Source organism: Spinacia oleracea, chromosome 5 (genome assembly GCF_020520425.1).
Source record: "Spinacia oleracea cultivar Varoflay chromosome 5, BTI_SOV_V1, whole genome shotgun sequence".
In the NCBI taxonomy this organism is placed as follows: domain Eukaryota; kingdom Viridiplantae; phylum Streptophyta; class Magnoliopsida; order Caryophyllales; family Amaranthaceae; genus Spinacia; species Spinacia oleracea.
In genome coordinates, this window is record NC_079491.1 from 118,068,989 (window position 1) to 118,141,077 (window position 72,089).

Consider the following 72,089-nt stretch of genomic DNA (forward strand, 5'->3'; position numbering starts at 1 on the left):
ATCTTTGAAAATTGTATTTTGTATTTTGAAAAAGTTTGTATTTTTGGAAAACATGTGTGATTGTTGCAAGTGGTGTTTTTTTATTGATTTAAAAAACACCAACTTGCTAATCATTTGGAAATCAAAGCAACATAGTAGATTAGAATGGGATTCGGATTTACCTAGTTAGATTTAGGCAAGGGCTCCCAATTGCTTTTGATTTTTGGAAATTTGTATGTGTTTTTGAGGAGTTTTGTGTTGTATTTTGAGACGTAATGTCGAAATTACGACGTTGTATTGTTGTGCTCCCCTTTTTTCGATGGAAATGAGGGGTATGTATAGGAGGGAATGGTGCAAAACGCCAGCACACGCTAGCGACGGGCGCCAGGCCAGCGTTGTGCGCTGCTGACGTGGCTTGAATGCCGCCAAAGCAAGGACGGGGAATCGTCCGTGTTTCATCTTGTAGCGTTGTACCTGTTATACGAATAGTACTAGGTTTGGCGTTTTCTATTTGCTTGGAGGTTAAGGCATTGTTTAGCGTATAAAAACAAGCCTTTCTCGGGTTTTTGAATTCTTGTTTTACAGGACGGGGCCCTGCATGCTCGGTTTTGTGGGTCGGCGCCCGAATTTGACTTGCCTTGTATGATTATGAGTGGAAAAGGCCTAGTAAAACCAATGGGATGGTCTACTAGTTGATATTGTACTTGGATTTTGAAATTGGATTTAAAAGTTGTATTTTGTACCGAGTTCCGTGAGGGGAACCGTCTCGGGGGTTGGATTTTGGATCTTGAATTTGGAAATGTTCTTAGCAATTGGGATTTCCGCCTAGAGTTACTCCAATCACCTAACAAGGATAATGGTATCGTCATCATCCCAAAGGGGAGACACGAATTAGGTGTCTAGAGATCCTATGAAAATTGACAAAACTGCCGAAAATCCTGCGAACATATAATTAAATAATCGCATGAATTTGCAATTAATTACTCCAAATTTATTCACCCCTTTAATTCTTTGCAAATTTATAAAATTTAATCCATGTTAACCAAAATTGATTATGCAATTAATTAGAGGCTATGAATATTTTAATTTTTGCGAAAAACCATAAAGCCAGAATCAAAATTAATTGTCACGTAATCAATTAGCACAATTAGTATACATACTATGTGATGTGTGCCTTCCCTAGCTGCTCCTGAACCGAACAAGAACAACGAAAAAGCTCCAAATTTTTCCCTTCCGTAGATAGTCCACAACACGTTCGGATCCGCCTTACTTTCAACTAACTAGGATATAATCTAAGTTAGGAACTCACTACAAGTGATAGGCACGAATATTTAATTTGATTGAATTCAAGTTGTGATGTGTATTTAAATTTATGATCATGGATGACATATTTATAAGGGAATAGAGTAGTCATATCCTACTAGAATTAGATTTACTAAAACCCTTCGAATTAGGATTTAAGTTAATCTTAAATACTTAGTCTTTCAGAAACATCCAAATACTTAGGTATTAGGATTATCATAAAGTTCTAAATCAAGTAGGATAAGGAAAACGGATAGCTTGTAGACCAAGCTACTTGTCGCGCAATTATCCTTGGCGCCCAAGGCCATTGCATTGCCCATATGCCACGCGGGTGGCTAACTTGGCGCAAAAGGCTTGCCTTCCTGCCTTGTTGCTTTGGTGCCTTGCTTCCCACGCTGCCCATGCCAAGCCTGGCAGGCCTCGCAGGGCGTTGGGTCTAACGCTGGTGGTGACCTTCATGCTCAATGCTGGCACTGGGCCTTGTGCCTTGTAGGCTTGCTCGTCGAGCGATGGGATGGATCGCTTGTCGGCTTGTCGCTCGTCGTGCTTCCGATTTTTTTTTCGGTTCCGGAATTTATTTCTGATTCGAACAATATTTATGCTTCCGATAATATCTCCGATTTCGGTAATATTTCCGATTCTGATAATATTTTTATTTCCAGCAATGTTTCTAGCTTTTTCCGTTAATATTTTCCGAAACGAGTTATATTTCTGTTTCCGGTAATATCTTCGACTTAGATAATATTTATATTTTCTTCATGAACCATATTTCCGTTTTCGGCAATATTTTCATTCCCGGCAATATTTTTTCTTTGCCTTTTGATTATTTTAGCACCCACTAGAACCACATTCATCATTTCCGAATGTCCATAATTAGAGTATTTACTGAATATTATATTCACCTAAATACTTGATCCATTCACGTGCTATTTGTGTGACCCTATGGGTTCAGTCAAGAGTAAGCTGTGGCATTAATATTATTAATTCCACTTGAACTAAAGCGACCTCTAGCTAGGAATTCAGATCACTTGGTCTCACTGAATAATTAAGTGGTTTAATTAATTTTGAACCGCATTTATTAGACTTAGCATTAATATATTAAATACAAACTTGGACCAAGGGCATTATTTCCTTCACTACCCCCTCGCCACACTCCTCCTTAGACAACCATAGTGCTTCGAATCTAAACTAGCGGTCCTCTCGTCTCTTATAGTCAGTGTTTAGCAGCAACGGCATGTGATCAGACTGGTATCGTGCAAGATGTACCACCTTCAAGCTAGGAAACAGACTGTACCATCCTGCATTGGCTAAAAAATGGTCGAATCTTTCTCGGACAACTGACGACGGAGACGTATCCCTTTGCCACGTAAAAACACTTCCTCTAAATCCCATGTCACGCATATTACAAGAGTACGTCTATGGCCTCTAGAAAAGCATCCATCTGTCTCTCCCCCTGAACATTCCCCCGTCGTATTACTAAAAACATCATTTCTGTTTCTTGCTTAGATGCTAAGGGATTTAGCAGATCAATAAAACAAGAAACATAAATGATGTTTTTAGTTATTCGATCCCTAGTAGGATTACAATTCCTCACTTCCACCCTATAAATTTGTGGTTCATCATCACAATTTATAACATACATACAACATTAAATTAAGCACATAATTCATAATCTTTGCCTATCACATTTGTGAGTTTTCTGAGTGCACAAAACTTTAGAGAATATTCTAGTTGTTTGAATCTAAAGCGGATCTGGACGTACTGTGGACTTTCTACGGAGGGGCGACACTTGGAGTCATTTACTTGTTCTTGTTCTGTTCGGGAGCAACTAGGGAAGGCAGACATCACATAATATGTATACTAAATTATGCTAATTGACTATGCGTTATGGTTTTTCCACATGAATATATTTTTCATAACCTTACATTCCCAACATCACAAGCTGTTGCAAACAACCTGCTTCCCCCGCCTCCATGTTATTCGTTTCTATAGAGGTGCTTTGAGACTTTGGAGTGTTTCTCAAAAAGAAAGAAAAGGAGACTTCCTCCAACTGTTTGCCATCTCCTCTACTCATTCTTTTACTACACTCTTCGTCACTACCTCCTTTAGCGTTACAAACAGTTTCTTTGCACAACCAGCATCACCCTTCAACTCATTCTTACCGTCTCTCCCTCTCCATGGTTAGCCTTCCACGGCGATGAAGGAAATAATACCCTTGGTCCAAGTATGCATTTAATGTTAAGTCTAATAAATGCGGTTCAGTATTACTTAACAAGTTGATAATTCAGTGAGATCAAGTGAACTGTATGCCTAGCTAGAGGCCGCTTCAGTTCAAGTGGAATTAATGATATTAATCCACAGCTTACTCTTGACTGAACCCGTAGGGTCACACAAATAGTACGTAAACGGATCAAGTATTTAATGACATTAAATACTCCATCTATGGATATTCGGAATCGACGGATCTTGGTTTCAGTGGGAGCTGAGATCGTCATAAGCAAGAAATGAATACTCCAGAAACGATGATATTGCCGGAAACGGAAATATGGATCGTATCGGAAATATAAATATTATCCAAGTCGTAGATGTTGCCGGAAACGGAAACATGGTACGTATTGGAAAGTATTATCGGAAATGGAAATATTGCCGGAAACGGAAATATTGTCGGAATCGGAAATATTATTGGAATCGGTAAATAAATTCCGGTAACGGAAATATTAAATATTTGTTCGAAACGGAAATCAATTCCGGAATCAGAAATGTTAAATATTGTTCGTATCGGAAATGAATTCCGGAATCGGGAAATTAATCGGAAGTGCGTCGTACGAATTAGCATCGGACGACACTTGCTAGACGAAGGCCCAGCACGAAGCCAGGCCCGCGTCCAGCAATCCAGGGCGCCACACAAGACAACCAAGGCCACGTTAGGCCCAGCGCAAGGTCAGGCCCAGCAGGCCAAGGCTGGCAGCATAGCTGCGCGTGCAATGGGCTGTGAGCATGGCTGCTCGCGTGGGCCGCAAGGCTTGTGTGGGCTGAGCGCCTGCAAGGGCTGTGCGCGGGCATGGCCTGCGCGCATGCGGGCCATGCTCGTGTGTGTATTTGTGTCCGATACAAATCCTAAATCTAATGGGATTCGTTTAAAGATTAAATTCCTAATCCTAATGGATAAATTAGTTAATAAGAGTTTAAATAGAATTCTAATTAAGCTAATTAGTTTCCTGGTAGGATTCCGATTTCCTTTCCATACTCCTATAAATATGTGGCCCTGGTTCACAATTTATATACAACATTCAAGTATTCAAAGTGACTTTTTGAGAGCAAAAATTCAGTCAAATAATTGCCCCATAATAGCCGAAAATTCTAGTACCTTGAGGGAGATTCTAGTTAGTCAATCTTAAGGTGGATCCGGACGTGTTGTGGACTATCTACGGAGGGACGACACTTGGAGTCCTAAAGACTTGTTCTTGTTCTGTTCGGGCGCAGCTAGGGATGGCACGCTACAAAGAGTATGCATTCTAAACTATATTAATTGGTTATGTGCAATTAATTTGAATCCTGACATATAGTTTTTTCCGCATGATTTATGTTGTTCATATGTATCATAACCTAACAGTGGTATCACGAGCGTCTAATTAATTGCATAATCAATTATAGTTAACATGGTTAAATTCTATAAATTTGCAAGGAATTAAAAGGGGTGATTAATTTTCGTAATTGTTAATTAATTGCAAATTGCGTTTATTTAATTATATGTACGCAGTTTTTCGGCAGTTTCTTCGTTACTCAACGAAATCAAGTGTTTTTTGTGTCAAATCCGCATGTAAAAGGCATTCTAAAATTTTGACAAAAGTACTGTTCTTCGGCCGTACCCATAATTCCCAAATTCGAAGCCTAACTATGACTTTTCGGAGGTTTTAGTTTTTCGAATGCAAAAGTTTATAATTTTAAGATGTTAAATTAAATATTTGCGATTCTTGTTGTTAAATCTTGAATCTTTGATTGACCTACTGTATATGTTTAACAATTGAATGCCTAAGCTTGTTAATTATACAACCTAATTTGTAATTGTAATTAATTTGTTGAAATTCGAATAATTTAGAATTTGATTTGATTTTCATAATTAATTAATAATTTAATTAGGTATCCATGATTAAAAACCAGCATAAAAATTGTTAATTTATGATAAATTTTTAAATTTTTATGACCTAGATTTTAATCCATGATAATCGAAAATTAATTGATTATAAATTTTCGATTTTTCGCCCTAAAATTATGAAATTAATATGATTTATTAATTTGTCATTAATTTTGAATTAAAAATTTTAAATTTTTATGAAAAACGCTCATAAATGTTGCACGCACAAAGCAATGGACGCTACGTGTTACCCTTAAGGGGTGTTGTATAGTGCGGGCACGCGACGACGAGCAAAGGAGCTCGTCGCCCGTGCGGTACGAATGCAGAGAGCAACAAGCAAGGCGCGCGCGCAAGGCCCAGCGCCTGGGCGTGTGTGTTGTGCGATGGGCGAGGGAAATAGGGCAAGGCACAAGCGAGCAAGCGAGACGCGTGTGGGCAGCGATAGGGCTGCGCCACAGCGCGCGCTGGCTCGCCCATCAAGCAAGACAGAACGCGCAAGTAGGGAGCGATCCCTCGCCCAGCGCGCGCTGCCTTGCGCAACAAGCAGACGCGGCGAGCAATGGGGCTGCGCGCAGCGTGGCCTGCGATGGCTGCGTGTGCGTGTGGCGCTGCTGCTCGTGCCTTGTGCAGCGATCAGTCGTGCGGGGCAAGGTAGCCTCGTGGCTCGATGGGGCTTGGGCGCAAGCCCAAGTGCCTCGTCTTGTTGCGATTGACGCGTTTTAATTTTAATTTTGAATTTTCAGTTCGGAAACGATTTAAATTAATTTTAAAATTCGTAATTTAAATTGTTTTCTCGGATTTTAATTTTGAATAATCTAATTATTATAAATTTTAATTTATATTAATTTTTTTACTAAAATTAAAACCTTGAATTAATTTAAATTCATTTTAATTCAACTGAAATGAAATTAAAAAGGGGATTCAATTACAATTTTATATGAGCTTTAAATTTTAATTAAACTTGTATGTTTCGGGTTAGCCTAGAAATACATTTTTATGTTTAAAATTAGTAAAGCATATAAATTTATTGGTTTAAGTGGGAGCCTTTAGTCATAAACTCTTGATTAGGTCTACAATCCTTTAAGGTTAAAACAACTTGATTAAAATTAATAAGGACCGAATAATTGGTAGATTATTGGTGCCCTTGATTAATTGCTGCAAATATTTATGTGATGCATAACATGTGTTTTACTAACCAGCTATGTGGGCCATTCATGATAATGAATGGGTGAATGGTATATATTGTATATGTACTGTTTTGCAGGTTAATGAAAGTGACTAGTATGGCCCAAATAGGATAGAAAATATGGTCTGCGTACCATTAATTTGAATGTAATATTGGTCTAATGCACCAAAGTTTTTCAATTTATATATGGTCTGCGTACCATCAAATAGTTGTAATTAGTTTAAATTATAGCTTATCCTATTTGAAGAAGATGGCGCCTCCCATGGTGAAATTCAAGACGGAGTTTCCAATCCATTTTCAAGACGGACTTTGAAGTTGCAGCTTCAAGATGAAGTCGGGCCATACTAGATCACATTTAAATCTTATGCATGTTTTAAGTTATTTATTTCTTTAAATATGTCTTAATTATGCATGAGATTATGGCTTGATTATGTTGCATGATTAAGGATAACATAGTAAGAGTCTTGAGTTCTAAACTTTAAAATTGAGTTATAAGGTTCCATGCCAAAATAACACTTACTTGGATAACCTTTACATCAATCTTAGTAATAGTTTTCCGCCATAGCGAGGTGTTACTTATTGATTCTAAAGGGGTAAGGTACACAAATAATTGCGAGTACATGTTAGTTTTGGTGAAACTCAACGATATAAGTAAGGAGTCATTTTATGTCGTGGCAAAATTGATAGGTTTACCTAATAAGTTCTTAGACGTACCTATTAACCAAGAGTAGTTTCTAGACTATTAGCAAAAGGCTTTTGCTTACCTAAAATATTTTAGAATTGAGTAAAAATACATAATGTGCTTAATTCTTCAATGATTTAAGGGTCTTGGAATCATTTTATTCACACCTGCCGGAACACATAACTTAAAAAAATGCTTAATAAACATTAAATTATGCATGCATGCTAGAATTTGAGTTTATTAAGAGAAACTGTGAATGGTTATTTACTTGTTTATTTTTTCAATTGTAGTTTTAACTATGGCAAACAACAATCAAAACATCATCATAGGTTCTGAGCTTATGGTAAAGCTGAACCTAACAAATTTTCTTGAATGGGAAGCTAAGCTAGTTGAAGTAGTCAGACTCAATGGACTGGAGTATGCACTGCTCCATCCCATGCCAAGCTACTATGCCAGAGACATGACCCCTGAAAGATTTTCCGCTTGGGATTCGGATCTTAAAAAGGTTATGAGTCTCATGCTGAACAATATCCCTGATGAATGGGCTAGAAGGTTTGTAGCTTACGAATCTTTTATGCTCATCAAGAATCTGAGGGATATCTGTCGTGGAAGCACGGAGGACAGGGACCTAAACGTCCATGAGTTGATTGAATCAATGTTTGGTCTAAAGGTTAGTTCTCCTAACAGGTGTTTTAGGATGGAGGTCCAAGAAACACATGTTCAGCTCCTTCGCACTAAACAAAGGGTAGGCATCCCATTAAGGTTCCATGTATACCATATGCTTTCATTTTTTGATCGCCTAAGTCTGCTAGGAACATCAATAAGCGAAAGGATGGCAGTCTCTATCTTGCTCAAGCAACTATACCTAGTGAACCAAGAGAAGAAACAGTTGCAGTGGGTTTGGTCACTACACAGTGGGTTTGGTCGCTTCAAGCAACTATACCTAGTGAACCAAGAGAAGAAACAGTTGCAGAGTTTGTTCACCTTGTCAGAAAGGCTGAGATAATACTCGACTGTGAAGCCAAAGATTTATTCAAGGCTAGAGGGAGACCCTTCAAGAAAGGTAGAAAGTCAAAAGGCAATGCTAAGTCAAGAAAGAAGACAAAGCTGGACAAGTCCACATTAAGCTGTCTTTATTGTGATGGAATTGGCCATTACAAGAGAGAATGTCCAAAACTAAAGGAAGATCAAAAGAACGGAACAGTCGTTCCATCTTCAGGTATTTTCGTTATAGACTGTATACTTGCTAATTCAACTTCTTGGGTATTAGATACAGGTTGTGGCTCACACTTATGTTCTAATTCACAGGGACTAAGAAGAAGTAGAAGGTTAAGCAAGGGTGAAGTCGACCTACAAGTGGGAAATGGAGCACGGATTGCTGCATTAGCTATAGGAACTTATTATTTGTCGTTGCCCTCTTGGCTAGTTTTGGAACTGGAAGACTGTTTCCATGTTCCAAGTCTTACTAAAAACATCATTTCTGTTTCTTGCTTAGATGCTAAGGGATTTTCCTTTTTAATAAAAGACAATAGTTGTTCGTTTTATTTTAAAGAGATGTTTTATGGATCTGCTAGATTAGTCAATGGACTTTATTTATTAGATCACGACAAACAAGTTTATAACATAAATACCAAAAAGGCCAAAAAGGATGATTCAGATCTCACCTATCTGTGGCATTGTCGATTAGGCCATATTAACTTGAAACGCATAGAAAGACTTCAAAAGGAAGGAATTCTAGAACCATTTGACTTAGAGGATTATGGTAAGTGCGAATCATGTTTACTTGGTAAAATTAGAAAGCAACCTTTCTCTAAAGTTGGATAAAGAGCAATTGAACTATTGGGTTTAATTCATGCAGATGTGTGTGGACCAATGAGTACAAATTCTAGAGGAGGTTTCAGCTACTTTATCACTTTCACTGATGACTTCAGTAGATATGGTTATGTCTACCTAATGAAGCATAAGTCTGAATCCTTTGAAAAATTCAAGGAATTTCAGAGTGAAGTAGAGAATCAATTAGGCAAGAAGATTAAGGCACTGCGGTCTGACAGAGGCGGTGAATATCTGAGCTATGAATTTGATGACCATCTGAAAGAATGTGGAATTCTATCAGAATTAACTCCTCCTGTAACACCACAATGGAACGGTGTGTCGGAACAGAGAAACAGAACCTTGCTAGACATGGTTAGATCAATGATGGGTCAGGCCGAACTTCCAATAGAATTTTGGGGACATGCACTAAATACAGTTGCACTCACTACAAATAGAGCTCCGTCTAAAGCTGTTGAAAAGACTCCATATGAGTTATGAAGGAAATATGTCCTTCACCCAAGGTGCATTAAGTCTAATACCAAGGTTCAGATTAATCGCGAACAATTAATTCAGCGAGATCAAGTGATCGGAACAGCTAGCTGGAGCAATGCTTCCGATCAGTAAGTTCTAATGGATATTGAACACACAACTTACTCTTGACTGAACCTACAAGGTCACACCAATGACACGTAACAGATCACCGGATTAAATGAATCGGAAATTCATTTAATAGCTTTTCTGGAATTAGTTGGAAACGTATTATACGATACGACCTTTGTCGGAATCGTATATCGTATCGCGAATATTCGTAAGCTGGGCGACACGAATAAATCGTATCGTACGACGGTGATTCGTCGTATACGAAACGATAAATAATATATCGGAAATATATTAAATCGTGAATACAAAGGGCATCGGAGTTGCTGGCCCGTCGAGCCAAGCACGTAAGCGTGCAAGGCCCAACGAGCCAGCAAGCTCGCGAGCAAAGGCGAGCAAGACCAGCCCATTGGGCGCGAGAACGCAACAGCAAGCAAGAGTGCACAGCAGCGACGAGCGAGCAAGGCCCACGGCCCAGCTGCTCGGCGCACGCGCTGTGGGCTTCGGCCTGCAGTGTGTCGCTGGGCGCGGGCGTGTGTCCGTTGCTTGGCTGGCACGGCTTGCTAGCTGGCCTTGCTTCTTGCATGGTCGGTTAGTAAGGTTAATGATATAACCTTACAACCTAGTTTCCAACACACACGCAATTCATTACTCAAACCTTAGAGACATAGAGAACCCTAATTGTCTCTGTGCCTCCAAAGTGAGTTCTTCCCAAAAGCAAAGTATCTTGATCAATTGTCTAAGCTACGATTATCAAGACGGATCTGATCGTGTCGGTGAACCAAGTAGAGGAACGACAAGTGGAGTTCTTTGTTCGTGTTCGTTGACAGATTATTGTGGAAAACACGCTTCGAATGTAAGTTTGCTTAATCTGTGCTTTATACATGTTTCCTTGCTTTGGGGATTGTTCCGCACATGTTATTATGTTTAACTGTATTCCCCTACAGTGGTATCAGAGCCTTATGTATTCAAAGCATGAATTAGCATGATTATTATTGTATTTGCATCTGTCGAAATTTTGGATTTTTTGTTGATTTTTCGGAATTTTTTACGAATTATTGGCTGAATTGCGTATAATCAGGTCCGAAATCAAAAATCATCGCTTTTTCAATTTTTAAAACCCTAATCTGATGGAAAACGATTTTCTAAGATCAACTCATGTGAATAGAATTGCGAAAACAGGCCTCGAAGTATCGTTTTTTGGGCGTTTTTGTTAATTTTTCATTAAAAATTAAAAGTGTCGGACAGTAATTCAATTAAAAGGTCAATCTAAACTACTCGGAATTGCTTAAAATTTTGACAAAACGTTTCTGGGTACTTGCTTGATCTGTGGCAAAAATTTCAGATTTTTCCGATAAGTATAAACCCTAATTTTGCCTTTCCCCAATTCGTGAAATTTGCAACCCTAATTGAATTTTAATTAATTTTGGTTTAATAATTCGGTTAATTGGGGAAGGGGGTATAATTTCATGGGTCAGTGGATAATTTTAAAAATTATTGGATTAAAATTTTGATTGGTTTCGTTAATTTTAATCGCACTTAAACCAAATTATTAATAATCTGAAATTTAATTGTTAATGGACGATATAAAGTTTCGGATTTTATTAATTAAAAGTTCAAACTTTAAAGTTGATTCGATCGTTCTTGAAAGTTTGAATATTGTTAGCCCTTGATTCATTAATTTTACGAAATTGGATTGTCGTTAAAGTTTATTAAATCGTTAAAAATCGTTGTTTTTCGAAAATTAAATCGTAACATTTTTTGAAAAATAAAATTAATGCAAGTTCGTGAATTAAATTTAATTTTAATTAATTTGGTCCGTTTTACGAACCAAAAACACGAACATGAGCATGGTGGAAGTATGGCTCGTCGAGCCATACGAGGCCATTGTGCTCGACCGAGCCATGCGACACGGGCAGCAGCACCGATGCTGGGTACCTCGTGCGCGCTGGGCGAGGAAGGGCAGGCGAGGTAGCTTGCGGGGCTGCGACGAAGCGAGGCGCAAGACTTGCGATGTCGAGCACTCACGATGCACAACACGCAGCACAGGGCAGCATCGCTGCTGGGACGCGCGCGCGCGAGCGATGGGGCGGGGTGCGCGAGCTCTTGCTCGTGTGCTCTTGGGCCTCACGCGAGGCGGGGCTGGGCGCAAGCCTAGCCCAATCAAGCAATTGGACTTTTTTTTAAAATCGTTTAATTCGTTGGGCTTCGTATATTTGCATTAATTTGGGCTAACGGGATATTTAATTTAATATTTTATTTGCTTGGCCCGGGCCGCGAGTTTTAATTTAATATTTCATAATTAATTATCCAGAATAATTATTGGTTTGAGTGGGAGCCACTAAATGAAATTAAAATGAAATAATTATTTTAATTATTTTGAAGGTCGCATTATTTTAATTAAATTCAATTTTAATTAGAATAAAGTCTAAGGATTAATAATTTGAAATTGATTAATCTTTTAGGACGCGTTTATGTGAACGTGAATTTTAATTAATTCACGTAATACTTGCATATTAACATGGGCCATTCGTTTTAGCATACGAATGGGTGAATGCATAGAATATATATATTTTATGCAATGCAGGTACTCCAAGTGACTAGTATGGCCAATTTAGGATAGTTAAATACGGTCTGCGTACCGTTCTATCTTTGAATGTAAAGTTTTAAATATGGTCTGCGTACCATGGAAATTTTGATGTAATTTTATTATTTTCAAGTATTTCTAAGTTTAGAACTTTAAGTTAGCATTTGAACGAAGATTCAAGACGATGCCAAGCTAACAAGGAGGTGATGAAGATTGGATGCTTCAAGACAAGAAGTTTTGGGACATACTAGATCACCAATTATTTATGCAATTTAATATATATATATATTATGCGTGAATGTATGAATGTATGTATGCTTTGCATGAACAGGTTGTTTCCTATGAATCGATTAGTTTTAAGTTCACTAAATATTCGAACCAACATAGAAACAACTAGGTCCAAGTAATATTGAGTTTTAAAAATTGCCTTCCAAATCAACACTTACAAAAATCTAGGGATCTAAGATAGTAGGTTTACGCTAAAGCGAGGTGCTATTTTAGTTGACTTAGGTGGTAAGGCGTCCTAAAGGAGCATGTTGATTGTGGTTGCAACTCAAACAATAATGGCATTAAGTTGTGGCAATGGGATAAATTATGGCATTAATTTATTAACCAAGAGTAATTTGGAGATTAATAGCAATAGGTTTTGCTTACCTAAAATCTTAAACTACTTAAGACATGCTAAAGCTGCTTAAGGATTTAGGACTTTTGGGGTCTTGGAATCGTTTCATTCATTTTGGACCATGTTTTTACTTTTTGCATGATTGAAATGTTTTAATAGCTTTAATGATTGCATGTTTTTGCTTTTATTTCAAAGTTATTGAATTGTATGAATGGTTATTTATTGCAAATTCTTTTCGATTGTAGTAATCAAAATGGTCGCAAACATAACGACAATCGTATCATCTGAAATTATGGATGTCGAGTTAGACTTGACTAATTTTCTTGAATGGAAAGAGAAACTTATCGAAGTTTTGAAAGTTAACGGCATACACTATGTCATTGAACAACCTTTCCCTAGCTATGATGCGCGAGGCATGACTCCTGAAAGGTACAGAAGTTGGGCACTTCACAAGTACCTTGTCACGGAGTTCATCCTTAAGTCTATCCCTGAGAGTTAGAGAGGGAGGTTCATTACTTTTGAACCTCAAGCTCTCCTAAGTAGCCTCGAGGATAAGTGTGCGGGTTTTCGACCCTTGTGCCAAACTGGTGGCAATGCGGTCGACGAATTAGCTAATTCGATGGGCGATCTCAAGCTCGTAACCCCACGCAAGTCGTGCCTAGAAATCGAACTTCTAGAGGCACAAAGGCGTATTTACTCTGTCAAGATGGACAAGAACACACCAATTCGGTCTCATGTGGATATGATGTCTGGATTATTCTTCACAATTGAGAGACTTGGTGGTTCCATCAAAGAGTCAGTAGCTATTGCACTAGTGCTGAATTCTCTTCATAAGAATTATGAAGGTTTTAATATGCACTATCTCTTTCATCAGAAAGAGAGCACATTCTGTGAACTTGTGGAATTGCTCGTGAAATTCGAGAGAATCCTTAAGCTTAATCAAGACCCTTTGAATGTGAGGTGCACAAAATTCAAGAAAGTAGGCAAGGGGAAGAAAAGCAAGGCTGCATCTTCGTCCACTCCCGGAGGGCATCTGGCGCCTCCCAAGAGCAAGATGAAGAGGAATGCTTCTCCTTCCACATCTCATTGCTTTAATTGTAATGAAATTGGTCATTACAAGCGAGATTGCCCCAAACTAAAGGAAGAGAAGAAGGATGGAAACGTTGCTTCTCCTTCAGGTATGTATGTTATACATTGTAATCTTGCTAATTCTACTTCTTGGGTATTAGATACTGGTTGTGGCTCACACTTATGTTCCAATTCACAGGGACTAAGGAGAAGTAGAATGCTTGATAAAGGCGAGATGGATCTACGCGTGGGAAATGGAGCACGGATTGCTGCATTTGCCGTAGGATCTTATTTTATTTCTTTGCCAAGTGGTTTTCTTTTGGAACTAGAAAACTGTTACTATGTTCCTAGTGTCACCAGAAACATCATTTCCGTTTCAAGTTTGGATTCTAAAGGTTTTAGTTTTCAATTTAAAGACAATAGTTGTTCTTTTTCTTTGAATGGAATGTTTTATGGTTCAGCACAACAAGAAAACGGTCTTTATGTGCTAGATACGAGCAAACACATTTATAACATAAATACCAAAAAGGCTAAAACTGGTGATTCGGATCTCACATTTCTGTGGCATTGTCGATTAGGTCATATAAACATAAAGCGCATGGAATTACTTCAACGGAAAGGAATTCTAGAATCATTCGACTTAGAGAAGATTGATCAATGCGAATCTTGTTTATTTGGCAAAATGACAAAGCAATCTTTCTAAAAAGTGGGAGAAAGATCAAGCGAACTACTAGGGCTAATACATACGGACGTATGTGGGCCTATGAGTACGAAAGCTAGAGGTGAGTTCAGCTATTTCATACCGTTTACGGACGACTTCAGTAAATATGGCTATATTTACTTAATGAAGCACAAGTCTGAATCGTTTGAGAAATTCCGAGAATTTCAAAATGAAGTAGAGAATCAACATGGCAAGAAAATCAAAGCTCTAAGATCAGATCGAGGAGGTGAATATCTTAGCCACGAGTTTGATGACCATCTAAAAGAATGCGGTATTCTTTCTGAATTGACTGCTCCGGGGACACCTCAATGGAATGGAGTGTCGGAACGGAGAAATAGGACCTTACTCGATATGGCCAAGTCAATGATGGGTCAGGCCGAACTTCCTTTACAGTTCTGGGGACATGCGTTGCAAACTGCAGCACTCACACTGAATCGTGCTCCGTCAAAAGCTGTTGGAAAGACTCCATACGAATTATGGACTGGGAAACTTCCAAAGTTGTCTTTTCTGAAGATTTGGGGTTGCGAAGCATATGTCAAGCGATTAATTTCGGACAAGCTACAACCTAAATCTGACAAATGTTTCTTCGTTGGGTATCCAAAAGAAACTATGGGGTATTATTTCTACAACAAGTCAGACAACAAGGTATTCGTTGCTCGTGACGGTGTCTTTTTGGAAAGAAATCATATTTCCAAATGGAAAACTTGACATAAATAATCCCATCTTTCACTCATCTTCTCAAAATAATCCCAACTTTGGATTATTTTGTAATAATCCCAACTTTCGGATATATCTTCTTAAAATAATCTAAACTATCCATTTGCCTATGTACAATAGACCCAAAATGGTTTAGTAATGACAAGAAAAAAAGACTTCGGATTATTTTGAGATGGTAACCCCTAAAGTTTGGATTATTCTAAAATAATCCAAAATTGGGATTATTTTCAGAAGATGAGTGAAAGGTGGGATTATTAATGTCAAATTTTCCTTTCCAAATTGACAAGTGGGAGAATAATAGACATCGAATAGATTCGAGACGAACAACGAACTCATAACTCTTTAGAAGCAGTTCAAGTTGATGAACCTCCAAAGTCTTTAGAAGAGCCAATGGGAGTAGTTCCTCAAAACGTTGTTGCCCCTCGTAGGTCAAATAGAACTATTTTTCAGCCGGACAGATGGACTGGCGTCCTCTTGACTGAAAACTTAGACGTTCTCATATTGGATAGTGATGAAACTTTGACTTACAAGCATGCTATGACGAGCCCAAGCTCCATTAAATTGTTAGAGGCCATGCAATCTAAAATAGACTCCATGTCTGAAAATCAAGTCTGGGATTTGGTTGATTTGCCGGATGGGTTCACACCTATCGGATGCAAATGGGTCTTCAAGTTGAAGAAAGACAAAGATGGAATTGTATACATATACAAGGCTAGATTGGTAGCAAAAGGTTACAGGCAAGTTCACGGCGTTGACTACGATGAAACCTTTTCTCCAGTCGCGATGCTTAAGTCTATTCGGATAATCCTTGCGATTGCCGCTTTTCATGACTATGAAATATGGCAAATGGATGTCAAAACTGCCTTCTTGAACGGTGTTCTTGAAGAGAATGTGTTCATGACACAGCCGGAGGGTTTTGTCGATCATAAGAACCAAGGAAAGGTATGCAAGCTTAAGAAGTCCATCTACGGACTAAAGCAGGCATCAAGGAGTTGGAATAAATGATTTGATGAAGCAGTCAGAAATTTTGGCTTCATCAAGAATCAGGACGAATCTTGTGTATAAAAGAAGGTCAGTGGGAGTAAAATTGCATTCCTAGTCTTGTATGTTGACGACATACTGCTTATTGGAAACGACATTCCTATGTTGGAGTCTGTAAAGACTTGGCTCGGGAAGTGTTTCTCAATGAAGGACTTAGGAGAGGCACAGTACATATTGGGCATCAAGATCTATAGGATAGATCTAAGAGGATTATTGGACTAAGCCAAAGCACTTACATTAACAAATTGCTAGCTAGGTTCAATATGATGGAAGCCAAGAGAGGCCATCTACCCATGTCACATGGCGTATATCTAAGCAAGAATCAGTGTCCCAAAACATCTGATGAGCGTAGAAAGATGAGTGGAATTCCATACGCTTCGGCTATTGGATCCATCATGTATGCTATGATTTGTACAAGGCCGGATGTTTCGTTCGCACTCAGTGCAACGAGCAGGTACCAGTCAGAACCAGGTGAGGCGCATTGGACTGCTGCCAAGAACATCCTAAAGTACCTGAAAAGGACTAAGGATCAGTTTCTGGTTTATGGTGGTACAGATGAGTTGATTGTTAAGGGCTATACGGTTGCAAGCTTTCAAACCGACAGAGATGATTTCAGATCACATTCTGGGTTTGTGTTCTGCCTCAACGGTGGAGCAGTAAGCTACAAAAGTGCTAAGCAAAGCACTATTGCGGATTCTACAACTGAAGCCGAGTACATTGCTGCCTCAGAAGAAGCAAAGGAAGCTGTTTGGATTCGGAAGTTCATCGAAGAACTTGGTGTTGTCCTCTCCATTAAAGGACCAGTGGCTTTGTATTGCGATAATAGCGGAGCCATTGCCCAGGCAAAGGAGCCTAGGAGCCACCAGAAGTCCAAACACGTACTGCGGCGATTTCACATACTTCGAGAGATCGTTGAAAGAAAGGAAATCGAGATTTGCAAGTTTGGAACTGACGACAACGTCGCGGATCCATTGACTAAACCGTTGCCACAAGTGAAACACAACGCACGTGTAGCAACCATGGGAATCAAGCATGTTGGAGAATGGCTTTGATTTTCTAAGTATTGTTTTAGAACATCTGTTAGATCTATGTTTAAAACAATTGGTTTAACCATTTCATATTTATGAAATTTATTTATTTCATATTCATTTAATTGTGGTTTAAAATTAAATGATAAGTCAATGTGATTCAAATCATTCAAATGGGATGTCAAGATGGATTCTTTGACAAAGAAACACCCATAAGTGAACTTGAATATTGAAGTCACAAAGGATCCCTAATCCAGGTCATTGAAAGGTGGATGACCAATGACTAATGAAGATTAGATTGCAAGTAGATTACTTAGTTCTGTTTCTTGAACTAGAGTGACTGGATGTCAGAATCTTTTGCATAGATACTTATTGGATCTTGTATCGGATTGACCATGAGAACGCTTTAAGAGATTAAATTCATGTCATAGGTAGTTCTCATTAATGGTGATTAGAAACCGTTCCTCAGAACATGAGCGATTATGTCTGCTCGTTTGAGAATTAGTTCTCTTTGGTACTAGCTAAACGTCGCACCGTAAAAGGAGGCTATAAAAGCAGTTTTTGGGCGTACTATGAATCAAAGTGAGTGTTCATAGATTGCAAGAATGGATTGTCCTCCTATCTTTGATAGGATATGGTGTTGTTGTGTAACAAGGCCTCTCGGAGAGTTAGATACTGTAAAATGCATGGCCGTGCTCAGAATGGTTAGGCTTAACCTTCTGCAAAAGTTTGACAGTTGAACTCTGTAATCCGAGAAACACTTCTGGACCTAATAAGGATGGCTTGGATCTTACCTTATGTTCAGTAAGTAACACTAAGTGACAACGGAATGTGGATGCACACTTGTCTGAATGACAATTGGGAGATTGAAGGAAATATGTCCTTCACCCAAGGTGCATTAAGACTAATTCCAAGGTTCAGATTAATTGCGAACAATTAATTCAGTGAGATCAAGTGATCGGAACAGCTAGCTGGAGCAATGCTTCCGATCAGTGAGTTCTAATGGATATTGAACTCACAACTTACTCTTGACTGAACCTACAAGGTCACACCAATGACACGTAACAGATCACCGGATTAAATGAATCGGAAATTCATAGAATAGCTTTTCGGGAATTAGTTGGAAACGTATTATACGATACGACCTTTGTCGGAATCGTATATCGTATCGCGAATATTCGTAAGCTGGGCGACACGAATAAATCGTATCGTACGACGGTGATTCGTCGTATACGAAACGATAAATAATATATCGGAAATATATTAAATCACGAATACGAAGGGCATCGGAGTTGCCGGCCCGTCGAGCCAAGCACGTAAGCGTGCAAGGCCCAACGAGCCAGCAAGCTCGCGAGCAAGGGCGAGCAAGACCAGCCCATTGGGCGCGAGCACGCAACAGCAAGCAAGAGCGCACAGCAGCGACGAGCGAGCAAGGCCCACGGCCCAGCTGCTCGGCGCCCGCGCTGTGGGCTTCGGCCTGCAGTGTGTCGCTGGGCGCGGGCGTGTGTCCGTTGCTTGGCTCGCACGGCTTGCTAGCCGGCCTTGCTTCTTGCTTGGTCGGTTAGTAAGGTTAATGATATAACCTTATAACCTAGTTTCCAACACACACGCAATTCATTTCTCAAACCCTAGAGACACAGAGAACCCTAATTCTCTCTGTGCCTCCAAAGTGAGTTCTTCCCAAAAGCAAAGTATCTTGATCAATTGTCTAAGCTATGATTATCAAGACGGATCTGATCGTGTCGGTGAACCAAGTAGAGGAACGACAAGTGGAGTTCTTTGTTCGTGTTCGTTGACAGATTATTGTGGAAAACACGCTTCGAATGTAAGTTTGCTTAATCTGTGCTTTATACATGTTTCCTGGCTTTAGGAATTGTTACGCACATGTTATTATGTTTGACTGTATTCCCCTACAAGTTATGGTTTGGAAAGCCTCCAAAAGTGTCATTTCTTAAGATTTGGGGATGTGAAGTATACGTCAAACGATTAATTTCAGACAAACTTCATCCAAAATCTGACAAATGTATCCTTGTGGGCTACCCAAAGGAAACAAAGGGGTATTACTTTTACAATACATCTGAGAACAAGGTGTTTGTTGCTCGAGATGGTATCTTTTTGGAAAGAGATCACATTTCCAAAATGACAAGTGGGAGAAAAGTAGACCTCGAAGAAATTCGAGTCGAACAACAAACTCTAGAGAATGCTCAAGATGACATTCAGGATGAAACTCAGAGGATCTTTAGAAATATCTGGTGAGAATCAAGGACCATCTAGAAATGTAACCCCGCGTAGATCGCAAAGATATAGATCTCAACCGGAAAGGAACTTAGGTATTTTGACGAACGAGAGCTATGAAGTTATATTACTTGAAAGTGATGAACCTGCGACTTACAAACAAGCTATGACGAGCCCTAGCTCCAAGCAATGGCAAGAAGCCATGCAATCTGAATTAGACTCTATGTCTGAAAACCAAGTTTGGGATTTGGTCGATTTTCCAGATGGCTACCAAGCCATAGGAAGCAAATGGGTTTTCAAACTTAAAAAGGACAAGCACTACTACAAAAACACCTTTTCGTGTCTCCTTTAAATTTCCTTTAGTGTCGCCTATGGTGCGACTCTGAAGCTAGGGACTCTAAAACTTTTTGGTGTTTTGGAGTCGCCCCTTTGAGGCGACACGAATATTATTATACATGTCCCTGTTTTGGAAGAGGCGACACTGAAGATATATTTTTCAAAAAAAGTAATTTATTAATTAATCTTTCCGAGTCGCCTATTATAATAAGAGGCGACACGAAAGGTACCTTTAATGTCGACTCTAATCTCTATAGGCGACACGGAAAATAATTTCCAGAATTATTTTTATTTTTATTTTAATTATACGAGTCGCCTCTAAAGTTTATAGGCGACACGAAAAAAAATTCGGACATTTTTATTAAATTTGTTAATAATCGAGTCGCCTAATATACTAAGAGGCGACACGAAAGATGTTTTGCACAATTATTTTTATTAAGCTAATTACCTTTAGAGTCGCCTCTTAATGTTACAGGCGACACGAAAAGTATTTTCCGTATTATTTTTTAAACATTTTTACCCATTTTGAGTCGCCTCATATACCAAAAGGCGACACCGAAAGTATTATTTAAAAAAAATATTAATTAACCACAAGGAGTCGCATGTAATTATAGGAGACGACACCTAAAGTATGTATTATGTTTTTAGTTTTTTATTTATTTTGTTCTCGCTAATTTAAATTATTTCTACGTACGTAATAAATTCACAAAACTAATAAATAGAGCTTAGAATTGCAGAATTGCGAATATATTTTTGTATTAATTCAAACAAGAAAGTTGGTTCAACAATTGTAAATAATTTTATTCCAAAAAATAACCTACAATTTGTTATAGTTTAATTTCTATGTTTTAAAACTAGAAAATGACTACAAACAACGTAACTACTAATAAAATATCTACTCCATTTTTTCTCGAACATCATCGATCTCCTCTTGAGTGTACGGGTTTGGAGAAAATATCTGTACTTCCACAAAATAATGTATTAATTAGTAAAGTTTAGATAAAATCTAGCGCATATATAGTAACAACTGAGACATCGATAAAATAATAACAAAAATACATGTACACGTACCTCTTCCACATTACTAATACTTTGTAATCCAAGTAAAACTATTTGATACATGTACTTCATGACGTAATAGCCACATTCAAGCATTTTCGGTTCGCGAGAACACTAAGATACAAATATAATACACATTAACTTAAAGAATAATATATATATGAATAAATTACGATAAAAATAATAATCAAACTAATTAAATCTTACTATAATTTCTTTCCATCTTTGAGACTTTCGAGATCCTTTGTTGTTGGCTTGACAAGTCCGGTAACTCCTAAACATGAGAACAATTGTTCCAAGTATTATTAGTTGTAGACTCTTGAAACACGGTTAATCACTTGCGTGGCATATATCAGTCATTTGAAGACTCTTGAAACTGAACGGATACAGCAGATCACTAAAATCAACGTGGAGTGTAAAGGAAAATTAGCACCACTTATCTACCCGTATCAAAAAAATTCATCAGACCATAATCTGGCAGGTTTGTGTTGTAAACTTGTAATAAAAGAATTTATGTAAATACATGCATAATTAAAGGACAGCTCCATCTACACCACTAATACAGTTTCCTCAACTATGATACGCTTAGTTATAGCATTGTTCAATATGCATGTGATCACCGATTTATCCTGTAATACTTTCAATTCTGAAAACCAAATGACCCCAAAATTAAAGAGAACCCTGTATAAACCAAATGACATAATGTATAATGGACAATTAGAACATAGTAATTAGTTAAAACTGCGACTACTGAAATGTGCAAAATAGACGTTATGTTTTGCGAAAATCTATTAGGTTGCTGAAATGAAAGACCATATAATTTCAGTTTTTGAATAACAACATATCCAATACAGCACATATCAACAAGCTAACATCTCAATTGTGTCTCTTAACAAAGAAAATAGGATAAGAAGAAGTTACATCTATGATATTCATATAAACTCTGGAGGCGAATTGGACTCACGCTTGCTATTATCCCCCAAGTTTTTGCAACAATTCACACAGTAAACATTTTCAGAAAGTGAATCAGGGACCTGCAATATTTATCCTGTAATTCCTTTTGTGAAGATACAGTTGGAGAACGATGAAGTGATTTCCTAGTTAATTACCTGAACTTCAACATTCAAAAGACATCCTTAAATTCTCTTATCTTTGATTCAAGTTCATCCACTAAAGGCTATTGATACGTCAATGACTTAGCTCCTAAGAATCAGCCCAAAGCTTTTCTAGCAACAATAAGATGCAAGAGTGGGAAAAGAGAGGATAGGCGTTATAATGCAGGTCAAGAAGAAATTAACTTAAAATAAACTCTAAGTGTCTAGCCAATTTATAGAACTGCAAATACCAGAAACGGAGAAATAAAGTGCACTTTCTTAGCATCTGCTGGAAATTGTTCAATTTTGGAATGATTAAATGGAATCCAGCCACTGAAAAGTGAAAAATGCACCACAACCTAAAGTTTTCGGATAAAGGAGTACACTAGCTAAGGAAAAGAACCCACAAAAATTGATCCCACTGAGTAAGTTCCCCAAATAGTTACAGTCAAATTTTGGGTACAAATTTCAATTGTGCGGAGGAAGGAAGAGATAAGTAAGCAGGCACCTCCTTGACTAAACCCAAAAACAAATATGTTATCAGGATTTATGTCTAAGTTGATCTCTTTGTCTATCATCGCGTGGATGTGTTTTAAGTTCAGATATTACAAAATCATTTTTTCATTGAAACAATAAATGACAGTTTGGGATTAATTATTATAAAGGGAATAAAAGAAAATGAGAAGCACAGTGAAAAAGAACAACATAAATGTCAGACAAGATAACATCAAAGCATATCACAAAAGAGGAAACCAAATTACTTTTGAGAGAATAAGAGGCCAAGAGGTCTGAGTTCTGACCTGAAGCAAACTAGAAAGAGCACGAGAATAAGGCACCCAAGGCAGCAACTGAAAACATCAGAATTCTGGAGCCAAGCCCAGTCCGCATTACCAAATTCCAAAAGTGGAACTTGTAGAGTATTTGAATTCAAGCTGCACCTGAAGTGTAATTGAATTGAGACAGGTTACAAACTAATATCAAGTATTGCATATTTAGCTAGGTCCCGAGAGAGATCTATCAAAATGAAATCCTGGACCACAGAATCACACATGATATATATATATGTGATTAAGATGCCACATTGGAAATAATAATGAGTTAATGACCAATCTGGAAAGTTGAGTAGGCAAATTATTAAACATACATAGTGATTCTTTAATTCACTGCTGCCCCTCTGATGGTTAACTTCTCAGTTTGGCATACAGACAACTGTCATATTTTATAGTAAATTGGTCACTCTTGGATGACCATGTATCTTTTTATAACTATAATAGACTTTGTAATTCCTTTAACACCACATTGATAAATATGGAAGCAAGAACGGAGGCCAAGACCAGAAAGATAAAGACTAATTAAGCATATACAGTGGCCAAAAGTCCTTGCTGAAAATAAAGGTTAATGAGTCCACACTCCACACTTACCTATCAGGACAGTGGCCTTGAAGGTAGTGAATCTGAGTTTTTTTATTATGCTTGACAACCTGTTTAAGTTATTATCACTCCCCTTTCCATGGCTTCATCCTATTTGACTTTCATGGATGAAAATCTTAATCTTATACGGAGTAACCAACAATTAGCTAAACTTTTAAGAATACTATCATATTCAACGTACAATTATTAATCTAAAAATATTTTGATAAATTATTGATCAAATACCCTTTTATTATCTAACCCAACAATGCTAACATCATTTACTTATATTGCCCAAATTTTCTAGGATCATGTGCGTAAACAATTAAGAGTAGGTAATATTTCTTGTTTTTTTAAAGGTTGACTTTCAAAGGAGAGAAGTCAGTTTACTGTTTCCAATTCTTGCATCAATCTGTCAGATTAAATAGATAACAGCACAAGGAAAACAACAGGATTCTTGAAACTAAAAATGTTTAGATTGAAGTATAAAACCGAGCAAGACAACCAGTGCTTTGTTTAGGAAACCAAGTCCCCATCTCAAAATCAAAGTGAACAATCTGATACATTTGTTTAGAAAGCCAAGTCTGCAACTTTTCTATTGAACGATCCAACAAGATCAGAACTCAAGATTTTCACAAACATGGTCCATGATGGGATAAGGAAGGGAAAAACTTAACTCCCTGAGAGGCTGTAAATAATTGGGTACAAATTACAGAACTCTGTGCTACCATCAAAAGCCTAATCCCGGTTCTTATCTCAACCTATAATACCAACCCCACCATCCTCAGCAGCTTATCAACATGCTCTCAAATTTAAGCAAGTGAGGCTCATCTCCTGTGACCACAAAAACCTATAATTTTACGGGCTCAACCGCTTATACTACTAGGAAAAAAAGGCATGGGAAAAGGTCGATTTCCCCTTAATCATCAGAAGAGACAAGAAAGATGAACAATAGCAACAATATAATTACTCCTACTATCCTGCATCTCATGTAATATAGGCGTCTATAACTCTAAAAATACTAACTCAACTAACCCCATTAGCATATATATGATACTGTAGTCTGCAATTTCACCTTAATTGAATTGAAATTCTCATCAACTATAAAAAAGCAAAAAATCAGAGAAGCCAAAACAAAAACCCTAAATTCAGAAACTGACAGTCACAATTGAGGAAAAAGATATAGCGTTAAAAAGAAATTCACACGAAATTGGAATTGGAACCAAACCATATAGAATTGTTAATAAAATCAGAATTTTCGAACGAAAAATAGAGACATAATCAACATAAGGAAACAAAAATAAAGATAGAAAGACATACCGATCAAATTCGCAGAAATTCCTCACCTTCAGGTACAATAATTGTCAAATCTGCAATCCCTAACCAGCTAAGTTTTCAAAGCTAGACTGGTTGCAAAAGGTTACAGGCAAGTTCACGGTGTGCATTACGATGAAACCTTTTCACCAGTTCCAATGCTAAAGTCTATTCGGATAATGTTAGCAATCACTGCATATTACGATTACGAAATATGGCAGATGGATGTCAAAACCGCTTTCTTAAACGACGTTTTAACAGAAACTGTGTTTTTGACATATCCTGAGGGTTTTTAGGATCCAAAGAATGCTAAAAAGGTATGCAAGCTTAAGATATTAATCTACGGATTGAAGCAGGCATCAAGGAGCTGGAATATACGTTTTTATGAAGCAGTCAGTGACTTCGGCTTTATCAAGAACGCAGACGAATCTTGTGTATACAAGAAGGTCAGTGGGAGCAAAATTGCTTTTCTAGTATTATATGTCGACGACATATTACTTATCGGAAATGACACTCCTATGTTGAACTAAGTCTTGATTTGGCTTGGGAAATGTTTTTCGATGAAGGATCTAGGAAAAGCACAGTACATACTCGGCATCAAGATTTACAGAGATAGATCTAAGAAGATGATTGGACTTAGTCAAAGCACTTATATCAATAAGGTGCTTGAAAGGTTCAAGATGGAAGACTCCAAGCGAGGCTACCTACCCATGTCTCATGGAATGACTCTAAGCAAGACTCAGTGCCCAAAATCACTTGATGAGCGTAGACGAATGAGTGGGATTCCATAAGCATCATTGATTGGTTCAATAATGTATGCTATGTTATGTACACGCCCGGATATTACGTATGCACTCAGTGCTACGAGCAGGTACCAGTCAGACCCAGGAGAGGCACATTGGAGTGCTGCCAAGAATATTCTGAAGTACTTGAAAAGGCACAAAGATGATTTCCTGGTCTATGGTGGAGATGATGAATTAATTGTTAAAGGCTATACGGACGCAAGTTTCCAAACCGACAAAGATGATTTCAGATCACAGTCTGGGTTTGTCTTCTGCCTCAACGGAGGTGCAGTAAGCTGGAAAAGTGCTAAGCAAAGAACCATTGCGGATTCTACAACTGAAGCGGAGTACATTGCTGCACATGAAGCAGCGAAGGAAGCTATATGGCTAAGGAAGTTCAGAGGTGAACTTGGTGTAGTCCCCTCCATTAAAGGACCAATAGCTCTGTATTGTGATAATAATGGAGCTATTGCACAGGAAAAGGAGCCTAGACACCACCATAGAGTCAAGCATGTACTTTGTAGATTTCACCTTCTACGAGAGTTCGTTGAAAGAAAAGAAGTCGAGATAAGCAAGATTGGAACTGATGACAACATCTCAGATCCATTGACTAAACCTCTGCCGCAGGCGAAGCACAACTCGCACACTGCAGCTATGGGAATCAAGCATGTTGGAGAATGGCTTTGATGTCCTTATTTAATGTTTTAAAGTTTTAGAGTTTAATACTTTGTAAAACATTATTGGTTAATCATTCACATTAATGAATAGAATTCATTTTTCCATTTAATTTGTGGTTTATTAAATGATGAGTCCCTTCAATTTGACGATATATTCAAGATAGACTGTCAGGACCAGTCTTGTGACTAAGAAATGTCTATCAAGTGAACTTGAATGTCAAAAGTTGAAAATGGTCCCTGGTCGGAGTTTTCTATAAAGATGGACGCATAGAAAACGTTAGACGACTAGAATGTAAGATGACTAGTAGTTCTGTTTCTTGAACTATGTGGACATGGCATTGTCGTAATCATTTGCGTAGATACTTACTTTGGGAAGACTAGTATCGGACAGACCTATGAAACTTTACTGTAAGAGATGAACATTTGTCATAAGTATATTTCATTAAAATTATTAGACACTAATCCTCAATACTTGAGTGATTTGAGATTACTTGTTTGAGAACTGCTTACTTTGACGTTGTCAACCGTCGCACCGTAAAAGGAGGCTATAAAGGCAACGCTCAGGTAATCACCTATTAAAAGAAGTCTAATCTCAAGATCACAAGATTGGGATTGTCCTCCCATAAATCAAGATGAGATGCTGAAAAGTTGTACAAGGCCACTCGGAGAGCTAGAAACTGTAAAATGCATGGCCGTGCTTAGATGAATCATAGGCTATGATTATCTGTTTATTTGATCATTTGAACTCTGAAACCGAGAAACACCTCTGGACATAATAAGGATGACAACTCTTACCTTATGTTCAAGAGCAAGCATCTAGTGACAAAGGAATTAGGAAATGCACACTTGTCCCTAAGGACAAGTGGGAGAGTGAAGGAAATAATGCCCTTGGTCTAAGTATGCATTTAATGTTAAGTCTAATAAATGCGGTTCAGTATTAATTAACAAGTTAATAATTCAGTGAGATCAAGTGAACTGTATGCCTAGCTAGAGGCCGCTTCAGTTCAAGTGGAATTAATGATATTAAACCACAGCTTACTCTTGACTGAACCCGTAGGGTCACACAAATAGTACGTAAATGGATCAAGTATTTAATGACATTAAATACTCCATCTATGGATATTCGGAATCGACGGATCTTGGTTTTAGTGGGAGCTAAGATCGTCAAAGGCAAACAAAGAATACTCCGGAAACGATGATATTGCCGGAAACGGAAATATGGATCGTATTGGAAATATAAATATTATCCAAGTCGTAGATGTTGCCGGAAACGGAAACATGGTACGTATTGGAAAGTATTATCGGAAATGGAAATATTGCCGGAATCTGAAATATTGCCGGAAACGGAAATATTGTCGGAATCGGAAATATTATTGGAATCGGAAAATAAATTCCGGAAACGGAAATATTAAATATTTGTTCGTAACGGAAATTAATTCCGGAATCCGAAATGTTAAATATTGTTCGTATCGGAAATGAATTCCGGAATCGGGAAATTAATCGGAAGCGCGTCGTACGAATTAGCATCGGACGAGACTTGCTAGGCGAAGGCCCAGCACGAAGCCAGGCCCGCGTCCAGCAAGCCAGCGCGCCACACAAGACAACCAAGGCCACGCCAGGCCCAGCAGGCCAAGGCTGCCAGCATGGCTGCGCGCGCAATGGGCTGCGAGCATGGCTGCTCGCGTGGGCTGCGAGGCTCGCGTGGGCCGCTAGGCTTGCGTGTGTTGAGCGCCTGAAAGGGTTGTGCGCGCGCATGGCATGTGCGCATGCGGGCCATGCTCGTGTGTGTGTTTGTGTCCGATACAAATCCTAAATCTAATGGGATTCGTTTAAAGATTAAATTCCTAATCCTAATGGATAAATTAGTTAATAAGAGTTTTAATAAAATTCTAAATTAAGATAATTAGTTTCCTAGTAGGATTCCAATTTCCTTTCTATACCCCTATAAATATGTGGCCCTGGTTCACAATTTATATACAACATTCAAGTATTCAAAGTGACTTTTTGAGAGCAAAAATTCAGTCAAATAATTGCCCCATAATAGCCGAAAATTCAAGTACCTTGAGGGAGATTCTAGTTAGTCAATCTTAAGGCGGATCCGGACGTGCTGTGGACTATCTACGGAGGGACGACACTTGGAGTCCTAAATACTTGTTCTTGTTCGGTTCGGGCGCAGCTAGGGAGGGCACGCTACAAAGAGTATGCATTCTAAACTATATTAATTGGTTATGTGCAATTAATTTGAATCCTGGCATATAGGTTTTTCCGCATGATTTATGTTGTTCATATGTATCATAACCTAACAGGCGAGGCCCAAAACTTTTTAGTAAAAGCCAATTTTGCAACTGTATTTTCATTACAATCCTTCTCTCTGTGGCCTAGCATACCACACAGATAACAAAATAACGGAAGTTTTCACATTAGATCCCAACTTACATCTCACCACCCCCCTTAACCTTAAAATCGATTTTGTCAATCAACGACTTCCTTGCATCAATTAATGTTTGTATCCGCATTGATTTGTTAATGTCGATCACATCCCAAGTATCAACAACTATGAATTCGCCCACCTTATTCCCCATCGATTTAGCGTTTGTAACATTATGACGTCCACATAAAGTTCGATCATATACCCTAATCCTGAAAGGAATGGAGTGCAACGGGATTTCAGAGGGCTTGATGTTACCTTTGATATCGCTAATTAAGAACAAGAACATGGCGATTAAAGTTCCATGGTTGTGAGTCCATAACTTGCTTCTTATTCCTCCAATGGTAGAATTATTGGAAGAAGAACACGTTCTTTTCTTTGTTATCTGCTTCCATCCCATGCTTTTGATTCCACAGCTTCCGCATCATAGTAATTAATTAGGGTATTTGTGTTTACATGTCGCATAGTCCATACCTTGCCCACCAGACCAAGAGCAACTCTATCATTCTCCTCTTCCTCGACGTCAATTACCCAATCCATCCCCTCCTCCTCCCTTCTTTCACCATTATATACTGATTCCTCGTTGTGTACTTGTGTTCCTTATCATTTACAGATTATGTTGGTATTCAGCCTTGCACTTCTCATACAAGCAACTAACATGCCAAGCAAGTTCACTCCTTCACCAATAATGCAAGAAGCAATACAAGCCGCAAGGCTAATTCAAGCATGCACTGACAGCTCAACAACTTCTAGAAGAAAGGCTAACTAATTCTCCTAGAAATAAGGAAGGTGGTTAGAGCTGTTAGTTGCTGACTTATTTGTAATATCTAGACACTAAACTAACAGTGATGAGGTGTATAATTAAGGAGTTTTGATTTGTTGAAACACCTCATAGGTGTGAGCATTCAGACAGTATAAATAAGAGTTCTTGTTGTAATTATTTATTATTCAATTCAATGAAATAGAAATCTCTCTTTCTCTTAGAATTTTCTCTCAATTTCTTTCAACAGATTTTCATCCAAAATGGTGAAAGCTGACATGGTATCAGAGCAGAATCTTTAGATCCTATCAAATTGATTCCGCAAATTACTTTCATCTACATTCTTCTTCTCCATTACTTGATCAGTTGATCAAGTTTCTCTCATATTTTAAATCTTTTGATTCTGTTTTCAATAGTTAAAACTCTGTAGAATTTCATTATGTGATCTTCAAAATGCCTACTGATGCAGTTGATCCCTCACTCAATCCAAATTCAGCTTACTATCTCAGCAATAATGACCTTAATACTTCAAAATTGATCAATATAGTTTTTGATGGTAAGTGTTTTAATGACTGAAAAAGGTCTATGATGATAGCATTGTCTGCTAGAAACAAATTATGCTCTGTTGATGGAACATTGAGTCAGCCAACAACAAACACTCAAGATTTCAGAATCTGGAACAGGTGCAACGATTTGTTAATTTCCTGGATGTTAGGACCTCTTGAAGTTTCAATTACAAGAAGTGTTTTATATCAAAACAACAAGAGATATCTAGTTGGATCTTGAGGAAAGATTTTGTCAGTCATCTGGTCCACAATTGTTTTCTATTCAGCAGAAATTATGTGATTTGAATCAAGAGGATGATGAACAAATCTTTGGATTTTTCACTAAGATCAAACTTCTTTGGGATCAACTTGATGGTTTAGATCCTCTACCATCTTGTGTATGCACTGGTTGTAACTGCACTCTCACACAAAAGCTCCTAAAGGTTCAACAAAACCAAAGAATGATTCAGTTTTTGATGAAACTGAACCAGAAATATGATCACTCTAAGAGTACTATTCTCATGATGAGTCAACTACCAACAATTTCAAAGGCATATGGATTATTTCTTCAAGAAGAGCAACAGAAACAAGCTAATAACAACAGGAAGCATAACTTGGAGTCTACTCTACTCACTGTAAGAAAATTCACTGATAATAGGCCATATAAATCCAGCTATGGTTCCAATTCTGGCACACAAAATACAGCTGGTGGAAATCAGCCAAGGAATTTTACTAACACTAGAAACAACTTATTTTGTGAGCATTGCAAAATGAAGAATCACACTGTTGATAAAAGTTGTAAGCTACATGGCTATCCTAAGGATTTTAAAGGCAAAGGCAAAAGAGTAGCAGCAGCAACTCAGCTAGAAGAATTTACTGAGATGGAAAGTCCAAATGAAGCAGACAGAGGAGTTGTTCATGCTACCTTCACAGAAAGTTGCTAAACAAGCTGAACATTCTGGTTCTGGTTCTCTTGGCTTGGCAACTACTACTCAATTGAGAGGTACATTCTGTCTCTTTTCTAAATTCGAAACTAAGTGGATCCTAGATAGTGGTGCAAGTGATCACATGTGTTCAGATAAAAGCATGTACAGTAAACTAAAACCTGTTAATGACAAGCATCACACAATTCCTGATGGTACTGAATTACAGGTAACACACAGAGGCATAATTGATCTAGGAAGAAATATAACACTTAGGAATGTGTTATATGTACCAGGATTTCAGTTCAATCTGATTAGTGTCTCTAAACTATGCAATGATATTCAGTGTTCAGTTTTATTCGCACATCATGAATGCTTTGCACAGGACCTTTCCAAGAACAAGCATATTCTGCTTGGTAGATATGATTAAGGCCTGTATATTGCCTAAATGAAGAGTTGGTGGCATCTGACAGCAGTACAATATCCAATAACTATGTTCTTTCCAGCATATCTGAGGTTGAGGAAGCTAAACTGTGGCATCTTAGACTAGGACACATTTCTTTTGGCAAAATAAAGAATATTAAAGGCATTGATGTAAAAAGGTTGCTTAGCTGAATGTTTTTATTAGATTTGTCCATTACCTAAGCAAACAAGATTTCCTTTCTCTATTAGTGGTATTAAGTCAGTACAGCCCTTTGACTTGTTACATATAGATGTATGGGGACCTTATTCTGTACATGATTCTTCTAGATGCAATCAATTTCTTACAATTGTGGATGATTACACTAGAATGACTTGGACTCATTTAATGAGGAATAAAACAGATTCTGTCAAAATTATGAGTGATTTCCTTTTATATGTTGAGAATCAGTTTGGTCTTACAGTCAAAGCAGTTAGATCAGACAATGCTCCTGACTTGACAAAAGGTGGAATGAAATAATTATTCCTTAGCAAGGGGATTCTACAACGGAAAAGCTGTAGCCACACACCTCAGCAAAATGGTGTGGTTGAAAGAAAGAATAAACATCTACTTGAGACTGCAAGGGCTTTGTTCTTTCAATCTAAACTACCTGATAAATATTAGAGTGATTGCATTTTGACTGCAACTTTTGTGATTAACAGGATGCCTTTAAAAAGTATCCAGTTCAGTACACCATATGAGAAGTTATTCAAACAACCACCTGATCTATCTCACTTGAAAGTTTTTGGATGTCTATGCTATATTACTACTTCTAAGGTCAACAGGTCTAAGTTTGACCCAAGAGCAGATCCATGTGTTCTACTTGGATATCCTCCCACTCAGAAAGCCTACAAAGTTCTCAATCTTCTCACAAAGAAATCAATTGTTTCCAGAGATGTTGTGTTCCATGAACACCATTTTCCCTTTCATTTCTCCCCTAACCCATCAGCTGCTTACTCTAATCAATTCTTTTTACCAATTTTCACTCCTTACTCTTCAGACTTACCTGATATTTCACCTTAGGACCTTGATTCCACCAGTTCCACAATTCCCTTGTCTATTCCTATTATTGATTCAGTGACACCTCCAAAATTCTTCCTCTTAATCACCTCCTACTTCACTTAGTCCAATTTCATCTCCTGTTTCTCCACCAGCACCTAGAAAATCTACCAGAACCATTGAACCACCCTCTTATTTCAATGACTTCATTTGTCATAAACCTCCAAAACACTGGTGTAATCTAGTGGCATATGACAAACTACCAGATCACCACAAACTTCTTATTGCTGCACATATGGAACTGGTTGAACCTACTACATATTCTGAAGCTGCTACAAATTCTACGTGGATAGATGCCATGGATAAGGAAATAAGTGCATTGCAACATAACAATACCTGAGATTATGTTCTATTACCCAAAGGTAAAAAGGCCATTGGGTGCAAGTGGGTCTACAGGATCAAAAAGAATGCAGATGGTTCAGTTGAGAGATACAAGGCTAGGTTAGTTGCAAAGGGATTTACACAAAAATATGGGATTGACTATCATGAAACCTTTTCTTCTGTTGTCAAATGGCCACTGTGAGATGCCTTATTAGTCTTGCTGCCAGCAGACAATGGAAACTCTTTCAATTGGACATCAACAATGCCTTCCTTCATGGAACTCTTGAAGAAGAAGTATATATGAAGGTGTCTGAGGGTGTTACAGCTCCAAATGGTTATGTATGTAAGCTAAACAAATATCTCTATGGTCTTAAACAAGCTTCAAGGCAATGCTTTGCTAGACTACATTATGAGCTCAAATCTCAAGGCTATATACAATCCAAGAGTGACTATTCCCTTTTTATCAAACAAGATTCTACTGACATCACAGTGGTAGCTGTCTATGTTGATGATATCATCATCACAGGCTCTAATGAAGCTACCATTACTTCCCTTAAACAACAGCTTCCCCATACTTTCAGTTTCAAGGATCTTGGGATTCTAAACTATTTTCTTGGCATTGAAGTTAGTCAAACCTCTGATGGCTATATCCTAACTCAGAAGAAGTTTACAAAAGAACTTCTTCGTGACTGTGAATGCGATCTATTTAAACCTATTGTCACTCCTTTTCCTCTCAACATGAAGCTTACAACAGATGGGGATGAATACCACAATGCAGAAATTTATAGATGCTATGTGGGAAAGTTGAATTTTTTGACTTACGCCAGACCTAACATCTCTTTTGCTGTCCAATCTTTAAGTCAGTTCATGCACTCTCCTATCTTACAGCATGTTGAAGCTCTCACCCATACTCTAAGGTACATCAAGGGTACTGCTGGCCAAGGAATCCTAATAAGAGCAACAGTTTAGCTCACTCTTCAAGCCTTTTCTGACTCTGATTGGGCCTCATGTCCAACTACCAGAAGATCAGTTACTGGTTACATTCTATTACTAGGAAACTCTCCTATAAGTTGGAAGTCTAAAAAGCAATCCACCATCTCCAAGAGCTCCTCTGAAGCAGAGTATAGGGCAATGTCACAAGCTTCAGGGGAAGTTACATGCATGGGTTGTCAGATTACTGGAAGAACTTGGTGTTCACAACCTTAAGCCAGTAGAGCTTCATTGTGACAATCAATCAGCAATTCACATTGCCACCAATCCTATCTTTCATGAACGAACAAAACACATTGAAGTGGATTGACATTTCACAAGAGATAAGATCCTAGAGGGTCTACTTCAGCTAAGTTATTTGCCTACTCAAAACCAATTGGCTGATATGTTCACCAAAATCTTACCAAGTGCTCAACACAAGAACTTATCTACCAAACTTGGCATGGTTAATGTTTCTCCCATGCCTAGTTTGAGGGGGGTGTTGGTATTCAGCCTTGCACTTCTCACACGAGCAACCAACATGCCAAGCAAGTTCACTCTTGCACCAACAATGCAAGAAGCAATGCAAGCATCAAGGTTAATTCAAGCATGCACTGGACAACTCAACAACATCTAGAAGAAAGGCTAACTGATTCTCCTAGAAATAAGGAAGGTGGTTAGAGCTGTTAGTTGCTGACTTATTTGTAATATCTAGACACTAAACTAACAGTGATGAGGTGTACAATTAAGTGTGAGCATTCAGACTGTATAAATAAGAGTTCCTGCTGTAATTATTTATTATTCAATTCAATGAAATAGAAATCTCTCTTTCTCTTAGCATTTTCTCTCAATTTCTTTCAACAAATTTTCATCCAAAATGGTGAAAACTGACAGATTCCATGACCACCAAAAGCTCGCATAATTGAGAATAAACCTTGGAAAAGGATGAACCCTAGCAGAACTAGGCGAAGAGAAAAAATCCTAGAGGGAAATCGATATGCAGTAGTTGCTACTTGCTAGCCGTGCTCGATTCTTGACTAGAGCAAAAATAAATATTTAGTTACAACTTACAATAGCGTACTCTTACCCAAAACAAAAACAAGAATTCGGTTATAACCGTCAACTTGTTGCACACTCAACCAAACTCCCAAGAAAAAGAAACAAAACCCAAGTAAAAAGAACGTCCCCTCATTAAATCAACCAATCAAAACGCACACATGCATCAGAAAGATCACTGACGTGTACAAAACGGCGGCTTTACCACATGCATCTTCTTCACCGACCTTCCGACCTCTTCTTTTTTTTATTCTCTCTTCTATATATACTGCCATTCCACATTTTCCATTTAACTTCCAATTCCAGCAGAAATCTTCTTTCATCCAAAACCCAAATCTCCGAATTCAATTGCAGTCGAAAATTCTCTCTACTCCTTTTGGTAATTAATCTTTACAGTTTAGTTGCAGCTCTACTCGATTCTTGAATTTCATCGTTAGTTGTTCACTCTTCAGTTTGAATAGTGTAGTAATTGATTTCCGAGTTACGTTGTTTGCGTCTTCTTGAAATTTGCGCAGATTTTCAAATCGAAATGGCTCGTACTAAGCAAACCGCTCGTAAATCAACTGGTGGCAAGGCACCTAAAGTGGTATACTAGTACTTTTTTCGATTTCTAGGGTTTTCTTAATTCGATTTTGATTGTACTTTGAGTTTCTTTAATTTGTTACAGTAGTTTGTTGTTGATTATTTTGTTGTTTTTGTTAAAGGGAGTGGGAAAAACACTAAGAGCGAATGCTGGGGGTGCTAATGTTGGTGTAGCTGTGAAGAAGCCAAAGAAGGCTCATCGTTTCCGTCCCGGAACCGTCGCACTTCGGTAATTTTTCCGATTCAACTTAATTAAAATTAATATTGACGATCTTGAAGAATTTCAGAAGCTTTAGAATCTTGATGAATCGAATTAAGTTGTAATAACATTTAAAATTTCAGTTCTAATATTAGTATAAGTTTGGTAATTAATAATAATCTGGGAAATTTACAAATTACAAAAACGCGCGCAGTGAGATTCGCAAGTACCAGAAGAGCACTGAGCTATTGATCCGCAAACTCCCCTTTCAGCGTCTTGTTCGCGAAATTGCTCAAGATTTCAAGGTTAATTTAATTTATGCGAACAAAAATTATTTAATTTTGTGATGCAAGATTACTGGGAAATGATTAATTAGAGTTGGTAATTAATTTGGTTGTTATTGATATAAACAGAGTGATTTGAGGTTCCAGAGCCACGCTGTGCTTGCACTCCAGGAGGCAGCAGAAGCATACCTTGTGGGTTTGTTTGAGGATACCAATCTGTGTGCAATTCATGCTAAGAGGGTCACCATCATGCCCGGAGACATTCAGTTGGCTCGTCGTATTCGAGGCGAGCGTGCTTAACAACCTAATTAGGATCATTAATTAGCACCTACCTAGCTTTTTCAAGGGACAATTAATTGATTGATATGTAGATAGATAGATGCGCGCAGTATAAAAATAGTACAATTGAGTATGGTTTTAGAATAAGATCGACAATTAATGGAGATGGAATAAATTTGCATTTCATCTTTAGGATTTTGAGATTCTAAATTTGCAGACTAATATTCTGTAATTGTCTTGAACCAATAATCAATAATTTTGCATTTTATTTCATGATTTTTTTCAGATTGTATTAGAGTTTATTCTGTGCTTGTATGTGTTCAACGTAGTACCAATAGTCAAATATCAATAATCAAAATACTTTTGGTTTGCTTTTACTTCTGGATTCATTACATTTCTTGATCATGGTTTGTAACATGTAATTTTGTTTGATTATCTACAGATATTTGCAAGCTAATTAATATATGGTCCAATATAGCACTTCAAATTTGGACAATAAGACGTTAATCCGATGTTACATATTATATTCCCTCAAAAAAAAAAAAAATGTTACATATTATATGGTTGGGGTTTGAGAGGCCTGCAAACTCAATTTTCATTTACTAATTAAAAGAATAATAAGGTTTCCTATAATTGGGATAGTTTTATATATATACTAGATTAGGTCCCGTGCATGCACGGAAAATTTTAAATTATATGACTAATTTTTTTATAGTTCGTAATATATTTGACTTAAATATTTCGGTCCCTAAAGTTACTACATAATCGATAAAGTATTTATATAATCATCTAATTCGCATGACTCAATTTTTGTCATACTACGTATTACATATTTTATATGCCTGATATGTTAATTTGACCAAAATATTTGATATATTAATATGTTGATTTTTATATGTTAAGCTCTATGCTAATATAATTTTATGTAATAGATAATTTCCATAACGTGCACCGTAGATTACGATTTTATATCGCTTTTCCTTTTTTTGGCAGTTTCACGATTCTCTATCAAATCTATTACTGTAATTGCTAAAATTATGACCAATTTATGTAAGGTCGTTGAAATACTCCGTATTATTTATGGTCAAATATTATTAATTGTACCCGTTTAAAGGAATCTAATACTAAAAAAGGAAAAATAAAATTATGATCAATTTAAATATGAAATCACTGAAATTTTTCTTTAATATATTCTCCAAATATTGCTGAAACTATGACCAATTTATGTAAGGTCGTTGATATATTACATATGGTCAAATATTATTAATTATATTATAATGTTTCGAGAGAAATAAGCCATTTTTATTATTATAAGGTTCATTATTCATTGTTGTGAGCAAATTATTTCTTATTTTAATGTACCATATAACAATTATAATATAACTAACATAATTTTTTTTCTCGATGATCGATCTTCTTTAGGTATTCAACAATCCGAGGGAGAAGCCTTTTACCACTGAGTAGATAAATGAAGTTCGAGAAAAGTTGGCAAAGTTCATTACCATTTATTGTCTTTGATATTTTCTTATAGTGAATCTTAGATTATGGATGCTAGTTTTTCATAGGATTGTCATGTAATCAATTTTTATATTATAATTATATACTCCCTCCATTCCTTTTTGTTGTTCCCATTTCCTTTTTTGGCGTTTCTTTTTGTTGTTCCCATTCTGAATCTTTACTATTTTTGGCCATAGTTTTTTTACCAATTTACCCTAAGATTCCCCACTATTTACCAAAAAACCCTAAGATTCTACCCTTTTTCCACCCTCTTTTTCCCCACCAACCTTATTTAATTATTTAATCATTCCCATAACTCAAACCCACTCCCCGTCCCTTTCACTCTCTCACCTCTTTCGGATGTCTCTCTCTCTCTTCATTTTCTTACTCTCTCTCTTCATTCTCTCTTCATTTTCTTAATCTCTCAGTCTCTCTCTTCATCCGTTTCTCTCCTCTCACGCTTTTCACTCTCTCTCCTCCAAAACAACTCGCCATTCTTCAGATCTAAAAACGAGATCGCCGCCACCACCGCAACCAAACCTCCGCCGCATGTATTATGGCTTTAGATGGTGAAATTCGACCCTAAAAACTCTAGATCTAGAGTTTTCATGGTCGAATTTGACCTCTAAATCCTCAAAATCGTGAGTGATACTAAGGATCAAGTGAGTATTAATTTATTTTTGTGCGTGTTTTTGTCGAATTTTTGGGTGATTTTTGTCGAAATTTTGGGTTGATTTTGGTCGTTATTTTGGCTGATTTTTTGGGTTAAATTTGGTCAAATTTGATGGTTGATTTTGGGTATAATTTTCCCGAATTTCAAGGTTTAATTTTCTGTTTTTTAGTCGAATTTCTGGGTTACTTTTTATTGAATTTTTGGGTTGATTTTGGTCGGGTTTTTTGGTTGATTTATGTCGAAATTTTTTTGGTTGCCTTTGGTCGAATTTTGTTGATTTTTTGGGTTTATTGTGGTCGGATTTTTGTCGAATTTTTTTGGTTGATTTTGGTCGAATTTTGTGGGTTGATTGTGGTCGGATTTTTGGGTTGATTTTGGTCGAATTTTTGGGTTGGTTGTTGTCGAATTTCTGGGTTAATTTTGGTTGAATTGCTTATCGAATGTCTGGGTTGATTAATTCGATTTTTTGGGTTGATTTGGGCGAAAATTTGGGTTGATTTTCTTGAATTTTTGGGTTGTTTTGGTCAAATTTCTGGGTTTAATTTTGGGTTGAATTAATCTGGAATTTCTGGGTTGAATTTTGGGATGAATTTTGGGTGTAATTTTCATCTGGGTTTATTTATGTTGAACTTCTGGGTTCATTGTACCGAAATTTTGGGTTTATTTATGTCAACTTTTCTTGATTGTTTGTTTTGTTTGTTGATTTCGAATCTGGTTTTTTTGTTCGAATTTAATTTGGTTTTTTTGTTCAAATTTAATCTTGGTTTTTTTGTTCGAAATCTTGATTGTTGATTTGGTCCAATTATTGATTGTTTGTTGAATGTTTTGGTTTGATTTTTCTTGATTTTTTGTGTTTGAATTAAACTGTTTTTTTTGTTATTAATAATAAAATATCTCCTATTTATCTTATTTTTTTTAATATTTTCTCTCTCCTTTCTTTATTTTAAATATATAATCTCTTACATATAATCATTATTCTTACACCCAATCATTACTCATATCCCAATACAAATAAAGATTCAGTTTTCTTAAAAACCCCCCAACATTCCTTATGGGAACAACATAAAGGAATGGAGGGAGTACTATTTAATTTAATTATCTATATAATTGGATATTTTTTTTATGTGATGTATGGAGGTTAACTAGTGGGCGTGGTCTAATTGTATAATATATGTAGCAGGGATATCAGTTATATAACAAATTTCTAGATCATTGCGGCTCATTTATATATCAAGTGCGGCTCTTTTTTATGCTTGTGCTGCCCATTTTTATGTCAAGTGCGGGCTAATTTCCAAAATTGGCAGCACAAAATTTGTCAAGTGCGGGTTCATTTTCAAAATTGGCAGCACAAACTTTGTCAAGTGCGGGCTCATATTGCAAAATTGGCAGCACCAAATTTGTCAAGTGCGGGCTCATTTTGAAAATTGGCAGCACTTGAAGTATCAAGTGCTGCCAATATTTTGGCAGCACTTGAGAAACATCAAGTGCGGGCAAGCCATGTGCTGCACATGTAAAAGCCCGCACTTAACCCCTTAAAATGAGCCCGCACTTGAGCTTTTTTCTTCTAGTGGTTGTTTGACAGTCAACACTTTAGTAAGGATGTCTGCAATTTGATCAACAGAAGCAACATGTTGAGTCACAATTGAACCATCTTGAACCTTGTCCCTGATGTAATGACAGTCAACCTCCAGATGTTTTGTGCGTTGATGAAGCACAGGGTTGGCAGCAATGGCAAGTGCAGCTTGACTGTCACACTTGAGAACAGTTGGTGAAGTGTGTTCTTGTTAGGTTATGATACATATGACAATTCATAAATCATGCGGAAAAACCATAAAGCCAGGAAAGCATATTATTTTCACATAATCATTTAGCATAGAATAGATGCATACATGTTGTAGCGTGCCTTCCCTAGCTGCGCCCGAACCGAACAAGAACAAGTCTTTAGGACTCCAAATGTCGTCCCTCCGTAGATAGTCCACAGTACGTCCGGATCCGCCTCAAGTTAGACCAACTAGGATCGCCCTTAAGGTTACTAGGAATTTCGGCTAGTGTTTGCAAGTGTATGGCTGATTTTATTACAAAAACTTACCCTTTGAATACTTCAATCGTACCTGCAAATAATGACCCTAGGCCCTTATTTATAGAGGTATGGAAAAGGAACTGGAATCCTATTAGGATACTAATTAGTTAAACTAGAATCCTAGTAGGACTCTAACTAATTAATTTTATCCTTTTAGGTTTAGGAATTTAATCATCAAACAAATCCTATACAATTTAGGTTTCGTATGTGAACACAAACTCTACACGAGCATGACCCACGAGCGTGCAGGCCATGCCCGCGCACAGCCCACACGGCTGCTCGGCCCACGCGAGCAGCAGCACAGCTCGCAGCCCATTGTTGCGCGCACTGCGCGCGCTGCAATGGCCTGCTGGCCCTGGCCTTGCGCTGGGCCTGGCATGGCCTTGGCTGTTCGTGTGGCGCGCTTAGCTTGCAGGGCGATGGCCTGGCTTCCGGAATTAATTTCCGTTTCGAACAAATATTTAATATTTCCGTTTCCGGAATTATTTTCCGATTCCGATAATATTTCCGATTCTGACAATATTTCCGTTTCCGGCAATATTTCCGATTCCGGCAATATTTCCATTTCCGATAATATTTTCCGATACGTACCATGTTTCCGTTTCCGTTAACATCTACGACTTGGATAATATTTATATTTCCGATACGATCCATATTTCCGTTTCCGGCAATATCATCGTTTCCGGAGTATTCATTTCTTGCTTGTGACGATCTCAGCTCCCACTGAAACCAAGATCCGTCGATTCCGAATATCCATAGATAGAGTATTTAATGCCATTAAATACTTGATCCGTTTACGTACTATTTTTGTGACCCTACGGGTTCAGTCAAGAGTAAGCTGTGGATTAATATCATTAATTCCACTTGAACTGAAGCGGCCTCTAGCTAGGCATTCAGCTCACTTGATCTCACTGAATTATTAACTTGTTTAATTAATACTGAACCGCATTTATTAGACTTGACATAGAATGCATACTTGGACCAAGGGCATTATTTCCTTCAGTCTCCCACTTGTCCTTAGGGACAAGTGTGCATTTCCTAATTCCTTTGTCGCTCGATGCTTGCTCTTGAACATAAGGTAAGAGTTGTCATCCTTATTATGTCCAGAGGTGTTTCTCGGTTTCAGAGTTCAACTATTCAAATAAACAGATAATCATAGCCTATGATTCATCCGAGCACGGCCATGCATTTCACAGTTTCTAGCTCTCCGAGTGGCCTTGTACAACTTTTAAGCATCTCATCCCGATTTATGGGAGGACAATCCCAATCTTGCGATCTTGAGATTAGACTTCGTTTGATAGGTGATTCCCTGAGCGTTGCCTTTATAGCCTCCTTTTACGGTGCGACGGTTGGTCAACGTCAAAGTAACCAGTTCTCAAACAAGTAATCTCAAATCACTCAGGTATTGAGGATTTAGTGTCTAATAATTTTAATGAAATTTACTTATGACAGATTTTCATCTCTTACAGTAAAGTTTCATAGGTCTGTCCGATACTAGTCTTAAAGTAAGTATCTATGCAAATGATTATGACATTGCCATGTCCACATAGTTCAAGAAACAGAACTACTAGTCATCTTGCATTCTAGTCGTCTAACGTTTTCTATGCGTCCAATTTTATAGAAAACTCCGACTAGGGACCATTTTCAACCTTTGACATTCAAGTTCACTTGATAGACATTTCTTAGTCACAGGACTGGTCCTGACAGTCTATCTTGAATATATCGTCAAATTGAAGGGACACATCATTTAATACTAAACCAAGATTAAATGGAATATGAAAATACTTTTCATATATGATAAATGTTTCAACCCCAGTGTTTTACAACCATGGGCCACAAACCCATCTGTAAAACAGTTCATGAAATTCAAAGCTATGCTTGATTTCCAGTGCTACCATCTCACTTGTTGCATAGGTTTAGTTATCATGCTTTGCGAATCTTAATATCCTTTTCATCGAATGTTCTTCGAGATATGATGATAAGATCTTTTGGGTGTGTTTAGTTTGTGATCTATTCTTTCTAGCTACAAGAGTGGTTCTACGCATTTTGCAATGAAGAACTATCAAGTCAGCAGACATGTGATCTACCCAAGTTCAATGAAGAACTCATTAACATAAACAACCCTGTTTTATTGCTTCTTAGGCAACAAGTACTTTTACTTCAACTATTTAGGTTGCTAGTGATGCTTTGTTTAGATTTACTTATCCAAGCAATTCACAGATATGTGGAAGTCTTTCCAGCTGTATCTTAGAACATAGAAATTAATATTTAATTTCCCACGCAACAACTCATGGTCCCCAATCCATGTTGCCATTTTCAAAACACGATGCTCTATAGCTCTTCCTTGCCAATGGTTAACTCCAAAGGGATCTTGCTTGATCCTTTGCCAGTGTTTATGCGTGTAGCATCAAAGTTTAGCATATCTTTATTTCCTTGAGTCAAGAACTAATCTTATGTACCTTTTCAAGTACCATAAGTTTTTCTTGATCTCAATCTAGTTGATCTTCACTTAGATCAATAGAGATTGGTATATGTTCGTCATGCCCAAAGTCATACGATACGTTTTTGGCGATCCTCATATTATATCATACATGATAAATTCTTTTGCAGAATAATTCCCAATTGAATTCTATTCATGTAACTTTAGCTCATTTAATTTCAGTAGATACTGAATCCAGCTAAATTATTTGATATATAATATAGGTTAGGAATCTCATTTAGATCCTTTGATGTTTAACTTAGTAACTGCTTATACATAGTTCAAACATTCATTACTTAGATTTATTCATATGGGTCGAATATCTCCTATGGAGTCTTTCGTGTTTGATTTAGTAAATGCCATTACTTAATCTAAAACAGATCTTAATACCCCGTATGTACTAAGTTTCGCCTTGGTCCGTCATTGATGAATAATTTCAAATCTAAGTCATTAGCATTTGAATGTTATTTCACAATAGAGAGATATGTGTGTGATACACATAGGACCAATTAAGTTTTATGTACTCCCACTAAACTTCTTATATATCTATAAGAATCATGTACATTTTATGAAACTAAAATACTTTTTAGCTTCACTAAAATACATTTCTAATTCCCAATTGCTTGCTTAAATCTGTACTTAGATTTCATAAGCTAGCTTTCCTTTTAAGCATTACTTGGATCCACAAATCCTATGACATGTTATGTACATAGTTTACTCCAACATTTGATTGAGGAATACGCTTTGTCATCCAATTGCCATATTTACCAATATGCAATCATTGCTTGAATTATAGACTTGAGCATTACGATTATGCATGAGGTTTCAACACAATCCATGCCATCAATTTGCTTGTAACCTTTAGCAACTGATCTAGCTTTGTGTGTGAACACAATTCCATGTTTGATGGTTTTTATCCTTAAAACAAACTTGCAACCAATAGGTGTGAAACTATTCTTGCAAATCAACAAAATTTCAATTTTGTCATCAAAACATTGAGTATGTTTTATGGCCTCTAACCATTTAAAACATTTGAGTCTATATATGGCCTCTAACCATTTTAGGGAATCTATATTTCGTCATAGCTTTCTTGCAAGTCACAAACTCATTAATGACAATAGTTTTGACTGCAAGTTGTAGGTTTCTTCACTATCTAATAGAAGAATTTCATAGTTTCATTGACCTGAACTCTATGTTTCTTCACTATCTAATAGAAGAATCTCATAGTTTCAGTGACTTGAACTCCATGCCTACTTGGGTATAGAACATCAAACAATAGAATATCAACAGACACTTGAAAGTCCTTTGAATATTCTGTTCTCCTTGAAGCACTTGTAAATTCTTCTGAGAGATGTCTATTCTTTAAAGCCACTTCTAAAGTCCTTAAAGAATAAGTTCAGATTTTCGGAAGCACTTCGAAAAGCCTTCGGAATGTCCGTTTATGTTTGTTGTTCGCCTCGAAGACTTTCGAGGTCTATTTTCTCCCACTTGTCATTTTGGAAACGAATCTCCAAAAGGACATTATTTCGAGCAAACAAACATTATGTTCTCAAAAATCCGTGGTAGAAACAATACCCTTGTGTCTCATTTGAATAAATCACAATGAAGCATATATCTATACTTGGGCCTTAGTTTGTTGAATGACAAACACTAAGCTCCCACTGAGTTTTGCAACTCTCTAGATATATTTTATGAAAAGTTATTCTGAAGTTACTTTTCAATAGCTTTGACGAATTTGGTTTAGTTTGGTGGTAGTTGAGCATTTTGTTTAGAAATTATAGGAAAAGTCTTTATGATTCATCATTAATCGAATCAAGTACTAATTGACTTCGATTATTCCAACTAAGATATGCCATATCTTATGGACCTAGATTGTGAAATTACAACACACAATCATTGATGATCATATTTGGTCTCAAGTAATCATCAACATGATCTAACCTAGATCTTTATGATTTCTTGCCAAGTGGATTTTATACTTCTGAATCTTTGAACTACCCAAACAGATTCAACTTATATCACATTTGAGTAAATAAACCTATATTTACTCAAATCCATGTGAAATAATAAAGTCATAAAATCTTTCTTTAGCTTTGAACTCTATTGTCTAGGCGTTCTAACAATAGTTCAAATCTATTGTTACTTTCAACAAGTAATACTAGTTGTCTTAAATTGATCTAGAAATCAATCAACTTTCAAAAGTCCATCAAAATAGATCTTTTTAATGTTAACTTGTTGATATGGTCTAAGCAACAATGCCAAAGATTAGTGGAACTCAAATCAAGGGGTTGATTTGAACCCAGTAAAGTTTTTATTGTTAAAGAGTTGTTTGTTTTAATCAAGCATATTGACACAACCCGTAAATGACCATTTCATTCAAATAAACAAACAAACATTGTTTTTGTTTTTCTTGAATGTGAGTCTTTCTGTGTTTGAAACAGAAATTTAGGTATGCTGATTATGGAACAGAATAGCCATTAAGTTCCAGCCTTGAAAGGACTTAAAACAAACTAGATGACCCTACAACTAATGTAGCATTGCCATGCTTCATTTCCCACTTGTAGGTCATTAGTGTAGCCTAGCTTCCATTGTTTGAGTTATTACCGAAGTAAGAACCTCAAGCGGTATATGATACCAAGGAAGTTTGATTGCTAGGTCACTTCTCTTTAAACATAAACTTATAGGTAGAAACGAAATCGTAAATTCCTTTCATTTGTTCCTTGTTTTCCTATTTCTTGTACCCTTTCTTGTAGTCTTAAGAATTGAATTCTTTAGTGTTGACTTTTATACTTTGTTAGACATGTCCAATGTCGCTCCAACAAGGTTCTTACCATTTTATGTTGAATATTAAGTTTCAACTAGATGATCTTACCAGAAGCTTCTAAAGTTCTCTAAGCATCTATCTATTCGAATGTCTAGGGACTAGACTCATTCGAGAATTAAATGGACAAAGATATTAGGTTGTTAACCATTGGTAAAGCTGAGCGTTTAAACTCAATGCTTTATGATCTCAAAACTACATTGTATTTTGAATTCACAAGCACCAATCGGTTTGCCATTCGACTTTGATATTCGAAAACAACCATAAAAGTCGCTAAAAGAAACGTACATTTAAATTGCTCATTTTCTCTCATTTCCGTGAATCGTTTTTGGATTCACTACCAATCGAGGAAATTTACTGTTACCTTTCTAAAAGGATTTACTGCAGTGCAAGATATTTAATTATAAACAATAATTAAAACATATATTGAAGCATGCAAAGTCTAAACATTTATCATGGGTAATAACTTGAAAATTAAAGCAATCATGCAATTTAAACAAGTCATTAGCATTTTATTCGAATTATGTGTTCCGGCAGGTGTGAATAAAATGATTCCAAGACCCTAAAACCATTGAAGAATTAAGCACAGTTTGTCGACTCAATTCTAAAATATTTTAGGTAAGCAAAAGCCTTTTGCTAATAGTCTAGAAACTACTCTTGGTTGATAGGTACGTCTAAGAACTTATTAGGTAAACCTATCGATTTTGCCACGACATAAAAGGACTCCTTACTTATATCGTTGAGTTTCACCAAAACTAACATGTACTCACAATTATTTGTGTACCTTGCCCCTTTAGGACCAATAAGTAACACCTCGCTGAGCGAAAACTATTACTAGATTGATGTAAAGGATATCCAAGCAAGTGTATATTTTGGCATGGCACCTTTTAACTCAATTTTTAAGTTTGGAACTTAAGGCTCTTACTATGTTGGTTAGATTTTAAGTGAACTAAAATCCTTAATTATGCAACATAATCAAGCTTTGATCTCATGCATAATTAAGACATATTTAAAGCAATAAATAACTTAAAGCATGCATAAGATAAATGTGATCTAGTATGGCCCGACTTCATCTTGAAGCTTTAACTTCAAAGTCCGTCTTGAAAATCTCCGTGGGAGGCACCATTTTCTTCAAATAGGATAAGCTATAATTAAAACTAATTACAACTATTTGATGGTACGCAGACCATATTTGAATTGAAAAACAATTTTGGTACTTTAGACCAATTACATTCAAATTAATGGTACGCATACCATATTTTCTATCCTATTTGGGCCATACTAGTCACTTCATAACCTGCAAAACAGTACATATACAATATATACCATTCACCCATTCATTATCATGAATGGCCCACATAGCTGGTTAGTAAAACACATTATGCATCACATAAACATTTGCAGCAATTAATTAAGGGCACCAATAATCTACAAATTATTCAGTCCTTATTAATTCTAATCAAGTTGTTTTAACCTTAAGGATTTGTAGACCTAATCAAGAGTTTATGACTAAAAGGGCTCCCACTGAAACCAATAAATTCATATGCTTTACTAATTTTAAACATAAAAATGTATTTCTAGTCTAACCGGAAACATACAAATTTAATTAAAATTTAAAGCTCATATAAATTTATAATTGAATCCGCTTATTTAATTTATTTTTCAGTCGTATTTAAATTAATTCATGATTTTAATTTTAGTAAAATAATTAGAATAAATAAAATTTATTATAATTACAATATTCAAAATTAAAATCCAAGAAAATAATTTAACTTATTAATTTTAAAATTAATTAAAATTACGAAAACTGAAAATTTCAAATTAAAATTTTAAAACGATCTAATCGTAACGCAACAACCCCACGCAACGCACGCCCATGGGCCACACGCACACAGCCATCGCTAGCCATGTGCGCGCAGCCCATGTGCTGCGTCGCATCGCTGCTGCTCCCCATCGCAAGGCGCGCGCCAGCGCTCGTCGCAACAAGCACGCTGCTCACCATCGCTGGGCGCAGCGCTCGTCGTACGTCGCAACAAGCACGCTGCTCGCCATCGCTGGGCACAGCACTCGTCGCACGCGTTCGCTGCTCGCTGCGCGCGAGGCTCCGCACGCTTGCGCGAGGCAGTGCGCGCTGTGGCGCAGCTTGCTTGCTACCTACACGCGACTGCTCGTGCCTTGCTTTCGCCCTTGGCCATGCGCCCATTGCACACAGCCCACGACACAAGGCAGGGTTGCTGCCTTGTGCTCGTGCACCATGCCCTTGCTCGCTGCATTCGTACCGCATGGGCGACGAGCTCCCTTGCTCGTCGTCGCATGCCCGCACTATACAACACCCCTTAAGGGTAACACGTAGCGTCCATTGCTTTTTGCGTGCAAGTTATATGAGCGAATCGCATAAAAATTAAAAATTTATTTTCAAAATTAATGACAAATTAATAAATCATATTAATTTCATAATTTTAGGGCGAAAAATCGAAAATTTATTATTTAATTGATTTCCGATTAACATGGATTCAAGTCTAGGTCATAAAAGTTTAAAATTTAACATAAATTTACAATTTTTATGGTGGTTTTTAATCATAGGTATCTAATTAAATTATAACTAATTATGAAAATCAAATTAATTCTAAATTATTCCAATTTTCAACAAATTAATCATAATTACAAATTAGATTGCATAATTAACAAGGCTAGGCATTCAAACTTGTTAAACATATACAGTAGGTCAATAAAAAATTCAAGATTTATCAACAAGAATCGCAAATATTTAATTTAACATCTTAAATTTACGAAATTTTGCATTCGAAAAACTAAAACCTCCGAAAAGTCATAGTTAGGCTTCGAATTTGAGAATTCTGGGTTCGGCCGAAAAATATTATTTTGTCAAAATTTTAGAATGCCTTTTACATGCGGAATTGACACAAAAATCACTCGATTTGGATGAGTAACGAAGAAACTGCCGAAAAACTGCGTACGTATAATTAAATAAACGCAATTTGCAATTAATTAACAATTACGAAAATTAATCACCCCTTTTAATTCTTGCAAATTTGTAATATTTAACCATGTTTATGCAATTTAGATTATGAAAATAATAAGAGGCTCGTGATACCACTGTTAGGTTATGATACATATGACAATTCATAAATCATGCGGAAAAACCATAAAGCCAGGAAAGCATATTATTTTCACATAATCATTTAGCATAGAATAGATGCATACATGTTGTAGCGTGCCTTCCCTAGCTGCGCCCGAACCGAACAAGAACAAGTCTTTAGGACTCCAAATGTCGTCCCTCCGTAGATAGTCCACAATACGTCCGGATCCGCCTCAAGTTAGACCAACTAGAATCGCCCTTAAGGTTACTAGGAATTTCGGCTAGTGTTTGCAAGTGTATGGCTGATTTTATTACAAAAAATTACCCTTTGAATACTTCAATCGTACCTGCAAATAATGACCCTAGGCCCTTATTTATAGAGGTATGGAAAAGGAACTGGAATCCTATTAGGATACTAATTAGTTAAACTAGAATCCTAGTAGGACTCTAACTAATTAATTTTATCCTTTTAGGTTTAGGAATTTAATCATCAAACAAATCCTATACAATTTAGGTTGCGTATGTGAACACAAACTCTACACGAGCATGACCCACGAGCGTGCAGGCCATGCCCGCGCACAGCCCACACGGCTGCTCGGCCCACGCGAGCCGCAAGCCCACGCGAGCAGCAGCACAGCTCGCAGCCCATTGCTGCGCGCGCTGCGCGCGCTACCATGGCCTGCTGGGCCTGGCCTTGCGCTGGGCCTGGCGTGGCCTTGGCTGTTCGTGTGGCGCGCTTGGCTTGCTGGGCGATGGCCTGGCTTCATGCTGGGCCCTCGTCCGGCAGGCCTCGTCCGATGCTTATTCGTACGATACGCTTCCGATTAAATTCCCGGTTCCGGAATTCATTTCCGATACGAACAATATTTAATATTTCCGATTCCGGAATTAATTTCCGTTTCGAACAAATATTTAATATTTCCGTTTCCGGAATTATTTTCCGATTCCGATAATATTTCCGATTCTGACAATATTTCCGTTTCCGGCAATATTTCCGATTCCGGCAATATTTCCATTTCCGATAATATTTTCCGATACGTACCATGTTTCCGTTTCCGGCAACATCTACGACTTGGATAATATTTATATTTCCGATACGATCCATATTTCCGTTTCCGGCAATATCATCGTTTCCGGAGTATTCATTTCTTGCTTGTGACGATCTCAGCTCCCACTGAAACCAAGATCCGTCGATTCCGAATATCCATAGATAGAGTATTTAATGCCATTAAATACTTGATCCGTTTACGTACTATTTGTGTGACCCTACGGGTTCAGTCAAGAGTAAGCTGTGGATTAATATCATTAATTCCACTTGAACTGAAGCGGCCTCTAGCTAGGCATTCAGCTCACTTGATCTCACTGAATTATTAACTTGTTTAATTAATACTGAACCGCATTTATTAGACTTAACATAGAATGCATACTTGGACCAAGGGCATTATTTCCTTCAGTTCTAGGCCTAGATCTTGAAGAAGAGTAGTCAACCAGGTTACTTCACAGGCAGTGAGAGCCATGGCTCGATATTCTGCTTCAGCTGATGAACGAGCAACAACTGATTCTTTCTTTGCCTTCCAAGACACAGGTAAATGACCAAGGAAAATGCAGTAACCTGTGGTTGACCTTCTTGATATAGGACAACTGGCCCAATCACTGTCACAATAGGCTGTGAGAGTAGCTCCTGATGAAGAGGCAAGCAAGACACCTTGACTGACATTACCTGAGATGTATCTCAATAGCCTTCTTGCTGCTTGCATGTGCACAGAGGTTGGTTGTTGCATAAATTGACTTAAAAATTGCACAGTGAAGGAGATGTCAGGTCTGGTAATTGTCAAGTATATCAGTCTTCCCACTAACCTTTGATAAGGTGTTGGTGAAGGTAAAACATCTCCCTTATCTGCAGTCAGTTTCAAGTTGGGATCCATTGGCAATTGCAAAGGTTTGCAGTCGGTCAGGTTATGCTCTTTCAGCAATTCTTCAGCATACTTTTTGTGAGAGATGAAGAAACCTGCTGCAGTTCTATCTATTTCAAGACCCAAAAAATATTTCAGCTCACCAAGGTCTTTCATGTGAAAAGTGTTTGACATCATGTCTTTGAGAGCTCTTATGTCTTCTTCAATACTTCCAGATATGAGGAGATCATCCACATACACAAGGATGATGGTCATGTCATGTTGTGTGGTCTTGGTAAACAGACTGTAGTCTGCTTTAGATTGGATGTAGCCAAACTTTATCAAAGTCTCTGAGAGTTTGGAGAACCATTGTCTAGGTGCCTGTTTCAATCCATAGAGTGATTTTTTGAGTTGACACACAACATTTTGAGGAAGAGATGATTCTGGTTCACTGTTAAGTTTGATTTTGCTTCCAATTCCATGATACCCTTGAGGCAGCTTCATATACACTTCTTCATAGAGATAACCATGCAAAAAGGCATTGGTGACATCCATTTGGTAGGCATACCAGTCTTGTATAGCTGCCACTGCAAGAACTGTTCTCACAGTAGTAATTTTTGCCACTGGAGCAAATGTCTCCACATAATCCTCATCATATTTTTGTTTGCAACCAAGGGTTACCAACCTTGCCTTGTGTTTGTCAAGGTTGCCATCCCTGTCAAACTTGGTTTTATACAACCATTTACTCCCAATTGCTGTCTTTCCTGGGGGCAAGGTGGTTATAACCCATGTGTCATTGAGCTCCAGAGCCTCCAATTCTTTGTTCATGGCATTTAACCATTTTGTTGCTGTCACTGCTTGTTTGAAACTTAGTGGATCATTCACAGTTCTCAAGGTGACAAGAAAGCAGTGAAAGGATTTCTGTATCATTGTTTCTGCCAGATTGACAATGTGATCAGTTTCTTGATCAGTGTGGCCTGGAAACTTGACCCTGAAGTCTTTCATCCACTGAGGTTGGGTTTTGTGTCTTTCAGACCTTCTTAGTGGATCTTGGTGCTGAGGTTGAAGTGTAGGTTGAGGTGGAGCAAGAGTTTGAGGTTCAGGGTGGATGGTTTGTGGTGTTTGAGGTGAGTCATGTGTTTGAGGTTCAGGGTGGATGGTCTGTGGGATTGATTGGGTTTGATCATGGTTGGTTTCTTCTGTGGGTTCAATCTCTTCTTCACTGTCACAGTTCAACATATCATATGAGGTTGGCATATGGGTTGTGAAAGTGTTAGGTATGGGCTTCATATATGTATCAAAGGATTCAGAATGGAAAGGGAAGATGTTCTCTTTGAACTTGACATGTCTGGTGGTGTAAACTTGCAAGTTGATCAGATTCAACAATTTGTAGCCCTTTTGAGAGGGAGGATATCCAATAAACACACTTGGCACCCCCTTTGCTTTGAACTTATCAGTGGAAATCTCTGGATTAGAGCCAAAAGCAAGACAGCCAAACACCTTTAAATGCAAGTAGTCAGGTTCCTTTCCAGTCAACACTTCAAAAGGGGTTTTGTTTTCAAGAAGTTTCACAGGATGTCTATTGATGATATGTGTTGCTGTCATCACACAGTCACCCCAAAAACCAAGAGGCAAACCAGATTGAAACCTCAAAGCTCTTGAGATTTCCAACACATGTCTGTGTTTTCTCTCCACTCTTGCATTCTGCTGTGGGGTTCTCACACATGAAGTTTGATGGAGTATCCCATTTTGTGCAAAGAAAGTTTTGCATTGCTCATCATCAAATTCCAAAGCATTGTCAGTTCTCAAATGCTTGATGGTGGTATTGAAATGGTTCTTAACATACTTCAAGAACATTTCTAGGGTGGCCAGTGACTGATTCTTGTATTTAAGAAGATACACCCAAGTTGACCTTGAGTGATCATCCACAATGGTCATGAAGTATCTGAACTTGTTTCTAGTTGGCACTCTGTATGGCCCCCACATGTCCATATGTACCAGTTCAAATATCACAGCAGCATGAGATTCACTAAGGTTAAAAGGAAGTTTGGTGAACTTTGACATGGGACAAGTAAGGAAAACTTTGGAGTGTTTAGGGGAAATCCAGGGTTTTACACACTGTATATGTTCTAACTTTGATAAAGAAGCATACCCAAGTCTATTGTGCCACAATTCAAAGGTGTTTTCAGTCTTAAAGGAGTTTAGACAAGTGTGTGTTACAGTCTTATCAACAACATGCATCATGTCATCTCTGTCCAAGTAATACAAGCCATTTCTAGCTTTTCCAACTCCCTTGACAGCCTTTGTAACTCTATCTAAAATTAGACAATGAGTAGGAAAGAATTGTACCTCACAGTTACTGTGTTTGATCAATTTTTGCACTGAAAGGAGATTGTGTTGAAACTTGGGAACACACAGTACATTATCAAGTACAATACCAGCTCCAAGAATTGCTTTGCCTACATGGGATATTGAGGCAGTTTCCCCAGTGGGCTAGTTGATTCTTAGACCACCTTTTGCCAAGTCAACATCTGTGAGGCAGTGTAGATGTGGAGTCATGTGGTCTGAAGCTCCTGAATCCACAATCCAAGCATCAGAGAGTTCAGCAGCTTGATGACAAGATATCATACTAGAGAAATGTACATCCAACTCATCATCAGTGTCTGTTGTCTTGCCTGTTTGCTGATTCAACAGTCCAGGCAGCATCTTTGCTATTTGATCCAGTTGTTGTTGAGTGAACAACACCCCTGACTCATTTCTTTGAGCTGAAGCTGCCATTTTTGGATAGTTGTTCTTCACTGCATTCCATTTTGGTGTGTGACTTGATGTCCCAACTTGATCCTTCACAGGATTCCTTGGTATTCCCTTTCCATGTCTTGAGTGCCACTTAGGGTAACCAACAACAGTCCAACACTTCTCTGTCAGGTGACCCTTTACACCACAAGCTTGGCATGTCATTTGCATCTTGTCATTCTGAGATTTCACATACATGGCTGACATTTCAACTTCATTTTTCACAGGTTTCAACACTTCCCTCTGTGACTCTTCTTGCTGTAACACTGCACATGCACTCTCAACAGTGGGCAATGGACTCATCATCAATATTTGACTTCTTTGAGGTCCACATTTGTCATTCAGTCCATTCAAAAACTGAAAAAGTCTATATTCTTCTTTCTGCTGGTCTATGGCTTCAACAAGTTTTTTCACATCATCAGTCATTGTTGTGACATCAGGCAACATGTTTATAGATTCAAGTTCTTCCCAAATCACACTCAAGGCTGTGTAGTAGTCATTTATAGAACCAACATTCTGTTTGGTTTCATACAGATCTTTATTCAGCCTATATTTCCTTGACCCATGAGTCAAAGAGAACCTAATCTCAAGTTGATTCCAAACATCTTTGGCAGATTTGATATAAAGTATAGATTTTTTGATAGTAGGTGAGACATTGTGATGTATCCATGCAATGACCATGTTGTTACATATGTCCCACAGTTCAGATTTTACCTCATCTTCTGTGTCTTTGAGTGTTGCTCCAGTCACAAATCCCATCTTTCGTTTTGTAGAGAGATTGATCTCCATACTTCTTCTCCAAGATCTATAATCAGCAGCTCCTTGAAGTTTATCAAGGCTTATAGATGTGGCACTGTCTGAGGGATGTAGAAAGAGAGGATTTTGTATGTCTGAAAAAGAAAGTTTCGACATTGTGATAATTTTTTTAGTGGAACAAGGAAGAAGACAGAAGTATCAAGGGTTTCAAAGAAAAGAAAAGAGATTAGAAAGGTGATTTTGAGAGGAAGGCAGAAGGAGAAAGAAGAGAGAAAGATTCAGACTTTTGGATTCAAAGTTTCAGACTTTAAAGATGTTTTTGAGGCAGCGCTCTATTCCATTTACATCTGTGTGGCTCTGATACCATGATAACAATATTCAGATCAACAACAGTGACAAATGATCACACAAATGCAAGGAATTAAGAGCCTTGAAAGGAAAGAAATGAGAGCAGAAAGAGAGAAGAATATCAGAAATGAGATGATTTGATTATACTGCCTTGCCCCTATCAATACATCTCTGCCACTATATATATGGCGGCTAAACACATCAATGCACCTACCCTAATTACAGCTCACAAGATTAGGTGTGCATGAAGACAAAAAACAAATAAAGACAAAGACAGAAAACAGCAAATAGAAAATAGCTGTGACTTGGCCCTCAAGGCATTGATAGGTTGATCATCCTTCATTATTTACACAAACAACTAATTTAACCAATTAATAAATATGTTAAGTTAAATATCTAACAACAATCAACTAATCAAACCAACTAACATGTAACCGCTAATTAACAAACAAGCCCAACATATATGGAAGTAAAGCATTCGGAAGGAAACTAAGCTAGTTATGGATGATCATGCATGATGTCATATATAATTCATACCACGTACAATGTACATATGTTGATCAATTTTGCATGGCTTGACTTGTAATTTTAGAAATATTGTCCTTAAACTTGAAGGCGGCCGGCCCAATAATTAGGATGGACAATCATTTTTAGATTCAAATATCTACATCGTATCTAAAACTAGTTATTAGGGGTATCAAAGGTGAGCCGCCTACCACTTAATTTTGTAAACATACCAATTACTCTCTCCGTCTCTTTTTATTTTTTACGTTTTTATTTTTGGATGTCCCAAAATGTTCTTTACATTTCCTTTTATATTATCAAATAAATGATTTAATATTCTATCAAAATTTGTGTCCAACTATTATATTAACCAACTAAATCAATTGGGTCATTTAATCCCTCACACTTTTTCATAGGGCATTAATTTTTTCTCATTTTCCCAATATAAGAATTTTGATAAGAGTGAAAACATTATAAATAAACGTAATTTTCCTCGTTTACATAAAAACTTAGAAGAATCTCAATGCACATTAATTAGTCGTTAAAACGCGTGCAAAATACGAAACGTAAAAAACAAAAAGAGACGAAGGGAGTATATCTAATATATATTAAAAAAAAGTATATTAATACAGACTAAATAATTATTTTATTACCTTTTTTATACCTCAATTCAAAATTGTCGACATCCTAATTTAAAAATCATGACTCCGCCAATTTCATAATTTGTTTTCATATCTCGTACAATGTATGTCATAATTCGATTCAAGGTCTCCCGTATGTACTTGAGCAAATTTAGACTTGACCAGTTGACCTCATTTACTTAACTAACTGCTTACATAATTATTTATTTCTAAGAGCAAAGTCTAACTTTTCCGTTTCTGAATGCAATATAAATTTTTTCCCCCTAAAGATACTATTAAATTTGACTTTTTGTAAGAAAAAACACATTTGATTATGGCCATCTCAACTATAAATATCCTTTAATATATCATTAGTTCTTCACAAAATAATATCTAAGTTATTATTCTGAAAGTGGGAAACACATTAGATAAGCAAATTAAAAACAGAATTATAAAGCAATTCATTATAAACTTATTACTTATACTTGTCTCGCTTAATATGGTGAATACTAAGGGAGGTAACATACCAAAACTGGCTATGACTACTTTTTGCATGGCCGTCTTTGCTATGATGTTTTACGTGGCCAACGCTTCCGATCCTACACCCCTTCAAGATTTTTGTGTGGGTGTTAATGATCCTAATTCTGCAGGTATAACATTTTCTCGTTTATATACTTTTTCTGTTTCTAAAAATATTACCATTTATCTGATCTATTTTGCTTTGAACTCCTCTGTTGTGCGCCTGGCTAGAATTAGGTTCATCAAAAGATAATTTCTATTTTATTTTTAATATTTTAGAATGAGCATAATCTTTGGAGGATAGTTCTTTCTCTTCTCCTCTTGCTAGTTAGGCAAACACTACAAATGATTAAATAAGAGAAACGGATTTTTCATGAAATACCCCTCAATTTTCACGAAATTCACCAAATGCCCCTCAACTTTCAGAAATTCACCAAATGCCCCTCACCTTTAATATAATACCCAAACTACCCTTACTAATGACACGCCGTTAGTCCGCCGTTAGTCCGCCGTTAGCCTACTTTTCTAATTCACCAAATGCCCCTACAATGTATCCTATTTCACCAAATACCCCTATTTTAAAATATAATTCACCAAATGCCCAAATGTAAAAATTACCTTTTTAAAGTCCAACGACTAGTTTTTTGGGATTGAAAAATAGCCGTAGCTTATTATTTTAGTCACCAAAACTTTCCAGTCACTTGAGAGTTGAGACTATGGAAGATATAAGGCTGTGTGATGATAGATACTGTGGCAATGGTATGTTACAGTTTAGAACTATTCGACCCGAGTTAATAAGTAAGCCCCTTGAGTATAAGAGGATACTCAAGGGAAGGGAATCCTCACCCCAAAATACAACTTTGAGGTTGTAAGATACAATCTCAACAACTAGGTTAGGCCAAGTACTACTTGGTACTTTGTATATGCAAGCAATACACTTGATACAAATATATAATGCCTCAATTTACTTATTTACATTTCTTATAGAGTGGCATATGAAAAGAGCGATACAATTAAGAGAATGTCTCCAAAATAAAAGACCAACCAAATGAAACTCTACTCAAAAGACTAACACCACTTAATGAGTTTGATGCGTGTTTGGTTCACGGTTATTTGAGGCCACGAAACGAAATTAAGAACATGACTTTCTTCCCGCTTATCTGCTTGGATAACAGGAATATGATACTCCATTAGTAGAGGTAATAGAGTGTAATATCAATTGGTTATCTGCAATATGGAGGCCCTTTTTTCCTTTCCTTTCCTTGAGTAGTGATTTTAACTTATATTCATGCAAAACAAGAGGTAATAGACTCATTATGTGTGGATGATGATTTTGAATGATAACTCATGACACAAAATGAGATGAAACTACAACAAAACAATTTGGTGACTAAATAAACACTCAGAACAGGGTTATTTATACTAAAACAATAAACTACGGCTATTTTTCAATTCCAAAAACTTGCCGTTGGGCTTTAAAAAGGTAATTTTTACATTTGGGCATTTGGTGAATTATATTTTAAAATAGGGGTATTTGTTGAAATAAGTTACATTGTAGGGGCATTTGGTGAATTAGAAAAGTAGGCTAACAGCGGACTAACGGCGTGTCATTAGTAAGGGTAGTTTGGGTATTATATTAAAGGTGAGGGGCATTTGGTGAATTTCTGAAAGTTGAAGGGCATTTGGTGAATTTCGTGAAAATTAAGGGGTATTTCATGAAAAAGCCGTAAGAGAAAGGCACGTTACCTATTTGTGCACCTAATGTACTCCCTCCGTATTTTGAGAAGAGATACACTTTTCTTAAATGGTTGTATTTTAAAAAGAGATACACCTTTCTTTTTTGTCATATTTTGATCTCACTTCCAATTATATTAATATTTATCTCTTTCTTGTGGTCTTCACACTTACTAACATCATCTTTTTACTATTATAAATAATTCACTCACTACCCCATTTTCATCTTATTTTAATAAAATCAATTCACTCTTCTAAACTATGTGTCGATCAAAATGTATCTCTTTTCGAAAATACGGAGAGAGTAGAGCACTAGACCACAACTGTACAAGTAAACCCAAATGTACAGTAGATTTTGTAACTTTTTTTTTTGAGGTAACAATAGATTTTGTACCTTTTAAACTATTTCATTTACTTTGATCATCGATATCTTTGAGTATTAATTTTCTAAACAATTCAATAAGTGTATGTCTTAAATCTCTATATAAAAATAAATCAAATAAGATACTCACTAATGTTCTTGCTTATACTAAATCATTCGTTAATTGGTACGCTTAATATTTATTTTAATGAACATTTTGCAGTGGTTGTTAATGGAAGGCTTTGCAAGAACCCAAATGACGTTACAATAAATGATTTCTTGTATAAAAGGTTTAACGTACCTGGAGACACAAACAACGCCCAGGGAGCAAATGCGACACTAGTCGACATAAACCTATTTCTCGGTGTCAACACACAAGGGGTGGCCATGGCTCGGGTAGACTTTGCACCCTATGGCCTAAATACCCCTCACTTGCATCCTCGTGGCTCGGAGATTTTTGCCGTGGTGGAGGGAACTATGTATGCTGGCTTTGTGACCTCTGGTTACAAGCTATATGACACGATACTTAAGAAGGGTGATGTTATTGTATTTCCTCAAGGTCTAATCCATTTCCAATTAAATCTTGGTAGGACCGAGGCTTTGGCTTATGCATCATTTGGAAGCCAAAATCCGGGGCGTGTTAATGTCGCTGATAGTGTGTTTGCGACTACCCCACGTATCCTAAACGATGTTCTTACCAAGGGATTTCAGGTGGACGAGGTGGTGATTGAGCAACTTCGCTCCCAATTCTCCCCCGAAAACATATCTTTCAACACCGGGAGATCCATTTTGAAATTGTTATCTCAAACTTTCTGATTTTACATACTATAGCTAATAATGAACGAATGTTTTGTCAAGAACCAAAATAGTACTACGTACTTGTGTATTTTTATTTGCGATCCATATTTCTATATGAATTATGTATTTTAGTAGATGTGGTTTATTTTCGTTATTTGTGGTCGATTTACGGTATTTGCAATAAATAAAATGAATTAGCTAGTACAAGTTTTGTCTCAGTATGTTCGTATTATATGTATTCATTTAATTGTTTTTATGTACTATATATGTTCACTAGTGGAAAAAGTCTCATTTGCGTCGCTCATTTAAACCCATTTACGTCGCACATTGGTGCGACGCAACTGGCTTCGACGCAAATGAAAAAAGTCATTTGCGTCGCACTTTTAGGCGACGAAAATTAGAGTTATTTGCGTCGCTGTTTACTCTAATTTTCGTCGGTGTTTAGTAAAACAGCGACGCAAATGACTTTTTTTTTGACATCCTGGAAAGTCATTTGCGTCGCAGTTTTACTAAACTGCTATGGAAATGACTTTCCAGGATGTCATAAAAAAAGTCATTTGCGTCGCTGTTTTACTAAACAGCGACGCAAATGACTTTTCAGGATGTCAAAAATAAGGTCATTTGCGTCGCTGTTTTACTAAACTGCGACGCAAATGACCTTTTTTCTTTTTTTTTTCTTTTTTTTTTATTGAGCAACTTCGTATTTTATGTATCTGGATCACAATACTATATATACAGGCATAAAAAAAACAATTGAATATAGTTGAAAATTTCGACAAAATCTCCTTTATAATATAACCCTTCCCAATAATCCGGGAATTATAATACACACCTGTCAAATACAGTTTTACAACCCCATTAAAAGGCAATCCATCATATCATATCGTTCAACTAACATGTTGATAACGAACCTAACAAACAAATATTACAACAAACTAGCTAGCTAGATTTAATTTACATCGGAATTGGTCAAAAAGTAATCAGCCCAAAATTCTTTAACCTCATTAATCTCCTCGAATGAAAAAGGCTCTGTTCTTGAATAATCCTAAAAATACACATGCAAGTATATAAATAATTAGGTCGACAATCAATAGTTATGCCCTTCAATTTATTAAAGATCACATACCGTAGTAAGATCTTGACTATCACGATGCTTTGTAAATATATCGTACATAAAACGCATGACGTAGTAGCCACACTCTAGTGATCCCGGTTGTTGAGGACACTACATGCATTAAAAGAAACAACACAAGTAAAATTTATATGAAATTTTACGTAGTAATTTTGAAAAACTTGATCTTTAGGTAAGTATTAAACTAATTATACCTGTGCCGCAATCCAATTCAATTTAGTTCCTTTAGATTTTCCATTTTGTGTCTTGTAAGTCCGAAAAGCCCTACACGTTTGACAAAAGGGGACTTATAGCTATATATTTTATTATATTTTTGTATCATGTAAATGCAAAGAGTTCATAAAAATACTTTACTTACAGGTTCAATTGGTTCTTAATCATCAAATTTCTCCTCTTCTGCATAGAATCAAATATGTAGACCTGAGATTTAGCCAAGCAAAGAACTAAAAGAATCCAGTGACTCCTACGTACAAACAATAAAATTGTTAGAAAAAAAATATTAACAACAATCAACAATATAATATGAAAAATAAATTTAAAATGTTCTTACTTTTCGTAGTATGGACATAAGATGAATGACTTAGAACTGAGTGTTGCCATGGATTGCGACATGTATAATAGAACACGATTTATATCACTATACACCATGGTTTCCGAGATCATCTCCGGGCACATGAATCCCAAAGCATTGGTAGGATGATCAAATTCATCCCACGACTCATATAAAGCCCTACATAGCTCAATAACGTTAAGACAATTGAAAATATAATAATTAGGAGAGAAAATTTAATTTAGGAAACTCACAATACAAGAACTTGCAATATCGATATATTGAGCCATGCTCCCGAGAGAAGTTGATTGATGTCTTCAACGGCGATAATAAGTTCACGGTCGTTGTCAAAATTGAATGCCCTTTTACTAGCTTGCAACTTAACATCCTCCCCTTCTTTTAATGTAGAAACCATAGTTTTCATACAATTGCACTTAACTCCCAAATTTTGTGAGCTAAATTTGGGAAGAAATTGTTTGTTTGGCTTAGTGTTGGACCCTTTTGTCTCGCGTCGACTTCCAACCATTACCTCTTTCCCTTTAGGCTCTTTGCTTGTAGCCCTTTTCTCATTAGGCTCTTTTCTTGCAGGCTCATTTACCTGAGTTATGAATTTCAAATAACCATATACATATTAGTGAACATAAGTGTATGATATAATATTTTCGAGTCAAATTTGATGCATATTGATAAGTTACCTCAGCACTCGTCACAAGCGAAACCAAAGTTTTTGGCCACTGAGTGAAAGTACCATGAGCTTGTCCAAGTCTCTTTATATATTGAGAAGGCACGGGGACTGGAGCTTCTTTATACGCGGGCTCAAATTCATCAACGCTCACCTTCACGTTATCGGCAACGAGGTTGTTATGGTGATCAAGAATCAAATCCGGATGTATAGTACCAAAGGCAACAAAGACTTTCTCCGAGTTTATCAACAAGTATAGCCAGCAGGAGGTAGGTTCCTTATTTGAAAAAAACAACATGTTAGAAAAGTGGCATTTTCGCTCCCGATTTTCCCAAAATGAACCTAAGAACTCATTCAAAACCATTTATAAGTAACCTAAATATGGAAAACTGAATAGACCAAAACTGGTCTTCACGGATCAATTCTGATCTGTGCAGATCAGTTCTGGTCTGCACAGATCAGAACTGATCTGTGCATAACAGAACTGATCTGTGCAGACCAGAACTGATCTGTGCAGACCAGAACTGATCTGCACAGATCAGAATTGATATGCACAGACCAGTTCTGGTCTGCACAGATCAGTTATGGTCTGCACAGATCAGTTTTGATCTGCACAGACCAGTTCTGATCTGCACAGACCAGAACTGATCTGTGCAGACCAGAACTGATCTGTGCAGACCAGAACTGATCTGTGCAGACCATAACTGATCTGTGCAGACCAGAACTGATCTGTGCAGATCAGAACTGGTCTGCACAGATCACTTCTGGTCTGCACAGATCAGTTCTAGTCTGCAAAGATCATTCTGGTCTGTGCAGACCAGAACTGATATGTGCAGACCAGAACTGGTCTATGCAGACCAGTTCTGCATCGCTGAGATTTATAGGTAATACAGGAGTTTAGTTTGTTTGTCAGGTTTATGGAAGTTTTTTGAAGTGTCCTGTTACTTTGTCATAGTAGGAGATGCTTCTGAACCTACTATCCATAACCGTGATAGTTCAAAGCTAAAGGCAACATATACGAAGCAAACAAGGGTTCATGCAAACTCAAGATCCGGGACTTGCATTCAACAACCAATACGAAGCATGCAAACAAGAGTTCATGCAAATTCAAAACTATTTCATAATATAATTCATACAAATAAATTAAAAAGAAAGAAAATGAAGCCTAAAATTGTATTTTCGCTCCCGATTTTCCCAAAATGAACCTAAGGACTCTTTTTAAACCGTTTATAAGTTTAATATGATTAGTAAAAGGTTATAAGACTCATTGAAATCCATTTATGCACGTTTAAAGGTCGTTTGGGTCGTTATTGGTCATATGAAGCCTAAAATGGCATTTTCGCTCCCGATTTTCCCAAAATGAACCTAAGGACTCTTTTTAAACCATTTATAAGTTTAATATGATTAGTAAAAAGGTTATAAGACTCATTGAAATCCATTTATGCACGTTTAAACATCGTTTGGGTCGTTATAGGTCATATGTAGCCTAAAATTGCATTTTCGCTCCCGATTTTCCCAAAATGAACCTAAGGACTCATTATAAACCATTTATAAGTTTAATATGATTAGAAAAAGGTTATAAGACTCATTGAAATTCATTTATGCACGTTTAAAGATCGTTTGGGTCGTTATTGGTCATATGTAGCCTAAAATGGCATTTTCGCTCCCGATTTTCCCAAAATGAACCTAAGGACTCTTTTTAAACCATTTATAAGTTTAATATGATTAGAAAAAGGTTATCAGACTCATTGAAATCCAGTTATGCACATTTAAAGGTCGTTTGGGTCGTTATTGGTCATATGTAGCCTAAAATGGCATTTTCGCTCCCGATTTTCCCAAAATGAACCTAAGGACTCTTTTTAAACCATTTATAAGTTTAATATGATTATAAAAAGGTTATAAGACTCATTGAAATCCATTTATGCACGTTTAAAGGTCGTTTGGGTCGTTATTGGTCATATGTAGCCTAAAATGACATTTTCGCTTCCGATTTTCCCAAAATGAACCTAAAGACTCTTTTTAAACCATTTATCAGTTTAATATGATTAGAAAAAGGTTATAAGACTCATTGAAATCCATTTATGCACGGTTAAATGTCGTTTGGGTCGTTATAGGTCATATGTAGCCTAAAATGGTATTTTCGCTCCCGATTTTCTCAAACTGAACCTAAGGACTCTTTTTAAACCATTTATAAGTTTAATATGATTAGTAAAAGGTTATAAGACTCCTTGAAATCCATTTATGCACGGGTAAAGGTCGTTTACGTCGTTATAGGTCATATGTAGCCTAAAATGGCATTTTCGCTCCCAACTTTCTTAAAACTAATTATTTGAAAGAAACAAATAATCTTATATACCTGAATGTTTGCAAATGGATCAACACCCCCAGATTAACAACTACTAGGAACTCGAGCATCCCCCGTCATATGACTTGGTATTGAGAGACCCAGCTCTTTAGCGAATGTGATGAATTTCTCCTTAACCATGACATCCATCTGTGCTTTCATCTCTTTTTTTGTCTCCTCTCTAACCCTTTGGGTTACTCTTGCTTCCATTTCCATGAGATCTACATTTTCAATTGGTCGGTATCTACGCCGCTCTCCGGTCCCCCACACAGATTTGATGCCTACTGTACTACCAAATGCAAGTGGTCTCTTGTGTTAGTCTTACCAAGTGCACGAGTTAAAGCATCATCAAACCGATAAGGAACAAATGTCCCTTCCGCTTCTTTTTGTTTCCATTCATCCTACATGAAACCAAATAGTGTTAGGGAAAATTAACGCTTCTGCATCCTTTTGTTTTTGACCTTAGAAAATTAAATGAATGAAACCAAAAAGTGTTAGAGAAAATTAACACTTACAATGGTTTCTTTGACCTTTTGTGTTTTCTCATCCGGCAAGTATGGATTTCCTTTATCATCTTCTACTGATCTTCCAAGAAGCCATAAGTATGTCCTTTCCGGGAAACTTGAAACAACCGTAGAACTAGAGGAACCAATGGATGACGAAGAAACCGAGGGAAGGTACCCTTTGCTACGCCATTTAATGGACTTTTCGGCATACGATTTTTGTCCCATATGATGAGGATGTTTGTTGAAAGATTGGCTCGCTCTTGCTTTCTTTCTTATATCCTAATGTTGGGAGAAAAATATAAATTATTAATTGCAACCAAAAAAGAACTTTAATATAGTCAAAACTTTAATTGATAATGATTTTTATACCATATATTCTTCTGATGTACGATACTTCACAAATTCCTCCCACATATCTTTAGTTATGAAATCATACAAGTTATAAGGCATCTTTTTATTTGCTGGCATTTTCCTTGTCTCTGTGATCCAACCTGTATGTAATCTCGATTTGAAACCCCTCCAAGCCTTATCACACCTCTTTAAGACTTCTTCTTTCTTAGTCTCATCTTGGATATGAAACTCTCTCTAAATGAAATAGAAAAAGCAATACAAAGGCTTTAGCAAATGAGTAACATATATAGACAATTGAGGAATGCATATTCTAAAATAATGACATTTTCGGTTACCTTGACATCTTCCCACAATGTGTCTTTGATTCCTTGCGAAACTTGTTCCCAATCTTTAATCAATATAGAGACTTTTGTGCGGCTTATCTCGCCAATGCGAGTCTTGAATTCTGTTACCCATTTTCCAATGGGTTGGTTAAAGCAATCCCACTCAATTATTCTTGGAACCCCGGGCATGTCTTTGATCCCTTTTGAAGGACCTCTTGGCTTCCTTTTCTTCTTTTGGTTCCCTTGATTTGCCTCTTGATCTGATGGCTCCTGTCCATTTGAGTCCCCAAGGGCATACATATCTTCATTCTCCATGAAATCAGTATCAAGGTGAACCAATTCAACAGCTTCTGAATAATTAAGTGGCAAACCAGTCAATTACGGCCATATAATATAGTAATCAAGTAGCAAATTAACCAGTCAACTACGGCACACAAATTAGACCAGAAATGTGCAAAACTGAACAGACCAGAACTGATCTGAACAGACCAGAACTGATATGAACAGACCAGAACTGATCTGAACAGACCAAAACTGATCTGAACAGACCAGAATTGATCTGCACAGATCAGAACTGATCTGCACAGACCAGAAGTGATCTGTGCAGAACAGTTCTGGTCTGCACAGATTAGGTCTGGTCTGCACAGACCAGAACTGGTCTGCATAGATCAGAACTGGTCTGCACAGATCAGAACTGGTATGCACAGATCAATGATGGTCTATGCAGATCAGTTCTGATCTGTACAGAGAAACTTGTATTCAAAACCATTTAACCACATTAAAACCGATCCGGGACTTGCAATCAACAACCAATACGAAGTAAACAAGAGTTCATGCAAATTCAAAACTATTTCATAATATAATTCATAAAAATAAAATTAAAAAGAAAGAAAATGAAGCCTAAAATGGCATTTTCGCTCCCGCTTTTCCCAAAATGAACCTAAGGACTCATTTTAAACCATTTATAAGTTTAATAGGATTAGAAAAAGGTTATAAGATTCATTGAAATCCATTTATGCACGGTTAAAGGTCGTTTGGGTCGTTATAGGTCATATGTAGCCTAAAATGGCATTTTCGCTCCCGCTTTTCCCAAAATGAACCTAAGGACTCATTTTAAACCATTTATAAGTTTAATAGGATGTTATAAGACTCATTGAAATCCATTTATGCACGTTTAAAGGTCGTTTGGGTCGTTATAGGTCATATGTAGCCTAAAATGGCATTTTCGCTCCCGATTTTCCCAAAATGAACCTAAGGACTCATTTTAAACCATTTATAAGTTTAATAGGATTAGAAAAAGGTTATAAGACTCATTGAAATCCATTTATGCACGTTTAAAGATCGTTTGGGTCGTTATAGGTCATATGTAGCCTAAAATGTCATTTTCGTTAACTGATAAAAATTACAAAATCAAGTTCATGGAATCGGCTTACCTATCTCACTCTTTCTCTTTTGCAACATAAAATCCTTCGCCGTGATCTCGACGAGTAAAACTCATGTCAACATCATCAATTTTTTGAGGAATATGCCACGAGGAAGGTGGAGTCTCATTAAACTGTTCATCATATTCTTCTTCATCATCTACATCCTCGACGCCAAGTATTCTTCTTTTGCCTTCAAGAACAACTGACCAACTACGATCGGCAGGGTCAACAACATAAAGGACTTGTTTTGCCTGTGATGCTAATATGAATGGATATTCAAGATGCCCGACTCGACTAAAGTTTACAAGTGTCAAGTACCCATGTTCATCACTTTTGACACCGCGACTAATATCAACCCACTTGCACCGGAATAGAGGTATCTTAAATTCCTTATATTGTAACTCTAATATTTCTTCAATGACTCCATAGTAACAATACTTCTTATCTACAAGTGTTCTATCTCTCGCACTAGCATATTCCGAAGACAATCCCATTGATGTCGTACCCCTCATAAGAGATGACTTGACATCTAGGACCATATGCCAACCATCTCAACGTGTCAAATACAACCTCAGGCGTTTCGGTGATTTGATCCATCACTCGACTCTTGAACCATGTGAGGAACGAACGATTATGCTCTGTTATCAGTTGAGGACCATTTTTTGAAGGATATTGATCTTTAAGAAACTCCATGTGCTCAGCCACATATGGATGGACTTCACTAACAGTTTGCACCACAAACAACTCAATCTTACTCATCATTTCTGAACCGATTGATATCCTTTTCCTGCCGATTGTACCTTGACCCCCAAGTCTCCCTTCATGTCGAGACTTTGGTACTCCAACTTCTTTCAAACTATTCAAATATTGAGCAACCCATGCGGCAACTTCCTCAGCAACGGTTCGTTTGACAATACTAGCTTCAGGTTTGGCCGGATTCATCACTCTATCTTTCAAGGTACCCATCTCTCGTTCAAAGGGATACATGTACCTCATACAAACTGGCCCACAAAGCTTAATTTCACGAACAAGATGAATAATCAAATGAGGCATCATGTCAAAGAATGATGGCGGAAAATACTTTTCAAACCGACACATGGTCTCAAGTACATCCGCCTGCAAATCATCCAGTATTGTTGGATTGATCACCTTGCTACAAATCGTGTTAAAAAAGAAACACAATCTTGTAATGGTATACCTCACTGGTGGCGGCAATATTCCTCGAATTGCAACCGGCAACAATTGTTGCATCAACACGTGACAATCATGAGATTTAATTCCAACTAATTTCAATTCAGACATGGACACAAGGCTACGAAAATTTGAAGAGTATCCAGCAGGGACCTTTAATCCATGCAAAGACTCACAAAAGCTAACTTTCTCCGTTTTAGACAAGGTGAAGCAAGCCGGGGGAAGTTACCAGCGTTTTCCCTTCTCTTGAGGTGCCAACTCGGAGCGACCCATAGCAGCCATATCTTTTCTAACTTTAGGCCCATCCTTCGTTTTCCCTTGCATATTCAACAATGTCCCAACAATGGCATCACAAACATTCTTCTCAATATGCATTACATCCAAACAATGCCTAACTTCCAAATGTCTCCAATATGGGAGATCCCAAAACGTAGACCTCTTCTTGTAACCACCACTTGACTGACCTTTATAAGGCTTACCAAACTCTGTCTCAATGTCTTTAACCCGTTCATAAACCTCACACGCACATAAGGGGGCAGGAGCTTCTCTCTTCTCCACTTCTCCATTAAAATCTTTCTTCTCTTTTCAAAAGGGGTGATCTTCAGGAAGATACATCCGATAATCCATGTATACATCTTTCCCACAAAACTTTAGGCGCCTCGAGACCAAATCATCATGACAAACTGGAAATGCCTTCTTTCCCTTTACAGAATACCCTGACAAATTTCCATAAGCCGGAAAGTCATTTATCGTACAAAAAATGATGGCACGTAAAGTGAAATTGGTTTTGGTGTATGCATCAAACATCAACACCCCTTCATCCCACAACAATTTCAAATCTTCAATGAGTGGCTCTAGATACACATCTATGTCATTTCCGGGTTGTTTAGGCCAGAGATTAAGAGCGACAACATGATGTATCTACGCTTCATGCATAACCAAGGAGGCAAATTGTATATGGTGAGAAGAACCGGCCAAGTGCTATATTGGGTACTAAGTGTCCCAAATGGGTTCATTCCATCCGTGCAAAGACCAAGCCTAAGATTCCGAACTTCTTCACCAAAGACCTTGTACTTTCGATCAATGTTCCTCCATTGTGGAGAATCAGCAGGATGCCTCATTAACCCATCTTTCTTCCTCCCTTCGGCATGCCACCTCAAGAGTTTTGCAGTTTTCGCTTCTGAGAAAAGGCGCTTAAATCTTGGAATAATTGGAAGATACCAAAGCACCTTAGCCGGAGAAGGTTTCTTCTTAGTTGAAGTTGCATCATTATCCACGATCTTGTAACGGGACGATCCGCATCTTGGACACTCGTGCAGATTTGCATACTGCTTTCGATACAACACACAATCATTTGGACATGCATGTATCTTCTCATAATCCATACCCAAAGGACAAATAAGCTTCTGGGCCTCATAGTTAGACCTTGGAAGTTTGTTTCCCTCAGGAAGATTATCGGACGTGGCCTCCAAAAACTGTGAAAAACTCTTGTTGGTCCAACCGTTTTCCACCTTTAAGTTGAAATATTTGACGGCGGCACCAACTAGAGTTTGTGTAGAACCAAGATATAACGGTGTTGCGGAAGCTTTGATTATACTCTCATACATACGGGGACGCTCAACGAACTGATGGTCTTCCACATCATGCATCATCTCATCTATCCTATCTTCCTCCTCTTCTTCCTCACTTTCAACACCAATATCATCCTCAATTTCATTTTCATCACCATTATCACAATGATTATGCTGACTCGAGATCGGCATACTAGAGCTTGCCCCATGATCTATGCTCTCACCATGCCATGTCCACGTCGTGTAGTTACTCTTAAAACCGCGACGAACTATGTGATCAACAATATCATCAATATCCCGAAACCCCCTTGAATTATTGCAATCACAACAAGGACACTGAATTAAACTTGATTCGTGTTCTGATTGATGTTTCAAGGCAACCTTACTGAACTCTTGAATCCCTTGTAAGAACCTTGTAGAAAATCGTTTACTACCATACATCCAACTTCGATCCATTTTCAACCACTAAAGATAAAACAATATGACCAAATTTTGTCAAAGGTTAGAATATAAACTAGGCTATTCATATCATTTTAAATCCATGGCTTTATAGCTTCCAACTAAACCTACCATAACTAATAACAAGTTCCCATAACGTACACTTCATTTCACATCACAAATTCACAAACCCAAATTTTGTAGCAAACCCAAAACATGATTTCATATATCACCTAAATTCATTTCATAACCTACACAAACCATCTCATAAACCTACACAAACCCAAAACTTCATTTCATAACTTTTAATTCAACAAAACCTAAATGTAATAAACAATTAAAATTCAACAAAACCAACTATTATAATAACCTATTCCAATTCATCAAAAACTACAATTAAAATTCAACAAAACCTAAATCCTAAAATGTACCCAATTAAAATTCAACTAAATAATATCCACAATTAAAATTCAATCTTAAATTTCAATTCAAATGTACAACTAAAATTCAATCATAATATCCACAATTCAAATCAAAATGCACAATTAAAATTCAATTAAAATTTAACTAAAATATATCCACAAACTTTCAATCTAAATATCAAAATTTAAATTCAATCTTAAACATAAACAACTAAATAAAATCCACAACACTCAATTTAAACCTAACTATTGAAAGTATTAATATTTAAAAACAATTTAAAATGTACCTAATTATATTAAGAGAGGAGGGACGAACTGAGAAGGGGCGCCGGCGGAGTGGGCGGTGGCGTGGTCGGCGGCGTCACAACGACAGGTTGCCGTGGTCGGCGGCGATACAAGCAGAAGATGCCGTGGTGGCCGGGCTGCGTTTTCAGGACGGAATAATGGGATGCGTTTTTCAGCAGCAGTTGAAAGGAGAACGACGCAGGCCGGCCGGGGATGGAACGACGACAACAGTGAACGACGGCAGTGCAGCGGCAGTGAGGTCCGACGGCAGTGCAGCGGCAGTGAGGTTTAGTGTTTGGGTCGTTATTTGGTTTAGGATTAAAGGGAATTGTAGAAGACTTAAGGCAGTAGAGAAATTGCGGGGAGGAGGGAAACCAAAATTAAAAACTTCCGGATTTTTTTTACATCCTGTGCGTTGCAGAATTACTAATTTGCGACGCAAATGACTCTAAGAGGAGTCATCTGCGTCGCAGATTAGTAATTCTGCGACGCACAGGATGTAATATTTTGCGTCGCATTACTATTAATCTGCGACGCAAATAACTCTGAAAACATATTAGAGTCATTTGCGTCGCAGATTAGTAATTCTGCGACGCACATTGCTAATTTTAATGCTAATAACTGTCTTTTGCGTCACATGTTTAAATGTGCGAGGCAAATGTGGTGATGCAAATGATTGTTTTTCCACTAGTGGTTTTAAATTACAATAAAGAAAATTTCATAAATTAAATTAGAATGAGTTAGTTGGATCTTTTACCAAACTGACAACTTTTAAAATTTTATTTACCAAAATGACTACTTTTGAATTCTATTTCCCAAACTAGTTATTCCGTACTATTTATTTACCAAAATGACTATTTTGACTCGAGACAAAAAAAAAACCATTAAACTTGTTTTTTATTTTTATTTTTATTTTTAATATATATGTATAGTAAACCGGTTTTTTTATTTTTTATTTTTGAATAAAAAGAAATTAAGAAACATTAAAACCTTTAAACTTAAATTTAAGAACTTCGTAAACTTAAATATGAGAACTCCATAACTAACCATTGTCCCTAATATTCGTCCAAAGCAACCTGTATTCCCAGTTGAACTCGATACTCAAGAAAAAATAAATGACATAAATAGGATAATGAACGAAAGAAGATACAAATTCAAATATGCTCGAGTATGCTCAAGTAGACAATTGAGGCTATTTAAAACCCAAATCAGTTTATTTTTTTATTTTTTTAAATACCCAAACCAAACTGCTTCACTATTATAAAAAAAAAAAATCAAACCGGTTCACTATTTAAAAAAAATATATCAAACCGGTTCACTATTAATTTTTTTTTTTAAAACCGGTTCACTATTTAAAAAAAGCTCAAACCACATCAGTATAAAAATAAAAACTTAGACCGGTTCATTGGTTTTACTTTAAAATCAAAATTAAAAGATAGCTAGTTTAAAATCAAAATAATAGCAATTTGGGAAATAAAATTAAAAGATAGCCATTTTGGTAAATAGAATTATAAAAGTAGCCACTTTGGTAAAAGATCCGAGTTAGTTTTTTCTAATAGTCAAACCTCTAATTCACCCCAAAAGTTTCTTTTTCCCTCAAACCTCTCTTAACCAAACACCCCCTTAATCTTTGTGCGTACGATTATATGA

General features: G+C 37.1%; 3 protein-coding genes and 1 long non-coding RNA gene across 4 annotated transcripts; 3 read left to right on the forward strand and 1 right to left on the reverse strand.

The window, feature by feature from the left end:
* Positions 1–20,928: 20,928 nt before the first annotated feature.
* LOC130461938 (uncharacterized) lies at positions 20,929–24,996 on the reverse strand. Its single transcript, XR_008921992.1, has 5 exons — positions 24,931–24,996; positions 23,002–23,139; positions 21,315–21,381; positions 21,120–21,221; positions 20,929–21,006 (listed from the first exon to the last, which is right to left on the reverse strand). It is a non-coding gene; the product is annotated as an uncharacterized lncRNA (long non-coding RNA).
* Positions 24,997–30,024: 5,028 nt separating this feature from the next.
* Positions 30,025–31,979, forward strand: LOC130461812 (uncharacterized). Its single transcript, XM_056830037.1, has 5 exons — positions 30,025–30,127; positions 30,217–30,281; positions 30,404–31,052; positions 31,165–31,268; positions 31,668–31,979. The coding sequence occupies exons 1-5, from the start codon at positions 30,025–30,027 to the stop codon at positions 31,977–31,979; spliced, it is 1,233 nt and encodes a 410-aa protein (XP_056686015.1).
* Positions 31,980–34,987: 3,008 nt separating this feature from the next.
* On the forward strand, positions 34,988–36,521 carry LOC110802068 (histone H3.3-like). The gene is made up of 5 exons (XM_022007489.2): positions 34,988–35,283; positions 35,420–35,490; positions 35,609–35,715; positions 35,900–35,990; positions 36,099–36,521. The coding sequence occupies exons 2-5, from the start codon at positions 35,434–35,436 to the stop codon at positions 36,267–36,269; spliced, it is 426 nt and encodes a 141-aa protein (XP_021863181.1). The 5' UTR covers positions 34,988–35,283; positions 35,420–35,433; the 3' UTR covers positions 36,270–36,521.
* A 19,651-nt stretch (positions 36,522–56,172) lies between these two features.
* Positions 56,173–59,462, forward strand: LOC110802073 (putative germin-like protein 2-1). Its single transcript, XM_022007495.2, has 2 exons — positions 56,173–56,458; positions 58,646–59,462. Exons 1-2 carry the CDS (start codon positions 56,308–56,310, stop codon positions 59,236–59,238), a joined length of 744 nt encoding a protein of 247 aa, XP_021863187.1. The 5' UTR covers positions 56,173–56,307; the 3' UTR covers positions 59,239–59,462.
* Positions 59,463–72,089: the final 12,627 nt, after the last annotated feature.

Bases quoted from the DNA above. Each gene is read 5' to 3' on its own strand.
- LOC110802068 (XM_022007489.2), top strand. From the start codon at position 35,434: ATGGCTCGTACTAAGCAAACCGCTCGTAAATCAACTGGTGGCAAGGCA. The intron at 35,491-35,608 runs GTATACTAGTAC...TTTTTGTTAAAG, and splicing joins GTGGCAAGGCACCTAAAGTG to GGAGTGGGAAAAACACTAAG. The intron at 35,991-36,098 runs GTTAATTTAATT...TGATATAAACAG, and splicing joins AAATTGCTCAAGATTTCAAG to AGTGATTTGAGGTTCCAGAG.
- LOC110802073 (XM_022007495.2), top strand. From the start codon at position 56,308: ATGGTGAATACTAAGGGAGGTAACATACCAAAACTGGCTATGACTACT. The intron at 56,459-58,645 runs GTATAACATTTT...AACATTTTGCAG, and splicing joins TAATGATCCTAATTCTGCAG to TGGTTGTTAATGGAAGGCTT.
- LOC130461812 (XM_056830037.1), top strand. From the start codon at position 30,025: ATGCCTACTGATGCAGTTGATCCCTCACTCAATCCAAATTCAGCTTAC. The intron at 30,128-30,216 runs GTAAGTGTTTTA...ACATTGAGTCAG, and splicing joins GATCAATATAGTTTTTGATG to CCAACAACAAACACTCAAGA. The intron at 31,053-31,164 runs GTTGCTAAACAA...AGTGGATCCTAG, and splicing joins TCATGCTACCTTCACAGAAA to ATAGTGGTGCAAGTGATCAC.